The sequence below is a fragment of the Stenella coeruleoalba genome, assembly GCF_951394435.1.
Source record: "Stenella coeruleoalba genome assembly, chromosome: 11".
Taxonomy (NCBI): domain Eukaryota; kingdom Metazoa; phylum Chordata; class Mammalia; order Artiodactyla; family Delphinidae; genus Stenella; species Stenella coeruleoalba.
Genome location: NC_137157.1, coordinates 47414069 through 47486157, shown reverse-complemented (window position 1 = coordinate 47486157; position 72089 = coordinate 47414069). Strand labels below are relative to the sequence as shown.

Here is a 72089-nt window from a genome sequence, read left to right as displayed (position 1 = left end):
AATGAGATACCACCTCATACCCACTAAGATGGCCACTATCAAAAAAAAAAACCCAAAACAAAAAATAAGTGTTGGTGAGGATGTGGAGAAATTGGAATCCTTGTGTACCTTCAGTAGGAATATAAAATGGTGCACCCACCCACTGTGGAAATCAGCATGAAAGTTCCTTAAAAAACTGAAAATAGAACTACCATGTGATCTGGCAACCCCTCTTCTAAGTATATATCCAAAAATATTGAAAGGCAGGATTTTGAGGAAATATTCACACACCCATGTTCACTGCAGCATTATTCACAGTATCCAAGAGTGGAAGCAGCCCAAATGTCCATCAACAGATGAATGAAGTGTGTTTCATTCATACAATGGAATATTATTCAGTCTTAAAAAAAGAAGGAAATCCTGTCACATGCTACAACATGGATGAACCTTAAGAACATTATGCTGCGTTAAATAAGCCAGTCGCGAAAGGACAAATACTGTATTATTCCACTATCATGAAACATCTAGTTTAGTCCCCAGTCAAAATTATGATTCCAAATTTCCTATTAAAATCATGGAAACAAATTTGGTGGCTGCCAGGGGCTTGGGGGAGAGAAAAATGGAGAGTTGTTTTTTGGTGGATATAGAGTTTTACTTTTTCATGAAGAAGTTCTAGAGACTTATTACACAACAATGAATGTTGTGAATACAGTTAACTCTACTGAACTATACACTTAAAAATGGTTAAGAGGTTAGGGGCTTCCCTGGTGGCGCAGTGGTTGAGAGTCCGCCTGCCAGTGCAGGGGACACGGGTTCGTGCCCCGGTCTGGGAATATCCCACAGGAGCAGCTGAGCCCATGAGCCACGGCCACTGAGCCTGCACCTCCGGAGCCTGTGCTCCGCGACGGGAGAGGCCACAAGAGTGAGAGGCCCACCTACCGCAAAAAAAAAAAAGGTTAAGAGGTTAAATTTTATATTATGTATTTTACCACCATTTTTTAAATTGCAAAAAAGTGATAATAAAAGATTTTACCATATAAAAATAAGTGTGAGCTTATACAGATATAAACAAATAAATTGAAGTTATGGGTGAATTGACAAGGAATGGGAAATTTGCACAGTTTCAAATATCTCCACACAAAGTACTTACTAATTATAAAGGGGAAAACATTAATTTTACAGTGGAGGTACCTTGTAGACACAGCTTAATTGAAGTGATCAAAGTGATTATCATCAGTAATGGGACAAATGGAAACCATGTGCTATCTAATAGGATGCATTGAAAAGAACACAGCCTAGTATCTGCAATATTCCTGCCAAAGATACACAATCTGAATCTCGTCATGAGGAAAAATCAGACAAACCGAAATTGAGGGACATTTATACAAAGTAAATTACTATGATTTCAAAATTGTCAGGGTCATAAAAGTCAAGAAAAGAATGTAAGGAACTGTTCTAGCCTAAAAGGACCATAGAGACATGACAAAATCAATGTGTGATGGTAAACTGGATTCTTTTGCCCTAAAACACATTATTGGGATGATTATCAACACTTGAATAGGGTCTGAGTTGGTAGTAAAGTATAAGTGTCAATTCTCTGATTTTGATTGTGGTTATGTAGGAGAATGTCCTTGGTTGTAAGAATACACCTAACATAATGGGTATCAGTTCAGCAATTTATTCTCAAATGATTCAGGGAAAACAGTTCTTTATGATATTATCTCAACTTTCCTATAATCTTATGATTGTTTAAAAATTTTAATGGTTTATTTGAACTTTATCAACTTTTAGGAAAAAACATGTTGCACCTTCTTTATTGTGAGTTTTCTCTCCAAATCTTTGAAAATTTGTTTTAGAGTCCTTAGTATGTTTTTGAACCCGTATTGCAAAGTTTGAACAGCTTTATTATGGACAGATCTTCGAAGTTGGCATGTATGTTTAAAAATACTTCATCTGCCAGATGAACCTGAAAAGAACACAAATAATAGTTGCAAAATGTTGAATCCAAGTCAACACAGCCTGATAGTGAGGAAGTGACATTTTCTCCAATGAATTTAAAGAAACTAGACAGAGCACGTATTGTGTACTTGTTCACGTTTTAAAAGAATGCTTTGTTCACATCTTTCATTACAGCTTTGTTATCATACAGCTGACCAGAAATGTCATTCACAAACCAATTCAAATCATCCAAAACTTGCTTCACTTTCTTGAATAAAGTCATAGCTAGTTTACAGTTGACAAGAAAGTTAAAAATCATTCATAAGGTTTTCTGTAATAACCATATTACACAAAAATCAATAATTGGTCAGGGTTGTCATATCTGAAATAAAATCTCCAATAATGGACTATTACTTGCTGTTTGATTTATTTACCAGCTAATTTTATACATATTTTCCCATTTTAAAACTAACTTTTTTTTTTTTGCGTTACGCGGGCCTCTCACTGTTGTGGCCTCTCCCGTTGTGAAGCACAGGCTCTGGACGCGCAGGCTCAGCGGCCAATTAATTTTTAATAAAGTGTTTTGGATAAATGTTAAATGAGCTTTTCTCATTTTAGTATTTTCCCAAATGCTCATGGATTAAAAGCAGCAATTATTTTGATGATTCCTATGAAATATTTGTTATTTAAGAATGACACTGTTCATTCTGACCTCTGAAAAGAAATTCTCTCTTTTGCTTTAAAATTTTAAGATCCACAACTATTAGCACTTCAGAATAACACTTAACGTTCTTTCTTGTCTGCGTTTAAGACTTTGGTCTAGTGCATTTTTATTTGATTTATGTGAAAGAAGAAGAAAACATAAGACATGAAAACAAATGTAATGTGGTATCCTGTGTTGGGCCGTGGCACAGAAAAAGGACATTAGTGGAAAAACTAGAGGGATCTAAATAAAGCCTAGAATTTAGTTAATAGTAATTTACTAATGTCAGCATCTTAACGTAACTCTAGTTCATTTGTCAAATCTAAGAAATTAACATTGGGGAAACTCAGTGATGGAATTATCTGTATGACTTTTGCAACTTTTCTGTAAATATAAAAAATGTTTTAAAGGCACAAAGGCAACGTAGTGGAGAAAGGATAGCCTTTTAACAAGTGGTACTGGGACAAGTAGACATCCATATGCAAAAAAATGAACTTGAATCCATACCTCACATTACATATGGGAAATAACTCAAGGTGGATTGTAGACCTAAATGAAAAACCTATAGAACTTCTAGAAGAAAAATAAGAGAAAATCTTGTGACCTGTATGTTAGGCAAAGATTTCTTAGATACAACACCAAAAGCACAATCAAGAAAAGAACAAATAAATAAATTGAACTTCAACATAATTTATAAAACTTGTGCTTTTAAAAAGACACTGCTAAGATAATGAAAAGACTGGGAGAAAATCTTTGTAAAGCACATATTTGATGAAGGAACAAGAGGAATCTTTTGGAGGTGAAGAATATGATCATTCTCTTGACTGTGGTGATGGCCTCACGGGGACATGCATATATAAAAACTTATCAAATTGTATACTTTTAAAATGTGCAGTTTATTTTATGTTACTTATACCTCAGTAAAGTTGGTTTTTTTCTTAAAGAAAAGGAACCAAGGAGAAATTCAGATAAAAACTAATAGAATATGAAACAAAAATTATTTTTTAAATGAGCATATAAACGAATAAAAATTACCCTGACATTGAGTAGCAAATTTTTTTTTTTTTTGCGGTGCGCGGGCCTCTCACTGTTGTGGCCTCTCCCGTTGCGGAGCACAGGCTCCGGACATGCAGGCTCAGCGGCCATGGCTCACGGGCCCAGCCGCTCCGCGGCATGTGGGATCTTCCCAGACTGGGGCACGAACCCTTGTCCCCTGCATCGGCAGGCGGACTCTCAACCACTGCGCCACCGGGGAAGCCCCTGAGTAGCAAATTTTAACATATTTTCAGATCATCCAAAAGCAGTAATTCATAAGGGAAAATTTTAATAAAAGTAGTAGACTTATGGACTGTCTGATAATACAATTAAAGAAGAGGAGTGAATTATAAGAACACAATAGGAACTTCTAAAATTTCTTGCTGATTTGACACAAAATAGTGACATCTACAAAGATAACACAAAATTCATGTCACTATGACAAGGATATTGGTGAAAAACTGGTTATTGAGTATTTAAAATTAGTCATTGCACAAGAAAAGTTTGAAATGCCCTGAAATCTGACAGCTCATTTATGGAAAAAAAACTGCATAGCAGTTGTGTCAAATTTGATCACCACCCTAAACATTTACTTGAAAATATCTTTACTTTGTGATGCTGGAACTTTTTAAAATATAATAGCAAAAAATAAATTTTGATCAGCCACTCTAGAACAAAGACTGAATTCTCTTTCCACTTCCCATAGGATATATTACATAATCGCGTCATATAAAAAGGTAGTCACCTAATATACACTATGAAATTCTAAGGAAGGAAGTATTATGAAAATTTTCATAATACTAAAATTTTCATAATAAAGTGAAATGCATCAATCATGTTTGCATAAGCCTTAAGGATTTTGAGTGGCTTTCTCTCCCACTTTAATTGTGAAATACTTCACTAGTACAACATTTTTCATTGCCTCATTTATTATACAACTGTTCCTTTTAATGAGGATGCAGTATTTACCAGAAGCTGAAACAACCACCCTTATCCCCCTTTTATATAGTGAAAATAACCACTTGGTCGTATGATTCCTTCCTTCGAGGGCCAGTCAGTTAGGATAGGTCAGGTTATGCCACAGTAACAACAACAACAAAAAAATCCTGAAATCTCAGTGGCTTAAAAACAGATTTTTTTCCTTATTCATATTACATGTCCATGCTGGATCACTCATTCTCATTCAGGAACTCAAGTTGAATGAACACTCCATCTTTATCATCTACAAAAATTTACAATGGCGGCAAGTCAAAGGGAGTGTGGTGGTGTCTCACACTGGCAATTAAATGTCACTCTCATGTTTCATTAAAGTAAGTTACATGGTATATTAGTTTCCTGTTGCTGCTGTAACAAGTTACCACAAATTTACTCACCCCGGCCTAGAACAACACACTTCTATTATCTCCAGTTCTAGAGGTCAGAAGTCCAAGATGGGTCTCACTTAGCTAAAATCAAGGTGTCAATAGGGCTGCATCTCTTCTGGAAGTTCCAGGGGAGAGTTTGCTTTTGGTTTGTTGTTGTTGTTGTTTTTCCTTTTCCAGCTTCCACAGGCTCCACCTTATTCCTTGGCTCATGGTCCCTTTTTATCTTCAAAGGCAGTAATGGCCAGTTGAGTCTTTCTGACGTTGCATCACTCTGACACTGACTCTTTTGCCTCCCTCTTCCATATTTAAGGACCCTTTAGGCCCATCCAGATCATCCACAATAATCTCCTTATTTTAAGATCACCTTATTAGCAACTTTAATTCCCTGTGCAACCTTAATTCTCCCTTACCATGTATCATAACATATTTACATGTTCTGGGAATTAAGACATGGGACATCTTTGGGGACCCATCATTCTGCCTACCTATGTCTAAATTCAAGGTCCATCCCTCCACCTTCTTATTGCAATGCCAGATGTGTTGGCATAGTGGATAATAAGATAATATTTCTGGAAGTCATTTCTACACTAGGTCAACTAGCAGTAATTTTGCTGTATGTGAAAGTGACTGCCATCCACATAACCCAAACTAACAGTGTCTCTTTAGTCTACTTTTCCTTAACCATTTCCCCAAAATGTTTACAGCCAGATTCTGTCTTTTCGCTTCCCCACACATCACACAAAAGGAGAAGTAAAGGAGGGGAATTTGGAGTGGAAAGAAACAGCAAGGTCAGCTGTTGAAGTTAACACATCTCAATTTTGGAATTTTTAAAAACACATATGACCACGTAAATATGTTAATAGGGCCCCTCTTGGGGCCTTATGAAGAGCCCATGCAAGTGGGGGCCCCAAAACTTAAGCTTCATTAGCTTCATGGTAAATCTGCCTAATAATATAGCACAAGGTATAAATTTAAAAAGTACAAAAAGATAATGTAAGGTGAAGTTTCCTCCAAACATGTCCTTCAGCCACCAGTTATCTTCCTTGGAGACAATAAATATATTCTGTCTCCTATGTCCTGCCTGAAATATTATGCATAGATAAGCATTTTGTGCTGAAATATTTGGTAACCTCCCTCCCTCTTTTCTGACACAGTTAGCCTGTTATATACAATGTTCTGTACCCTGCTTTTTCTCTTAGACACCTTTATTGAGATATAGTTCACATACCATACAATTCACCCATTTAAAGTGTACAATTCAATGGTTTTTAATATATTCACAGAAATGTATATCATCACCAACGTTGATTTCAGAACATTTTCATCACCTCAAAAAGAAACCAGGTACCCTTGAGCTATCACCCACCTGACCCTTAACCCCAGCATAAGGCAACCAGTAATCTACCTTCTGTCTCTATTTTCCTGGTCTGGGCATTTTATATGAATGGAATCACATAATATTTGGTCCTTTGTGACTGGCTTCTTTCACTTAGCATAATTTTTCAAAGTTTGTCCTGTATCAGTACTTGTACTAATCAGCACATGTATCAGAATTTAGTAATTTGTGTCTTCTCTCTCTTATTTGGTTAGCCTAGTAGAGGTTTATCAATTTAATCATTTTTTCAAAGAACTAGATTTTGGCTTTGTTGATTTTCTCTATTTTCCTGTTTTCAATTTCATTGATTTCTGCTCTAAGTTGTATTATTTTCCTCTGCTTTAGGCTTGAATTGCTCTTCTTTTTCTAGTTTCCTAAGGTAGAAGCTTAGGGTTTTTTATATTACATCTTCTTCTCTACCAATATATGTATTTAATGCTATAAATTCCTCTGTAAGCACTGTTTTCACTGCATCCCATACACTTTGATAAGCTCTATTTTTATTTTCATTTAGTTTAAACAATTTTTTCATTTCTCTTGAGACTTCTTCTTTGACCCAAGTATTATTTAGAAGTGTGATGCTTCAACTTCATTTTTGAAAGATATTTTTCTGTGTATAGAATACTAGGTTGACAGTTTTTGCTTTTCAGTACTTTAAAGATGTTACTCCAATGACTTCATTGTATTATTTCTGACAAGAATTCTGATGTCACCCTTTGTTTCTCCATATGTAACAAGTCTTTGTTCTTTGACTCCTTAAAAAAAAAAATAACAGCTCTATTGAGATAAAATTATTTTCATCACCCATTAATAGTCACTTCTCATTTCTTCCCAATGCTCCTAGCACTAGGCAGTCACTAATCTGCTTTCTGTCTCTATAGGATTGCCTGTCTGGACAACTCTGTACAACATACAAATAGAAGTATATAATGTGTGGTCTTCTATGAGTGTCATTTTTCACTTAGCATAATGTTATCAAAATTCATCACGTTGTAGCATATATCAGTACTTCATTTCTTTTTATGGCCAAATAATGTTCCATTATATGCATTCTGTTAAATATATGTACCGCATTTTGTTTATCAGTTGATAGGCATTTGAGTTGTTTCCATTTTTTGGCTGTTATGAATAATGCTGCTATGAACATTTGTTTACAAGTTTTACATGAACGTGTGTTTTCATTTCTTTTGAAATGAAACCTAGAAGTTGAATTTCTGGGTCATAAGGTAACTCTGTGTTTAACCTTTTAAGAAACTGCTAGACTATTTTCCAAAATGATTGCCCCATTTTACATTCCTGCCAGGAGTGTATGAGGGTTCCAGTTTCTTCACATCCTAACCAATGCTGGTTATTATCTGTCTTTTTGAATCTAGCCCTCCTAACCAGTACCACACTGTCTTGGTTACCATTGTTTTGTAGTAAGTTCTGAAATTGGGGAGAGTGAGTCCTCCTACTTTGTTCTTTTTCAAGATTGTTTTGTCTATTCTGGGTTCCTTGAATTCCATACGAATTTTAGAATCAGCTTGTCAGTTTCTACAAAGAAGTTACTGGAACTCTGATAGGTAGATCAGTTTGGAGATTTTTTTTGGGGGGGGGAGGAATGTACCACTGTTTTGTTTTTTTGTTTTTTTTAACATCTTTGTTGGAGTATAATTGCTTTACAATGGTGTGTTAGTTTCTGCTTTATAACAAAGTGAATCAGCTATACATATACATATATCTCCATATCTCCTCCCTCTTGCGTCTCCCTCCCACCCTCCCTATCCCACCCCTCTAGGTGGTCACAAAGCACCTAGCTGATCTCCCTGTGCTATGCAGCTGCTTCCCACCAGCTATCTATTTCACATCTGGTAGTATATATAAGTCCATGCCGCTCTCTCACTTCGTCCCAGTTTACCCTTCCCCTGCCCTGTGTCCCTAAGTCCATTCTCTACGTCTGTGTTTTTATTCCTGTCCTGCCCCTAGGCTCTTCAGAACCTTTTTTTTATTTTTAGGTTCCATATATATGTGTTAGCATACAGTATTTGTTTTTCTCTTTCTGACTTACTTCACTCTGTATGACAGACTCTAGGTCCATCCGCCTCACTACAGACCACTCAATTTCATCTCTTTTTGTGGCTGAGTAATATCCCATTGTATATATGTGCCACATCTTTATACATTCATCTGTCGATGGACACTTAGGTTGCTTCCATGTCCTGACTACTGTACAGTTTGGAGAATATTGCTGTCCTAACAATGGTAAGTCTTCTGGTCCACGAAAGTGTGGTGTTTTACCAGTTATTTAGATCTTCTTTAACTTCTTTCAACAATGGTTTGTTTTCAGTGTATACGTTTTGCACTTTTATTTTTTGCTGAAGTTATTCCTAAGTATCTTATTCTTTTTTATGCTTTTGTAAAAGGAATTCTTACCTCAATTTCATCTTTGGATTGTTCATTGAAAGTGTATAGAAATGAAGTTGATTTTGTATATTGATCTTGTATCCTGCAACCTTGTTGAACTTGTTTATTAGTTCTAATGGGTTTTTTTAATAAAATGGATTCCTTAGGATATTCTATTGGGTTGGCCAAAAAGTTTGTTCGGGTTTTTCAGTAAGCTATAATAGAAAAACCCGAACAAACTTTTTGGCCAACCCAATATATACAAGATCATGTCATCTGTGAATAGAGGTAGTTTTACTTCTTCCTTTCTAATCTGGATGCCTTTTATTTCTTTCTCATAAGTAATTGGCCTGGGCCTTCAGTATAGGGTTGAATAGAAGTGGTGAGAGTGATCTTTTTTGTTTTGTTCCTGATCTTAGGGGGAAAGTATCCAGTCTTTCATCATTAAGTATAATGTTATCTGTGGGGTTTTTTTTTTTTTTTTTTTTTTGCAGTACGTGGGCCTCTCACTGCTGTGGCGTCTCCCGTTGCGGAGCACAGGCTCCAAACGCGCAGGCTCAGCGGCTATGGCTCAGGGGCCCAGCCGTTCCGCGGCATGTGGGATCCTCCCGGACCGGGGCACAAACCCGTGTCCCCTGCATCGGCAGGCGGACTCTCAACCACTGCGCCACCAGAGAAGCCCTGTGGGTTTTTTATAGATGTCCTTTATCAGATTGAATATGTTCCCTTCTATTCCTAGTTTGTTGAGTAGTTTCATCATGAAAGAGTGTGGGATTTTTTCAATGCTTTTTTTCTGTGTATTGAGATGATCATGTGATTTTTGTTTTTTTTCCTGTTGATGTGATGTGTTACACTGATTTTCAGATGTTAAACCAGCTAGTATTCCTGGGATAAAATCCATTAGGTCATGGTGTATAATTCCTTTTATGTGTTGCTGCATTCAGTTTGCTAGTACTTTGTCGAGGATTTTTATATCCATATTCATAAGAAGTATTGGTCTGTAGTTTTCTGTTCTTGTGATGTCTTTCTCTAGTTTTGGTATCAGGGTAATATTTGCCTCATAAAATGGGTCAGGTACTGTTTCTTCATCTTCTATTTTTTGGTAGAGTTTGTGAAGAATTGGTATTGATTCTCTTATCCATTCACATTTAACGTTATTATTGATATTGTTGGATTTACATCTGCCATTTTACTTTTTGTTTTTTATATCTCATGTCTTTTTTGTCCCACTATTTATCCTTTACTGCATTTTTTTTTTCCTTTTTTTCCCTTGGTCTCTTTATTAGGATCTATTTTGATTTGTAGGCAGGGGAATTCACTTTCTTTTTAAAAACAATTATATATTGTATATAATTTTGCAACATCTATGTTCTTTTTACAGTCATAAAACAAAATAAAAATAAAATAAATAAAACAAAAATAAAAACAGGGCTTCCCTGGTGGTGCAGTGGTTGAGAGTCCGCCTGCCGATGTAGGGGACACAGGTTCGTGCCCCGGTCCGGGAAGATCCCACATGCCGTGGATTGGTTGGGCCCGTGAGCCATGGCCGCTGAGCCTGCGCATCCGGAGCCTGTGCTCTGCAACGGGAGAGGCCACAACAGTGAGAGGTCCACGTACCGGTAAAAAAATAATAATAATAAAAACAATGTTGAGGTTCAAGCAACCTGCAACAGATACAGGAAGAAATTTAAAGATAAAGGGTACACTTTCACGCCCGGCTTATTTTCTCTTCCTAAAATGACAGAATGTCCAGATCATTTATGGACACCCAGCAGTTACACATTTCTCACTGGCCTCTTTTGTCCATACCAGCTTCTAAGTGTCAAAATAATTCTGTTGAAAGGTTTTCAATAAAAGGTAAGAGAAGAAAGTAGGGCTTCCCTGGTGGCGCAGTGGTTGAGAGTCTGCCTGCCGATGCAGGGACACGGGTTCGTGCCCCGGTCCGGAAAGATCCCACATGCCGCGGAGCGGCTAGGCCGGTGAGCCATGGCCGCTGAGCCTGCGCGTCCGGAGCCTGTGCTCCGCAACGGGAGAGGCTACAACAGTGAGAGGCCCCCGTACCGCCAAAAAAAAAAAAAAAAGTAAGTTTTAGATTCAGTAAAGTTGAACAAATATGAAAGTCTTTTCGGTATATCTCACAAAATTATTTATCATAAATTATATTTTTCAAATGTTCATAGAAGTTTTAAAAAATTCTTTATTTTGAAATAATTATAAATTCATAGAAGTTTGCAAAGAAATGTACAGAAGAATCCTGTGCACTCTCCCTCCAGCCTCCTCCAGTGTTAACATTTTGCACAACTATAGAACAGCATCCAAGTCAGAAAACTGACATTGATACAATCTTGAGAGCTTATTTAAATTTCACCAGTTATACATGTATGTGTTTGTGAGTATGTTATATGTGGCCTTATGCTGTTTTATCACATGTAGAGCCTTAGATAATTATTGCCACAATCAAGATATTCAACTGTACTCATTACCACAAGACTCCTTTCTTTCACTACTTTATAGCCATACCCATCTCCTTCCTCCCATCCCTAACCCATGGTAACTGCTATTCTCTTCTCCATCTCTTTTATTGTTATTTCATGAATGTTAAATAAGTGGAATCTTCCAGTATGTATCCTTTCAACATTGGCTTTTTTCATTTAGTATAATTTCCTTGAGGTTCCTCCAAGATGTTGTGTGTATCAATAGTTTGTTCCTTTTTTTTTTTTTTATCACTGAGTAGTATTCCATGGTGTGGACACAACAGCTTGTTCACCCATTCACCCATTCAAGGGAATTTGGATAGTTTACAGTTTTTGACTATTAAGAATAAAGTTGCTTTGAACATTCATATTCAAGTTCTTATATGGAAAGAAGACATTTCTCTGGAATACATACCCAAGAGTGGGTTGCTGGTTTGTATAATAAGTCCATTTTTAATTTTGACAGGGATTGCCAAGCTATTTTCTAGAGGGGCTGTAATATTTTACATTGCCACGAGCAGTGTATGAGTGATCCAGTTTCTCTGCATCCTTGCCAGCTTTTGGTGCTCTTGCTATTTTTAATTTTTTCATTCTCATGTGTATAATGATATCTTATTGTAGTTTTAATTTGCATTTCTCTAATGGATAATAGTGTTAAAAATATTTTCATTTGTTTACTTGCCACCTGTGTATCCTTTTTGGAGAAATGTCTGTGAATGTCTTTTCTGTGTCAATGCCCAGTTTTCTAATTAGATTATTATTTTTTTAATGTTGAAATTTGAAGGTCCTTTATGTATTCTAGATAAAGGGGTTTTGTCTGATAAGTGATTTGCAAGGTTTTCCCTGATCTCTAATTTGTCTTTTCAGCCTTTGAATAGGGTCTTTTGCAGAGCAAAAGTTTATTTTGATGAGGTCCAATTTATCTATTTTTCCTCTTATGAATTATGCTTTTGGTGTCAAGTCTAAGAATTCTTTACCTTGTTCTAGGTCTCAAGATTTTCTCCTATGTTCTTTTGTGTAAGTTTTATAATTTTACATTTAAGTTCAAAATTTGTTTTGAGCATAATTTTGCATAAAGTGTGAGGTTTAGGTCAAGGTTCTTTTTTTTCTTTTTGCCAATGGATATTCAATTATTCCAGCACCATTTATTGAAAAGACTATCCCTCCTCCATTAAGTTGCTTTTGCTCTTTTGTCAAAAATTAACTGGGCATATTTGTATAAGTCTATTTCTGGGCTTTCTATTCTGTTCCATTGACCTATGTGTCTATCTTTCCTTCCACATCATACTTTCTTGATTACTATGATCAGTTTTTAATAGCTGTCTTTCCAGGTGGTATCTTTTTATTGTTTATTTTTCCTCAGAAATTTCTAAAATTAACTAACAAATAGATGCCATGAAGGTAATATATTTTCTCTGTTTTCTCTCATTCTTATTCTTATTCAACTATGCTCTTATATTGTATCAGCTATGATGAAATCTCATTTTATTCTTATCTCTCTGGATTTGTGGTTTATTCAGACAGTCAGAAGAGTATTATATGTAAATGCTATGGCATGTGTTGTATTAAAATAATAAATTGTTTTTATTGCTTAGAGAGAAAGAACTGAGAGGGGAAGAAGAGGAGCTGTCATTTCTTGACTGTCTAAAATTTGCCATAACCTTCATGGTATGATTTCAACTAAGCTACAGAGTAAACATTAGTACTCTCATTTTATAGAGGAAGAAATTGAGCTTCATAGAGTATGAATAATGAGTATGAGCATATACTTCATAGAGTATGACTTCATGAGGATGATCCTGGTTAGGATCATAGAGATGAGTGCAGCTTTTTAATCTTTTTTTTTTTTTTTTTTGAAGAGAGAGCAGTTCCTTGGGCAAATATGTATGAGGCACCTGAAGCCAAGTTTATATCACTTACAGGAAATGTAGATTCTGTTGGTGCTAATTCAGCCATGGATAACCTCTTCATGGTAGGATGGTTGGAAAGAAAGGGTATTTATCTAGTACCTGAGTTGCATAATTCTATATCCTGCAAGGTGCCCTGCCTTAGTGTCCTACTTCACCATTCAGAGGTGTTTTCCCAATTAAGATCCCACTTGGCCACATTAACAGAAAAGTGTGTTCTATCTTCTTTAAACACCTCTTCCTCTGAAGTTCAAAGAATACAAGGATACTTACTCAGTCCAGAGTATCTATCCTATTTACTCTCACTTCATCCTGAAACTGGACAGCCCAGACAACTCAAGAAAATGACCTGTTCATCATAGCTGTTACTACTATTGCTAAGCCTCAGTCCTTCTCAGGGAGAGGCCAATATACTGTACCTTTCACCAGCCTGGAGACAGTTGTTGCTGAAGCATGTGGGAAGCCCTGTCAGGGAGAATAGATTTTATTCTCTGTTGCAGGATGCTGACTGCTTGGTGACCCATTATTGATCTCTCATTGGGTTTTATACTGGGACTCCCTCTCTTCCAGCCCCAGAATATGGATGTCGGTCTTCCAATGAAGAAAGCTCCTTCCAAAGTACTCTTATTCCCTAGTCTTGCCCACCCCTGACCTCCAGCAGTCCAGAAGGTCTTCCTCTTAGTGGAGCTCCCAGCCTTATCCAGGCAGGCTGCATTAGAATGTGGCTATGATAGAGAGAAGGCAAGGCCTGGATCACCCAGAAAGAAAAAACAACTGAATCATCTTTCAGAAGCTGCTGAGGTGAGAATGGGGTTGACAAAGACAAGAGGGACTACGAAAGAAACACTCATAAAGCCTGTATTAATATGCCAAAAATAATATGTATTATTCTGTTTTATCATATTAATCATGTTTTTATTCTTTGTATTTTATGACAGTTAGCATCTTGGGGACCTTGTTGGCTGGGGAGAGACTGCCCCTCCCAGGACTAGCTAATTCCTAGAGATAGTAAATAATTTGCGTGAACATACCTTTCATATGCAAACCGACCAGTTGAGAGCCCATACTTCTGACTACCTCTTTTATCTAACTCTCACACATTGAGCCAATATTTCTCCTGCCCTAAATCACCCCAGGTCCAGGGACCAAACAACTAGAGACCACTCCTATAGCCCAGAGCCCACTGAAATTATTCAAACTAACATAGGCAAAACATTTTCAGACATAAATCATACCAGTGTTTTCTTAGGTCAGTCTCCCAAGGCAATAGAAATAAAAGCAAAAATAAACAAATGGGGCCTAATCAAACTTACAAGCTTTAGCACAGCAAAGGAAACCATAAACAAAACGAAATGACAACCTACGGACTGGGAGAAAATATTTGCAAATGATGGAACCAACAAGGGCTTAATTTCCAAAATATACAAACAGCTTAGTTACAATTCAGTAACAAAAAAAACAAACAACCCAGTCGAAAAATGGACAGAAGACCTAAACAGACATTTCTCCAAAGAAGACATACAGATGGCCGATGGGCACATGAAAAAGTGCTCATCACCACTAACTATTAGAGAAATGCAAGTCAGAACTACAGCGAAATACCACCTCACACCAGTCAGAATGGCCATCATTAAAAATTCTACAAATAATAAATGCTGGAGAGGGCGTGGAGAAAAGGGAACCGTCCTGCACTCTTGGTGGGAATGTAAATTGGTGCAGCCACTATGGAAAACAGGTTGGAGGTTCCTCAAAAAACTAAAAATAGAGTTGCCATATGATCCAGCAATCCCACTCCTGGGGATATACCAAGACAGAATTCAAAAAGATACATGCACCCCTATGTAAATAGCAGCACTATTTAAAATAGCCAAGACATGGAAAGAACCTAAATGTCCATTGACAGATGAATGGATAAAGAACATGTGATAAATATATATCACACACACACACACAATGGAATATTAGCCATTAAAAAGAATGAAATAATGCCATTTGCAGCAACATGGATGGACCTAGAGATTATCATACTAAACCAAGTAAGTCAGAGAAACACAAATATATGATTCACTTATATGTGGAATCTAAAAAATGATACAAATGAACTTATCTAGGAAACAGAAACGGACTCACAGACACAGGAAACAAACTTATGGTTACCAAAGGGAAAAGGTGGGGGGGGAGGAATATATTAGGAGGTTGGGATTAACATGTACACACTACTATATATAAAACAGATAATCAACAAGGATCTACTATATAGCACAGGAAACTCAATATTCTGTAATAAACTAAATGGGAAAAAAATAGATATATGTATAACTGAATCAATTTGCTGTTCACCTGAAACTAACACATTATAAATCAACCATACTCCAATATAAAATTTAAAATAATAAAATTTTTTTAAAAAAGAAGGAAAAACAGCAGCAACAACAACAGCAACGAATAAATGGACACCTGAATTCCATGATTTAAAGAGAAGAGAAATTGGTAAGGAGAAACAAAGATGAGTGGAACATAATTTCAAGAAATGAGGCAATGGAAACTTCATTCACCAAGAATTTCTTTTTTTTTTGGCTGCACCATGCATCTTGCAGGATCGTAGTTCCCCGACCAGGGATCAAACCTGGCCCCCCGGCAGTGGAAGTGCAGAGTCCTAACCACTGGTCCGCCAGAGAATTCCCCCACCAAGAATTTCTAATCATAAAAAGATACTCTTGCTGTATCTCAGGAATTCTTAATTGCTGACTTCCCCCCTCCCTATATTTATTTCTAGATATATAATGGAATTCTTTTTAAAAATTGGAACTCCTACTTATTGTTGTAAATGCTAAAGTCACACTATGATATGAATGCTTCACTTTTCTAAGTTAAGAATTTACAGCTCCAGGGCTTCCCTGGTGGCGCAGTGGTTAAGAATCTTCCTGCCAGTGCAGGGCACATGGGTTCGAGCCCTGGTCCAGGAAGATCCCACTTGCCGTGGAGGAACTAAGCCCGTGTGCCACAGCTACAGAAGCCTGCACGCCACAACTACTGAAGCCCGCTCGTCTCGAGTCCGTGCTCCACAATGAAGAGTAGCCCCCTTTCGCCACCACTAGAGAAAGCCCACACGCAGCAATGAAGACCCAACGCAGCCAAAAATAAAATAAATAAATTTATTTAAAAAAAAAAATTACAGCTCCAGCCCAGACCCTTTTTTCTAAAGCTGAAAGATCACAGGACCCAGCTGCCTACCAGACACATCGACTTGGGATTTCAAACACAACATATTAAAAATTGGACTTATCTCCTATCCACCCTATCCTCCTCTAAGTTTATTCACTGTCCTGTATTCCCCATAATTGGCCTGCCAGAAACCAAAAAATCCAGGTAGCTTTCCCCCTCTACCTTGCATCTCCCCATCCAAGCAATCCAAAACTTCCCCTGGTTCTGATCCTTTGAATATCTGTCTTATCTGTCTGCTGTTCTCTGTACCTCCTGACTGCTTCTATCTTGGTCTTTCATTATTTCTCTTGTAGATTGTAACAGCAATTTCTCAAAGAATTATTTGCAGTCCACGTTCCTCCTAAGAGACCATGAATTGAAAAAAAAAAATTAAAACTTTTTCCCCCATTTTTATGGGCTAATGATGCATAACTCCATATATTTTCATTTGTATATACAACAAAGGATTAATTGTGAATAACCACCTACCTGAGTTACTAAGGATTACTGAAATTTTGTATTAATAAGCTAAAATTAGCACACGAATAGGATTTACCGATTAAACTATACCCTATAAAGAAGTCTGGCAGAATGCAATGTTATTGTACATCAATAGTTGGAATTACCCTAATTTTCAGAAAGGATGCCTCATCATTGTCATGGTTTTCAGTTCCTGCTTTTTAACTATAATTTCCCATAAATGTAGATTTATATCATAGTGCTTTAGGTTTATAGCTACCCTTAAAGACATATATTCATTTTGATTCAAATATTAATCATTCACAACCCTAATGATAAAGTAGATGTATATATAATCCCATCAAACTTTGGTTTAAAAAAAATGATACTTCATCCTAAAGACTCAGTACTTGTTTCTCAGGAAAGTGGCAACAGTAGGGTAAAGGATCTTATGGGATCATTTCTTTCCCCTGCAAAGTAGACCACAGTCAAAAGAGTTTGAAGATCATGGTCTTTATTACTATCTTGGCTTTTAACTCCTGCCTTCCTCCTCCAAACACACACACATTATCACTTTAGTCTGTACTACCAAGAAGGGATCTCTTTTGCACACAAAGTATAATTATTTTGGACTTCCCTGGTCCAGTGGTTAAGACTCCATGTTCCCAATGCAGGAGGCATGGGTTTGAATCCTGGTCAGGGAACTAAGATCCCACATGCCACATGGCACTGCCAAAACAAACAAGCAAGCAAATAAAAAAACAAAATATAATTGTTTCATATCTCTTGCTCAGAATATTTCAGTTTCAACATTACCTTCAGCAATGATTATTAACACATTTAGGTGTTTTTTCCCTTTAAGAATAGGTAAATAATAATTAAAGCTTTTGACATTCTTCTGAGAAAAACGTACATATACACATACACACAATAAAATCTTATACAACTTCAGAGGTTTTGCAACACCCCTGAAGCCCAACCACAGATCTAGGAATTCCTCACCCAGCCTATACAATTTACAAATTGAATCTCCTTTGAATAGCATAAAAGGTCTTTTGCTTACCTAGCCAAACTCTTTACTTCCACTCCCCACTTCAAAAGGAATTTCCAGAACATACTATGTTCTCTCTTATACCTTTTTTTAAAATAATCTTTTAACTTTAGAATAGTTTGAGATTTACATAAAAATTGCTAAGATAGTACATATAGTTTCTGTATTGCCCAAACCCAATTTCCCCTATTTTTAACATCTTACCTCAGCGTAGTACATTTGTTACAATTAATGAACCAATATCTAAAAGTTATTAGTAAATAAAGTTCATACTTTATTTCAGATTTCCTTAGTTTTTACCAAATGTCCTTTTTCTGTTCTAGGATCCTATCTAGAGTACCACATTACATTTAGTTGCTAGGTCCTTTTGGCTCCTTTTAGCTCTAATAATTTCTCAGACTTTGCTTGTTTTTGATGACCTTGACAGTTTTGAGGGGCACTGATGGGGTATTTTGTAGAATGACGCTTAACTGGGATTTGTCTGATGTTTTTCTCATGACTAGGCAAGGATTATGTGTTTTGGGGAGGGAGACCACAGATACCAGTTTCATCACATGGTATCTAGGATACATACTATCAACATAACTTATTACTGTTGATATTAACCTTGATCCACTGGCTGAAGTAGCATTTGTCAGGTTTCTCTGCAGTAAAATTACTCTTTTTGCTCCTTTCCATGCTATATTCTTGGGAAGAAAGTCACTATGCACAGCCCACACTTAAGGAGTGGTTAGTTACACTCCACTTTCTTGAGGGCAGAGTATCTACATAAAGTTTTTGGAATACTTTGGCATGGGAGATTTGTCTATTCTCCCTTTCCTTTGTTTTTTTCTTTTTTTTCCTCTCCATACACCAGTCTGTAATTTTTGATTAGAATTAACTATCAAAGACACTGTACCTTTGAAGTCTTTGAGCATAACAGTGTTTAACAGTGGCTTTATTAGGTGAATGCTTGAAAGTATTCAACATGAAATTCAATTTACTTCACATGTTTGCAAACACATTATTAGCAATTCTTAAATATTTCAAATCAACTAATTTGAAGTGCAGAAGGCTTGTTCTCAAATAACTCTTCTGAGGTGACACAAAGACTGAAAGAAGCCTATGACTTGAGTCCAGGTCTCTAATCAACAATCACTATATCATCACTGGTGAACTCATATGAGGGAACTTCAAGGTTGAGAGGTGCAGACCCCTTCCTGATCCTGCCAGATGCATCATAGTGTGACCCACGGCAAGGGCAATAATAACCACCAAAATCTCCTGCATTTGCAATGGGTACACAACCAAGATGAGTGCAAACACCTATCAAGACAAACCATTCAGGTTTCTTTACTCGTTCTAAATCATGCTGTGAGTCCCTCAACTGAAGTCCTTCAACTGCAGCTTTCTGGTCAGTTTCCTTCTTGGTTCTGTGGCGCACAAACAGGGGTTGGCCTCTCCATTTGAAAGCCATGTTCTTGCCCTCTGGAATATCGGGTAACTTGATTCCGGTTTTGGACATGGCCAACACATCAGCAGAAGCACTCATGCTGGAAACGAACTGAGAAACGACATTCTTGGCAGCATACGCGACACCCACGGTAGTTGTTGCAGTTACCAAATAGGAGAAACCTTTTGTAGCCTCACTGCTCTCTTTTGAAGACTTTGTACTATCTAACACTTGAGCACGACGATAGTCAGAGAAGTCAGGCACTTTGACGTTCGTATGGGAATAACGAACAGAAGCAGGGACATTGAGGCCCACGGAGGCGACAAAAAGCTGGCCTGCGTGGCCTGACCACTCGGCGACTCCCAGCACAGGAAGGACTGCTTCACGTCCAGCACTGGCGACTCCGAGGTGGCGGGCACCGTGGCCTGCACTAGTGGCCGACAGGACAGGCGCAAAAGGGCCCTGAGCGGGTGGCGACCAACAACATGGTGACAGCAGCTCCCTCCCTTTCCTTTGTTTTTAAAATTGTTTTACCTCCATCTGAAATGATGAAATAACAAAACACTCCCAGAATTTCCATGGCTAAACACACGATTTACTTCTTATTCATGCCACAATCATCTATCATAGTTCAGCAAGTGGTTCTGTTCCACACAGTCACTCAGGCACCTGGGCTGACAGAGGTTTTACCAACAGGTAGCTAAACCTTCTGGCACATACAACTTCACCAGGTGCCAAGGCAGATAGAAAAGTACTGGAGTGTTTTGCACTAGCACTTAAATGTTACAGTTTAGAAGTGACTCATTATTTCTACCCATAGCTCATTGGCCAGAATTAGTTACATAGCTCTTCCTAAATTCAAGGGAGTAGGGGAGTATAATCCTCCCCTCTGCCTGGAAGGAAGAGAACCAGACATGGGAAGTTCCTATCACAAGTCTCCTACCCCAAATTGCCCACCAAACAAAATCCTATTCTCCCTCCAACTCTCATCCAGCTGAAATGCTGTGAAGCCTTCACTGTCTCTTCCCCACTGACTTCAGGTCCCCTCTGTGCTCCATCAGCCCTCTGTGCAGACCAACAATAAAGCAACTATATATTGGATTGTAATTGTTGGTTTGCATGTCCTGTAGAGGAAAACAGTCATGCTTTTTCACCTTGGTATCCTCAGCATTAACATGGTGCCTCTAACATAGAAAGTATTCAATCAATCAACTTTTATTATTTATTGAATTAGTTAATAGACAAATTCCTAAACTTACAACCAAATGTACACAGAACCTTCTTCCATAATACAATTATTCATGTATAATTTCTTGACAATTGAAGTAGAAATTTTTTTCCCTTACTATAGTGAAGCGTTGAATAATACCTTCAAAAATTTTTACATATATTGGCATGAGGAATCCTGTGTCTCAAACATATTGTCTTATTTCTAATTTATTCCAGAGGCCTGAGTTAACTCTTTATAAAAAAATGATTCTTTCTTTAAAATTCTAGGTTACCTTTTTGTAATTGTTTTCTCATGTTGGAGAAGCACATCCTTATGTAGTTTGTAGTTGTTTTTTATTTGTAAGTTTGTATTATTTCCTTGCATCATTTGTAATGTCAAAACACTGTGGGGTTTTTTTTGTTTTTTTGTGGTTTTTTTTTTTTTTAAACACTGTTTTAACACAGGTAGTCAAGAGAGAAGAATAACACCTTAATTGAAGGTGGAATGCATTTTTTATACAGGGAATTTACCAGTTTTGTTGAATGTCTACACATGAGTGTGCTTCTTTCTGAGATGGCAGAGGAGAAATCTTAAAGGAGCATAAGTCCTCAAAGAGCTCATCATGATGAATATGAGGACAATATGACAGCAAACCACAGAATAGACAATAAAGCCATAGATTACATGTGATTGACATATGTGTGTTATAAACTCTGAGTCCTCTGAGTTCAGGGTTGGCATGCTCTGGATGCAAAGTAGGTTGGAGGGGAGAAAAACTGGACATAAGGGGACTACTTAGAAAGCCATGTCAGTAGTCCTGTCACAAAATTCAGATCTAAACTAGATTTCACATACCAGAGTACATTGAGCATATTTGACTTGCAGTGAATTGAATTTCTTACATGAGGAAGATATTTTAAGTGTAGTTTTTCTGTATTTAGGTTTATTTTATTCCCATTATTTTTCACAAAAATTAGTAGTCATGTGTGTATGTATATCTATAAACTTTTCCATTTTAGAAGATAGTATTCTTATGAGGAAACTGAAAATTATCTTAAGTTCCTAGATGTTAAAACATCCATTCATTTTTTTTTTAGCAGGTTAGAGTTTACCATTCTATATTTGTATAGTATTTCTAATTTACTAAGTTACTCTTTAATTGAAAATCATTATGAATCGGCAGTCAAAGAAACTATTTTCCAAAATAAATGTGTAAGGCACTGATAACTAGCCCTCATCATCTTTGGGTCAGGTCATTGTGAGACCTGTGTGTAAATGGTGCTATGTTTGTGAGTTCAGTTCCTTTCTGACTGAGTTGGAAATAGACCACTCCTATGCCAGCAAACCAGCCACTTCACAGAGGTATGATATTGACCTGAGAGATGGGGGATTGAGATGGGGGATTGGGGTGAGAAAATGTGTGGCTGCATCTTAAACAACTTAGAGTGATGTCAAAGGAAGAACAGCACCATCTTCAATTAAATGTGTACATATAAATTGTTGTTAATAAGAAGTTAAGCATATTATCTTATTTACTTGCTAAGGGTAGCAATAAAATGTTTGTTTGTCGAGAGGGGGGAAAATACAACCCAAATACATGACCTTATTCCCCTATTTACAACAATTTCTTCTCTCCTCCCCCAACATTTTGTGATGTTACCAGAGCTAATGTACGGATTGAAATCATTGTTTTCTAGTTCAATGAAAGAAGTTTAATGATTATGCAGTTGCACTGGCACAAATAAAAAGATCAAACAAACCTGAAACCCAAAAGTCATACTTAATAGAGAAATGAAATCAGAATACTCTTCTGGAAAGAGGAAACTAAAGTGGGAGCATTTTCATCTCTTTGTAAACAAGACTGTTTTAACACATGTTTGAAAAGTCAGTTACCTATTTCATTATAATTTCTCAATGATGAATGCCCAATTGTTGTGTAAACTGAGAAAGGATTTTGTAACCTGACCGATTGTGGGAAGGGAAATATTTGTTCATAATGTGAAAAGGGGCAGGGAAAAAAAAAAGGAGGAAGTGAAGTGAGATCCAGCCTAAATTCTGATTGCATAATGATAACAGAAGTAATAGTACAAAGGAAGTATTCACAAAGAAATCAAAAGCTTGCCACAATTATCAGTTGTTCACATATCAAGAATATTGATTTTTAAATAGTCTCTTAACTGTTCCATGTCATTGCCTGGTGTTAGATCAACCTCTTAGAGAAAAATCACACTTTTAAAATAAATACATAAAATGGGTTTGCACAACTATATCGGGAGCTGAAATCAGACAAGAAGTAGACAAAGGAGTTATAGTGTGTCAAAGGGTGAGAATTGGGTCGCGGTAGAATTTCTTCCCATTCACTTCAACTTTTACAAGGTAATGTGGTAAACTGAAAAGGTCATGGAACTGACCTGAATCCAAATCCCAGCTCTTCCACTCACTAGCTATATGTCTTCGGGCAAGAGACTTTTCTTCTCTGGGACATATATTTTTTCATCTGTAAAATAGATATAATACCTATCTTTAAGACCCCTGTAAGAATTATAAGTAATGTTTATTAAGTGGTTAACACTTCATAAGCATTTGATAAACAAAAGCTAGTATTATTTACCTTTCCTTTTCCCCTGTATCTCGAACTCGTCTGGATAATCTCTAATCCTGATTATTCAAACCTCCTAAATATCTCTGAAACACTCCCAGTTCTCTGTTACCCACCCCCACCTTTGTCTGCCATCTGGACTCCTTGCCAGTTTTCTAGCAGCAATCCCTGAATCCAATCTAGAGTGTTTTGTTTCATTAAGATTTTGATCCAGTTACTCTCCAGTTTAATACTCATGAATAGTTTCCCATTGTCTTTGGGATTAAGCGCTAAATCTCACAGTTTTGGGGATTAAGCTTCCAGGTCTGGTCCTGCTCACCCCTCCAACTTTCTCTTTGCCACCAGATATCCTAACATTTCTTTCGTTGTCTACATAGTACACTGAGGAAACAGCAGGAATGAAGACAGAGAAGAGAGTGAGTACGTGGCAAGTATCAGGAATGGTAAAATCTCCTCTATGACTAGCAGTAAAGTACATGGCAGATTACTAGGCTAGTAGTATTTTTTAGGCTTAATGATCAATTGATGGGTCAGTAACTTGTGGCTCTGTGCTAGAGCACAGTAACTAGAGACTCTTACAGCACAGTATTGCTACCATAGTAGAAATAATTTCTCTTGTGTATGTTAAATAGTATTATTTTTTCTTGGTATGAACCAATTACCTGACTCAAAACACAAAAACAGCAAGACCATAGAGAAAAGTAAGTACAAAAGTTAGATGATTTCTGGAGTTTGGATGGTGTCAGGGAACACAGGAAATTATCTTGTTTGATCTATTTTGCAAAGAGTGGGAACTTAAATTACAGGGATATCGAGAGCTAAAAGAAGAGAAAATGGTCACTGATCCTTGAGGAAAAAAATACAGTGGTCTGGATTAGGCAAACCCAAACCATTTACCATTTTTCAATGACCCATATACCTGAGGGGCCAACAAAATGCCACCTTTGGATTGGGGTCAAGCACTGCTCCTAAGTCAGGGAGTGTCCCCACAGGGAGCCACTCTGACCTGTGGCCAGGCTGCTGGACTTGCTGGGAGCAGCTGTGTGCTGGTCCTGTTTCACAAGGCTGTTACATGCCACATTAGTTGAAGAAGAATTTACTCCACCTTAACCTTTCAACATGTGGGCTCCCCCAGAGAGCCCTGCGGTGTTCCCCGCCACAGCCCTCCCAACTGCCCCACCCCTCCAAATTCTCCTAGCAGCCATGCTGCCACAACAGAGATGAGACTAGGTCCTCTGCACCCCTGAGCCAAACTACACAAGGACGGCATCAGCTGGAGAATGCAGTGAGTGCAGCTGCCCTGACCGTGGTCTTCCAGGGTCCATAATGGCTTCAAGAAAATGACACTGCTTCACTAACAAGTGATTATTTATACCTTTTGACAAAACTCATGCCAATGCCTCTTTTCATTAATACAGACAATTTTGATTTATCAGTGTCAGTACAAACACTGCACAAACACTCACAGATGAGTATAATTTGATGGTATAATTTGGTTGTATTTCTATTCTTAAGTTTTTTGGTTTCCTTGGAGTTAATAATTGCCTTACTTTTCTGTTTGCTTAGTTTTCCATGTATTTATTCATGTATTAATTCATTACCCAAAGTCTCAGCCAGAGTTGTCAAACTCCCTTCAATAGGTTCAGACATTCCAGGCCATCTCTTCTGGTTTTCCCTAGGGAGTCCACAGGGACACTTCTCCCTTCATCTCTATAATTTCCCTTCTCCTCTTTCCTGTATTAGAACCCTGTTTCCTAGAACCCACATCTTCTATCTTATTTGCTCCTTTTACTTTTTATTTATTTTTTGGCAGCACTGCACAGCTTGTGGGATCTTAGTTCCCCAACCAGGGATTGAACCCGGGCCCCGACAATGAATGCACCAAGTCCTAAGCACTGGATTGCCAGGGAATTCCCAAGAATACATCATTTTGCAATTTCTAGAGACATATGCCTTTTTATAGTACAATTTTTTTAAAGTGGCAAAAAGAACATGTTATTAACAGACCCAAATATCTTTAGTTTCTCTGTAATAAGAAGTCAAAAGCAGATAACCTTAACCTATGTTTGGCAATTAATGTTTCAGTATTTTCTCTTATTTGGAAATTATCTAGATATTCAATGAATATCCATCATATACAGTTAGGGTTACGAATAGATTTTGGAAACTATTTTTAAGCAGACATATTTTATAGAACATAATGATTGTTGCAAAATTCATTTACAAACTTTTCTCCCACTTACATCCATTTAATTCATGTGTTCTTAACAATTATTCTTGAGTTGCCGTGAAAATTTCATGAGATATGAAAAGTTAACCATCATTTTAAGTTATTTTTGTTGTTGACAAACTAGGCAAGTAGCAAAAATCACAGAAGCAAAGACCCCAAACATTTAAACATGGCTTTTTTTCCCCTACCACGTTGACATACATGAAGAAAATCGTTTTTGTTGTAACTTTATTTCCTTAGGCTAAATTTATGATTTTATAATCTCAGGCATCTAGTAGAGATAACATAAACTTATTTGACTAGTCTTAATTTATATAAGTGCCTGTATTTTCTTTAAGCCAATTAAATAGAGCTCTTTCACAAGTTTTTAGGAATACTATCCAGAGGGAAAAAAATCTCACATATACATAACATACATATATAGATATACATAGACACATAGACAGATGCAAACAGAGATCTTATAGATTTCATTTAAAAATTTTAGCCACATATCAGGTACAGTAGTACAAAACTCACTAGCTTATAAAAGAATAGTTGGGGGCTTCCCTGGTGGCACAGTGGTTGAGAGTCCGCCTGCCGATGCAGGGGACACGGGCTCGTGCCCCGGTCCGGGAAGATCCCACATGCCACGGAGCAGCTGGGCCCATGAGCCACGGCCGCTGAGCCCGCGCGTCCGGAGCCTGTGCTCCGCAACAGTGAGAGGCCCGCATACCGCAAAAGAAAAGAATAGTTGGATCTAAATGGTGTTTCTGGCAGATTGAACAAGTTAAGTTTACCTGCTCAGATGGCTGAAGCTTTTACCAATATTTGTGGAAAAGACTTTTAAGAATTTTACTTTTCTTTAATACATGATCTTATGGAGGCTGTGGACAAAATTTGGGGCAAAGGAGCTTATGGAAATATAAAATAGCAGTTTCTTTTTAAAACTCTCTCTCTCTTTTTTTTTCCAGTCCCATGGTTGCTTTAGCCAACAATTATCTTTATTTTTTTATTTTTAATAAATGCATTTATTTATTTATTTTTGGCTGCATTGGGTCTTTGTTGCTGTGCACGGGCTTTCTCTAGTTGCAGCTAGCAGGGGCTACTCTTCGTTGAGGTGTGTGGGCTTCTCATTGTGGTGGCTTCTCTTGTTGCGGAGCATGGCCTCTAGGCTTTTGTAGTTGTGGCACGTGGGCTCAGTAGTTGTGGCTCACGGGCTCTAGACCGCAGGCTCAGTAGTTGTGACGCACAGCCTTAGTTGCTCGTGGCATGTGGGATCTTCCCAGACCAGGGCTCAAACCTTTGTCCCTTGCATTGGCAGGTGGATTCTTAACCATTGTCCCACCAGGGAAGTTCCAACAATTATCTCTTTGGATGCTTACATTTCAAAGATATAGTAAGATCAATATTTCCAACGGACTGAGAAAGGATTGTAGGTTTTATCTAAGAAGGAACTCGGGCATATTTGCCTACTATCAGAAATCTAGGATAATTACTGTAATGTTTCTCTTTTGTTTAACAATAAGATAGGATAGTTCAGTGATTTTTTTTTTTTTTTTTTTTTGTAGTGCCGGCCCAAGATACGGGGAAGGTCTGGACCTGGTGGGGTCTGCTTACAGAGTAAGGGACAATAAATCAACTCTTCCTGTGTATTTTCTGAACCTTCAAAGCTATTTCCTGGCTATCAATATTTACGTAAGTTGTACACCTGCTTGAGTGCCACCTGCACTTCTTGACATTTGTTCTCTGATCTTCCCCTCCTAATCTTGTTAAGGAAGTGTTTTGTTTTTTCTCACACTAGCCAACGTATTCCTCTGTATCTCTCTTCTTCCTTCCTTCCTTCCTTCCTTTCTTTCTTTCTTTCTTCCTTCCTTCCTTCCTTCCTTCCTTCCCTCCTTCCTTCCTTTCTTCAATCTGATATTCCCATAGGTACCAGTAGGACATCTGTTTAAGATGAGGGCTCTCTTAAAAATCCTTTCAGATGTAAAAGTCCAAATCTTTAATATACCTATTTCAACTGTGACTCCAAACTGGTAAATCTTTTTTTTTTTTTTTTTTTTTTTTTTGCGGTACGCGGGCCTCTCACTGTTGTGGCCTCTCCCGTTGTGGAGCACAGGCTCCGGACGTGTAGGCTCAGCGGCCATGGCTCACGGGCCCAGCCGCTCCGTGGCATGTGGGATCCTCCCGGACCAGGGCACGAACCCGTGTCCCCTGCATCGGCAGGAGGACTCTCAACCACTGCGCCACCAGGGAAGCCCTCTTTTATGTCTTAAAACCAATTTCAAGGCTTAACCATGGACACAAAATGTGTCCCCTAAGAAATGTAACCCTCTCAAGATGCAGAGCCACTCCAGAGGTAGCCTAAGAAAGCAAAGACCTTCATTGTCACAGGTGTCAGAGAAACATCTATCTCCCACAAAGTGAGACACCTGAAATCACTGACCTACTTATCTGTGTTACCAGAAAGGGGATACTGGGATGAGAATTTTTCCCTCACAAACAAGGCAATGAAGGTAGAGGCGATAAAGGCCCCTTATGGACTGAGACCCTTTATTAAGACAAACTCCCCTGAGAGCCAGCATGGTTCGACAAAGAGAATGTTGCCTGTCACTTCATTTCTTAGGCTCTTAGCTGGCTGACTAGCTGCTGATGCAAGCCTGACAGACAGTCTGCACCCCCAAAGTGGCAGAAACCAGAGGGAATATTCTCACCGGTTACAAAGCCAAGTTCTCAGTACATAAAATGAGACAAAAGGAGATTCTCATCTTACGGTTTTTCATCCTTATGACAAATGACACAAAAGACAGAGACACAGGAAAACATGACTCTTTCTGGGGGGCTAAGAATCAATACCCATATGTGTTGATTACCAACAACAAAATCACAAAAGTCACGGTTCAAGATCTATCTTCACAAATGTTTTTCTCATGCCACTGTGCATTTGGAAAGGAAGGGACAAGGAGAAATGTTTATCCTCCTCTCTTGACTGTCCACTACAGACAGAGATCTGGGAGACTGACATGGTAAGAATTCTTACCTTCTGCTGGTCTGTTGTCAGTTATCCCATATCTAAACTACAGTCTCTAGGGAGAGTAGAGTGTTCCAACCTTTTACTGTCCCATCACCAGAAACTGTACAGGAGGAAAAATTTGTTTCCTTTTACCCTTTTAGGTTTTTGGCTGGGGCTGTGGAACAAAAGACAGATTAACAAGAGAACAAGTTTATTAATATATATATCTCATATATACTTATAAGAAATGCAAGGATGAGTAACTCAAAGAGGTGGCTAGAACTTGGACTTACATATCCTCTTAACCAAAGAACAATATATTTTTAGAGGAGCAACAAGCACTAGGCTTCCAAGGGTGGCAAATTGTGGGACGATCAATATATAAGAAACCAATGGAAGATAATAGCTAGTCAGTAAATGTTGTTTTGTAGAGTCCTCTGGTGCTGTCTTGGGGCTAAGTGTCTAGGGTTGTAGGTGATTAATTTCTGCACAAATTTATGTTCTGCTTTCAAGAAAATAGGGGGAGGACAGAGAACTTTTCTTGGATCTGCTTCTTTTCAATTGCCTTCAGCTCAAAATCATTCTCATGCCAAAGGGCAAGATTTTTTGGTGATATATTCTGGTATTCTTCTGTAGGTTTTGCTATAAAGTTCCCTTGCTTTGTAATGACCCTTTATGTTCTAACATGGAAATGTGAAGTAAGGCATTGTCAGAAAGGAGTTAGGAATGTTGTTGACATGAGACTTATTTATAATAGTAAACATTGGTTTATAAATTAAGAGTTTACAATAGTAACCAAAGAAGTTAGTATAGGAATCTGGCTGAGCAGCATGGTGTTGTGCTATGTAACTATCAAAACAACAGTGTCGTGTTCTTTTGTGGAAATTATATAAAGTAATTTTAAGTGAAAAAGATGAAGACAACATAGTGAAGGCACATAAAACAATTTAATGAAAATGAATATTAATCAAAGATTGGAGCTCATTTGCAGTTACGTAAAATGTTCAGTTTTTTTCCTTTATAGTTGCTGAAATTCATGATAAAATAGGAGGAAGTTCCTCTTTTGGCAATAGTGCTAATCCCAATTCTTCTTGAGCAATGTCATTTCATTATTTTCTTGCAGGTCATCCTTAGGACCTCAGAATATCCCTCTTCAAAAATAAGGAAGAAAACTTTTAAAGACAGTGGACCAATAAACGGTTCCTGTTTTCCACCTGTCTCAAAGGGTGGAGCTGCCAGACCACTCGGAGAAGAAGGAAGTGAAAAGACGCTAAATACCAGGGCCAGCTCACCCTGGCCAGCCTGGAGGTCTGGCTTCTCAGTCAGCATGAAGGCTGTCCTTATTCTGGGGCTTCTCCTCCTTTCTGTCGCTGTCCAGGGCAAGACCTTTGAGAGGTGTGAGCTTGCCAGAACTCTGAAAAGACTTGGATTGGATGGCTATAGGGGAGTCAGCCTGGCAAACTGTAAGTTAACTCTTCTTCATCCGTCCAAATAGTTAGCCAGGTGTGGAACAGATACTCATAGAGGATGAAGAATAAGAAAGGGACTTTGAGTGAATGGACTTTTTTATTCCTTTGATGGTTTGTACACTTAAAATGGTTAAGAACATCAACTTGTTCCTTTAGAATCAGATGTACCAGGTGAAGGATTGAGGCATGGGAGGACCAAATTCTGTACCATTTTAAGCATGCCAGGACCCGTTGTACGCTTCTAGTGCCACTAAATTTGCCCGCTGGCACATGTAACCTGACTCAAAGATTCATTTGTGCACTGAGGATATGTCTATCAAGCCCTTGGTGTTGGACTCCAGCCATTTCCAATTTGGAACTTGGGTTCTGCAAGCCTGAGTAATGTAGTATTTTTTTCATTTTTAATCCCCCTACCATGATGTTGGGTTTTTAACAGCAAAGTTTTTAAAAAATTACATTGAATTCTTAAAACAGGGACAGTAGGAACCTATTTCCCCTCAGTCAATATCTATATAAGGATTCCTGAAATGCAGCATGAAATGACATTTTATTCTTACTCTAGTTGATTATTTTTCATTTTCTTCCACAGAATTCAAGATGTGCCCTAAGTAAAAGTTACTTTATATTTTAGTCCATATCTGCCAATGTAATCACTGAATTTTTCAGATTGAATTCAGACATTTCCCCTCCATAACTATTTTTGAATGAATGAGCAAATGGCTAGATGGGTGGATGGATGACACAGTCTTTCCTATTCTATGACTCCTGTTGTCTGGATTCTAATTTGATATCCAAATTCATCTTTAGGTATCATAAGAAATTTTCTTTCTCCCAGAAAATCCTTATTTTTCCTAATAAAAAGCATTAGCATATGCATCTGCTGCTAATTACCAAACCCACTCAACATCTCTGTTGATTTTCCTATTCTAGGCTGAATCTTACCTGAGGGATGGGAGCAGGGGAAGGGTAATAGCAATGGAAGAAACAGCTATTTTAATATTTTAAAAAATATGTTACCTTGTTTCATTAGTATTACCAAATGATTTGCTAACAAAAGAATTCTAAGGGCCCTTTAACACCAAAGTGTTAAAATATTTTACAAGTAAACTACATCTTTATAAAGTCGTTAGTAAAATAGAATTAGTTAAATAGAACTATATAATTATGCTATGAACTATAAATCATATGGTGTTGCTGTTTATTACTTAAAATACGTTTTTTTCAGGGATGTGTTTGGCCAAATGGGAAAGCAATTATAACACACAAGCTACAAACTACAATCCTGGAAGCCGAAGCACTGACTATGGGATATTTCAAATCAATAGCCGCTACTGGTGTAATGATGGCAAAACCCCAAGAGCACATAACGCCTGTGGCATACCCTGCAGTGGTAAGACAAGATAATGTTGAGTGATGGCACAGGATCCATCTGGTTATACTTACAAGAATAGAGATTCAATACAAATGAAAAGGTCTTGAAGGGTTCATCAGGGACCTAGAAAAACTCCACCTTAACTTCTAGAAACTCTTTATTATTCTCATAATTCCTTAAGGAAGAAATTAAAGAGCTGGTATCATAAAAGTTTGCTGTTTTCTAATATACAAAAGCTTCTGGAATGACATCACTTTATTATAACTGGACTTGTTGATGCTTTGTAAAGAACAATGCCAATTGGACATATGTACACTACCAAATGTAAAATAGATAGCTAGTGGGAAGCAGCCACATAGTACAGGGAGATCAACTTAGTGCTTTGTGACCACCTAGAGGGGTGGGATAGGGAGGGTGGCAGGGAGACGCAAGAGGGAGGGGATATGGGGATATATGTATACGTATAGCTGATTCACTTTGTTATACAGCAGAAACTAACACACCATTGTAAAGCAATTATACTCCAGTAAAGATGTTAAAAAAATAAATAAATAAAATAAAATTTTAAAAAAAGGAAAAAAAAAGAACAATGCCACTTACCTTGTTTGGGGAGGTTTAGGGATAATTTGGTGTGTGGTCATTTTTTTTTTTAATCTACTCTCCTTTATTGGAAAATGAAAGGATTAGTAGTTAACCAAAGAGGAGGAATATGTGTGGTCCTTTTTAAAAAATTGTTTTTACTTTTTATTTATTATGAAATGTTTTAAATATATGGAAAATTAGAAACATTAGTATATTAGTATAATAAACATCAATATGCTCATCATGTACTTTAACAGTAAAACAGTTTGTCATATTCTTTTATGTATATATTTTATATATATATATTTTTTTTTTTTTGCTGAGTGATTTTAAAGTGAATTAGAAACATTATGACATTTCATTTCTAAATTCTTTAGTTGGCATCTCCAAAAAATATAGTTCCTATATAAACATTGTTATTCTAACAAGTTAATTTATGGACTTGTTTAATTGGGGTGAAACAAATATTCTATTCAGTTCCTTTTTTTTTTTTAATTTTATTTATTTATTTATTATTTTTGGCTGTGTTGGGTCTTCGTGTCTGTGCGTGGGCTTTCTCTAGTTGCGGGGAGCGGGGGCCACTCTTCATCGCGGTACGCGGGCCTCTCACTGTCGCAGCCTCTCTTGTTGTGGAGCACAAGCTCCAGACGCGCAGGCTCAGTAGCTGTGGCTCACGGGCCCAGTTGCTCCGCGGCATGCGGGATCTTCCCAGACCAGGGCTCGAACCCGGGTTCCCTGCATGGGCAGGCAGATTCTCAACCACTGCACCACCAGGGAAGCCCTATTCAGTTCCTTTTAAAAGAGAGAGAACATGTGGAATCTTTAGTACATAAAATACTGGAGAAGTATCACAAAATTGATATTGTTAATTTTTAAATATTAAAAGAGAACATTCGTCTTAGAATATTCTTTTGTATCCAGTTAATTTATTTAAAAAAATATTCTGTATTATATAATAATCTGTGGTCATTGAAAAAACATTCTTACTACCCAGAGATGTATGACCACTGGAAACTTTTGGTATACATATATTCTTTGAGGATATGTATCACTTACATATATGAATGTAAAGCTATGTTATACACATATGTACACACATACAAACATGTAAGCAATGTGTGTTTCAACAAAAATGAAATTGTACTATATTTACTGCTTTACAATTTGCTCTTTATTACACAAAATTATTTTTGTCAACAAATACCAATCTTTATTATTTTTTAAAGATGAATAGAATTCCACTTTATAAATATTCTGTAATTTATCAATCCAACTCTTAGTGTTAAGCACTTAGGCTGTTTCCATTTTCCCCTATTATTAATTGCTATGAAACACCTTGTACATACATCTTTGGGTACATCTCGTATTATTTCTTTAGGGTGAATTTCCAATAGTAGAATTGCTGAGCAAAAAAGTGCTAGACCGGTTTCTACTTGTTGGTTTGTTTCTGTTTTGTTTTGTTTTTTACAGTGCCTAGTAAAAAGAGAACCTTCTATCACATTAGTGAATAATTCCAGAGCTTCCAATGACTTTGGTAAATGAGAAACAGAATGGTTTATTTCATGCCAAATGGGATGGAATGAAGAAAGAGTTTTCCCCCCACATTCACAGATACATGGACTCTTAAAAAATAATTTTAGTTGTTCTTTTCTCAGCCTAAGAGAATGAAGCTGGCTGAACCTAAACTTAAAATGAAATTTCTATGAGCATTGTTTCCATTTCTCACCACTTCTTTTTCAGCGTTGCTGAAAGATGACATCACTGATGCTGTAAGATGTGCAAAGAGGGTTGTCCGTGATCCACAAGGCATTAGAGCATGGTATGCTTTTTTTGTCCCTTCCAGTTTTATTGAGATGTAATTGACATACAGCACTGTATAAGTTTAAGGTGTACAGCATAATGATTTGACTTACATACATCATGAAATGATTATCATAATAAGTTTAGTGAACATCCATTATCTCATATGGATACAAAATTAAAGAAATAGAAGAAAAAATTTGTGTGTGTGATGCAAAGTCTCAGGATTTATTCTCTCAACAACTTTCGTATATAACATACAGCAGTGTTAATTATATATATCATGTTGTACATTATATCTTTAGTACTTATCACTGGAAGTTTGTAGTACCTTTGACTGCCTTCATCCAATCCCCTCCCCTCACACCACCCACAACCTCCACCTCTGGTAACCACAAATCCAACCTCTTTTTCTATGAGTTTGTTTGTATGTTCGTTTCTCTGTGTTTGCAGTATAATGGACCTACAACACTATGTTAGTTCCTGTTACAGAGCATGCTATGTGTTAATCATTAAAGGGGAGAGCTGTTTTACCCTACTGTTATGAGAGAAGTGAGGGAATATTTCCAAAGACCAACGTATGCTACTGAGAACTGAAAATTGCAGCTTTAGGTATATATGCTAAACAACGTATCACATAGAAACCATCTACGTTAACTGATTCAGAATCTTATACTTTTACTCCTCAAATTTTTTTTAGGGGATTTCTAGAGTTTTTTTCTTTTTTAAAAATATTTATTTATTTATTATTTTTGGCTGCATCGGGTCCTCGTGGCAGCTCACGGGCTCTTCGTTGCCGTGCGCGGACTTCTCTCTAGTTTTGGCGCACGGGCTTCAGAGCACATGGGCTCTCTAGCTGTGGTGCTCGGGCTCAGTAGTTGTGCCATGCGGGCTTAGTTGCCCCGCGGCATGCGGGATCTTACTTCCCTGACCAGAGTTCGAACCCGCATCTCTGGCATTAGAAGGCGGATTCTCAACCACTGTACCACCAGGGAAGTCCCAATTTCTAGAGTTTTTAAGATTTTCCCCACTCTTTGAACTCCTTGTCATATCTTGAAATTATTTTTGTAATTAAGTAAATGTGGAATGTACTTTGCAGTTGTGGACTACACGGGACTCAACATTCTTCTTCAGCATTCTGTGCTCTAGTGAAGGCTTGGGGAGAGACAGGAAGTACTTGGTATACATATCTCCATTTAATACTTGGATTGATCTGTAGCCTGTATTTCAGTATTGATAAACTATTTTGTTCTCCCAAAGGATTTGAAGTATGTGTATTACAATGAAGGTATGTTTTAACCTTATTACCATGTGTTTCATCTTTCTCTGCAGGGTGGCATGGAGAAGTCACTGTCAAAACCAAGATCTCAGGACATATGTTCAGGGTTGCGGAGTGTAACTGTGGAGTTTTCTTTCTTCAGCTCATTGTCTCTTTTTCACATTAAGGAAGTAATAGTTGAGCGAAAGGTCATACTACCATTCTTTCAAACAAATAATGTTTTTACAGAAGCAGGAGCATATGGTCTTTCTTCTAAGAGGCTTAATGTTTACCTCATGTGTTTATTGTTTTATATTAGGCCTACAATATTTTTTGGTTTGCTAATAGAACTAATGCTGGTGAATATTTGTCTAAAATCTTAATTATCAAATATATGTCCAGTACATTCAGTTCTTAATCAAAGAAATAACCCAGACTTAATTTTGAATGATATAAGTACTCCCCAATATGCAATAAAAATATAACCAAAGAATATGTTTAAACAAATTGATCTTAGGCAAAATCCCACTTGTGTAGGCATGTGACACCTTCATCTGTTCTGTCATCTCCCAAAACAGTAAAAGATAACCACTCTTTGTTGGGCAATATAAAATTTTAAAAAGAGCAGAGTGCCAAGTGGCTAAAAATAAAAACAGCCTGAATTAAGAATTTTGTTTCCATAAAGTGTGACCTTTGATTTGAATGTTTTCTTAGAAATGTTGCATTTACACAGCTTTAAATATAAACTCACAATTTATATATCAATCTATCTTATCCCTTTTAAAGAACTCATTTATGCGTCTTGCTGGTCATGAAGGAATATAAAGAGGGATTAGATGACCTGTTGCTTTTCCTTAATTTTATTAAGTTAGATTCATGCATTATGACAAATTCAGAGGCAGGTGAGTTTTCAAGTATTGAAATAATTGCTAATTAACCACAGGTGTGAAATTCTGCATGCTGTAAAAAATACAAACATTTTCATTAAAAGATTTGCAATTCATACCTTGTCTCTTTGTTTAGAGCCCTTTAGTATCTCTGAAGAAATACATATGTATATATTTGGAAAAAAATGATCTGACACTTAGTGTTTCCTACATCCTCACCTGTACCGAAACAGCTGGATATTGCTGGAAAAATCCAAAAACATGCTGACAGATGTCACTTTTTTTTTTTTTTTTTTTGGCCGTGCTGCGCGGCTTGTGGGATCTTAGTTCCCTGACCAGGGATTGAACCCGCACGCTCAGCAGTGAAAGTGTGGAGTCTTAACCACTGGACTGTCAGGGAATTCCCCTCACTTTTTCACTGTTGTGGCCTCTCCCGTTGCGGAGCACAGGCTCCGGACGCGCAGGCTCAGCGGCCATGGCTCACGGGCCCAGCCGCTCCGCGGCATGTGGGATCTTCCCAGACTGGGGCACGAACCCGTGTCCCCTGCCTCGGCAGGCAGACCCTCAACCACTGCGCCACTAGGGAAGCCCTCCCCTCGCTTTAAATTCATAACCACAAATCTCAAATGGGCCTTCAAGTCTGCCTGGTCATCTTAGTCACTTCTCTGCAATCCTTCTGTGTTGGTGTCCCCACTCTCCAAAATGACTATCACTATTTACTTCTCTCATTTCAAAGTCCCAGCACACACGCGCAGCCACTGGCCTTCCACACTCTCTGCTGTCAGTAGAGGACCTGGCCTCATATTACACTGAGAGAATAGACACAACCTTAGACAAAATTCTCCCCCTCCTCACCACCATTAACAGAGGTCACATCTTTCCCTGGCCCCATCGTCTCTTCCAACCCCTTTATTACTAGGATGAAGGGCCTCTGTTCCTGCCAATGGCAGTGTCTCCACATGCAATCATCATCGAAGCCCTCTCACTGCTCCAATTTAGGCGGTTTCCTGCATCCTGAGTTTCTCCCTCTTTGCTGGATCACCCCCGTCACTGTACAAACTGCCCTGGTAACCTTCCATCTTACAAAGAACTCTCTGTATTCTCTACATGACCCTCCAACTACAGCATCATTCTCTGCTTCCTTTTACAGCAGCACTTGTGGGATGAGATATATCTATATTTACCAGCTCCACGTCCTCACCTCCCTTTCTCTTTTCAACTCGTCTTCATCTGACTGCTATCCTCACTCAGCTGAAAACTGCTCCAACATGACTCCTTTTATGATGCCTTGGGGCCAGTTCTAGTGATCACTTGTTTTCTGTTCATCTTACTTGATCTCTCAGCAGCATTTGTCATACTTCTAGTTTCTTCCTCAGCTTCTTCTCATTTACATCCTGCCTCATTGATGGCTCCTTCTCAGTCCTTCTTGGCTGGCTGTTTCTCTGCTGTTTGATTTTTAACTGTGGGAGTGCCCCGGGCTCAAGCCTATAACCATTTGATAGACATGTTTTACTTCCTCATTTATTTGTCTCTTCTTGCTGAATTATAACTTTCAAAAGAATAAGAGTTTTTCCCACTTTTTAAAGACATTGACATCATCTCAATCTTTCCCAAAATTTGCAAGTACAGCCTTTTATGTTTTCTGACAGTTTGAGAATACACTGTCAACATGGTGCCCAGTGGCTCTGAATCCTTCTGTGTGTAATTCCTACATAACCTCAAAACATCAACCAAATCAGGAGGTTAACACTGACAAATTAGGACCACCTAATCATCAGATCCTATTCAATTTCATCAACTGTCCCCATAGGTCCTTCTTAATTAAAAGGTATAATTCAGAATCATGTGTTATGTTTGGTTGTTATGTTTTTCAGTTTCCTTCAATCTAGATCACTTCTTCACTTTTTTTCTTGACTTTGCTGACTTTAACCCTTTTGAAGACCACAAACCAGCTATGTTGTAAAATGACCTAAGATTTTTCTGATATTCTCTTGATTAGATTAGGTTATGCATCTTTGGCAGGGATAACACAGAAGTGATTGTGCTTTTCTCGTTGGATCCTTTCAGGTGACATGCAGTTTTTAAATATTCTGTTACTGATGGTGTTCACATTCATCATTTGAATAAGGTGATGTCTGCAAGTCACCTCCACTGTGAAGTATTTGGGAGAGGGTAAGGTACTTTGAGAAATTTTGTTCCTCATCAAAATGTCAATGTACGCATTTACTTATTATATCAGTATGGACCCCTGGCTTCCTACTTTATTCAAATTATAATGAGTCATAATCCATTACTATCATTTATTTTGATGTTCACATTGTCCCTGATTTGGCCACTAGAGCCTCTGCAAGCTAGTTTCTGTGTCATTTTGACATGTCCCCATCATTCTTTGTGCACTTTTTTGTTTTCTGGCATAAGATATTCTAAGGCTCACCTTGTTCTTTTCCTGCTTCAGCCTGGAATCAGCCATTTCTCCAAAGAGCCCTTCTTCCTCATAGTGGATAACGGTATTTAAAAAATAAGCTCTGGGCACTAGAGTGTCATTGTTCCCAGGCCCCATCAATGGCCAGGGCTAGAGGATATGTGTATTGACATAATATTTATCTAGTTAAATTGAATTTGTCTAATACCTCCAATTCCAATCCCACACCACAAGGTTAATTCTAGTTTTTTCCTTTTTCATGTTGGTAACTCCCCTCTATGACAGTGAGAAACCTGGCACCCATTGTCCTTCATATCCTGAAAACGTATCCTTAGCACATGCATATATTTGATCAATTTGCCTGTATGTAACCAATCTCCCAACACTGCCACCCCATGGAATACATGCTCTCCACTCAGGCTTTGATACCCCTCATTGGGCCACCCCTACTTCCACATCTGGACACCTTCTTTACTGTGTTACATGTGTTACTCTGACACACCATGCTGGGCCACTGTCCTTACAGGAAGAAGAGCAGAAATGTTTTACTCTTGTTTACACCCATATTCCAAACACCTAGAACAGTGCCTATAACATGATACGTGCTCAATAAATATCCACTGATTGAATCTCTCCGATTATTTAGTATATTCCCCCATGCTGGGCATTCTGAGATTTTTCTTTTCTTTTTTTAAAAATTAATTTATTTTATTTTATTTATTTTTGGCTATGTTGGGTCTTCGTTGCTGCGTGCGGGCTTTCTCTAGTTGTGGCGAGCGGGGGCTACTCTTCATTGAGGAGCACGGGCTTCTCATTGCAGTGGCTTCTCTTGTTGCGGAGCACAGGCTCTAGGCGTGCGGGCTTCAGTAGTTGTGGTGCATGGGCTCAGTAGTTGTGGCTCGTGGGCTCTAGAGTGCAGGCTCAGTAGTTGTGGCACACGGGCTTGGTTGCTTCGTGGCCTGTGGGATCTTCCCAGACCAGGGCTCGAACCCGTGTCCCCTGCATTGGCAGGCGGATGCTTAACCACTGCGCCACCAGGGAAGTCCCTCTGAGATTTTTCTTACTCTCTGATCCCACATGATTCCAGTACAGCAGCTTCTGGGGTTCCAAGGGTCAGGTCTCAAATCTATGTGACCAGCCATGAGAGGACAGCAGAGGGCCCCAATACAGGTGCAGCCTCAGGCTTCAAGATTCTGGGGCCATTTTGATATGAATAAACAAAAAAGAATATGGGTTTATTCATATCAGGATTTCCAGAGGTGTATGAAGAATGAATCAAGGTAGGGGAGAGAGGCTTGAAGAGTGACAGCTCAGATGCAGAGATAGGATATATCCAAGAAGCACCAGGACAGACCCATAACAATGGCTGACTGAAGAAATAATCAGAGATTAGCAAAAGTTGGCTTAAGAGGGAAAGCAATAGTTTTTGGCGATTCTGCTTATTGATAAATCTGTCTTACTTATACCTGTTATATTAATACAATCAAGTTCCCAAACCAAATTTCAACCCTTATTCTGAGAATGAAGTAAAAAATCAATATCAAAGTTTGACCATTTTTAAAAGAAATTCAATTCCTATGTTGCTTAGTTTCATCTCAGGATATTATTTGAAATGCAGAGTGATACTCCAGATGATAACGGGGCTCTTCATGTAGCACTAATTGTAACTAAGCCCTGAGCACATTTCTTGCACTTGTATATAGCGGACTTATTTAAAAAATATTTTCTTAGAAGTTGCTAAAGGGAATTACTAAAAGTTACAATCATGAGTGACTAATGTCATAGACATAGTGTTTTTCAATTAAATGCACGTCTTTTATGCAAATTATATTTTGAATCATTTTAAATTTTAACAAGGTTATAAATTCTCAATGTTTAGAGTCAGATAGTTCTACAAGGTTTGTTTTGAAAGATGTAACTCCCCCTTCACATGCACAATTTTCTACTCTTTTAGCTTAATGTTAAGAATTTTAGGGAGTTCCAAATGGTTAGGATTTGGCACTTTCACTGCTGTGGCCCGGGTTCAATCCCTGATTGGGGAACTGAGATCCCACAAGCTGTGTGGCATGACCAAAAAAAAAAAGAATTTTATATTTACTCCCATGCTTTTAAGTATTAGGCTTGTATTGCTCCTTCTGGATTTTTCCATTTTAAGATATTGATTCCCACTATGCAAGTTAAGGATTAAGTTCTATTTTCTCCTCCATCTCTATCATACATGGCACCTTTCCCTAAAACCCATCCTTCCAGTGTAATTACATATATATTTTTAGATCAATACTCAGTATTTACATAGCCATAAATACAATTACTTTCTTCTCTTATGCAAGAGTTTATTTTCCCTAGAGCTAATACCTGCATGATTTTTAAATTGGCTTAGCTTCCTTTGTTTCTATCATTAGTTCAATTCCCAAACTCTAGGTCTTTTTTTTCTTTATTGAGGTATAGTTGATGTACAATATTATATGTTTCAGGTGTACACCATAGTGATTCACAATTTTTAAAGGTTATATTTTATTTATAGTTATTATAAAATATTAACTATGTTCCCTGTATTGTACAATATATCCTTGTAGCTTATTTATTTAGGCCACACTGCACGGCTTGCAGGACCTTAGTTCCCCTGCCAGGGATGGAACCTGTGCCCCCTGCAGTGGAAACACAGAGTCGGAACCACTGGACTGCCAGGGAATTCCCAGCTTATTTATTTTATACATAGTAGTTTGTACCTCTAAATCCCCACTGCTATCTAGGTCTTCTATTTAAATCTCCTCTCAGGTCTTCAGACACAGCTAGAATTTCATCAGTCTCATCTTTCTCCAAGTTTTTTCATTTCTGCTATCACAGTTTTAATTTCCAACAGCTGTTTTTCGTTCTCTGAATATATATTCTTTTGTTTCCTTGTTTTGTGTCACGTTTGCTATTTCTTATTTTATCTGGATATAGTAATAATAATACTTTGGGTTTGTTTTGGTTTTAGTTGACTTCTCCATGTTTCCTCTAATCTGCCATTTTGCTTGTTTACTTTGGATTATATCTTTCATACTAGAGGCATTTCTCTGTTATTTGGTAATTCTTGGTTATCTACTTATATTTAGGATTGGGGAACTAAAAAAGTAATTTGAAGTTCCAAGGGCCTATGTGGATTTGACCATGTGTACTTCACTGAAGGATGACCAAGTTGGTTGAATCAGTTTCATTGGGGCTCCTTAGATCTCTCCTCTTAGACTGGTCACATTCCTCAGAGAAGCCTATCCCTATTCTCTACTAGGAAAAAAAAAAAAGTCTGGCTGCCAGTATTTTAAGAGTTAAGTGCGATGAAGGTCTTAGTACCCGGCATGTGTTTGGCTAATCTACCTATTTTCTGTAGGGTATTCCTCCCTCAATTCTGTCTGGTGATCCTCAATGCAGAGACCCTGCTTTACCATTGTTCTATCCCTTGGGGATAAGTAAGGGGTAATTGCTGGGCTGTAAGGACCTGAATATTTCTTAAACAGAATCTCAACCAGTCTTTTTTTGCTAGCTCTTCTCCTCCTCCTCCCTTCCCTTATTTCCAGAGATCCCTACAACCACAAATTCTTGAGATTCGGGGGGTTTCTGCAGTGTGAACTGAATAGCTTATTGTCTCTGACTACTCAGCTCTTAGGACTGCTGTATACCACTTGCCTTTTGTATTCCAAGTTTCAAGATTTTGTTTCTGCCTTCTCTCCCATTCTCCCCACCCTTTCTAAAAGGTTTATGCCTTTTTGAAAATCTCTTTACGTATTTCAAAGGAGTTTTGAAAGGAAGCAAAAGATGTGTGTTCAATCTGCTATCTTTCCCTCAAAGTTCCCAATGTGTTTTAACGTATTAATTTCATTTTATTAAATGTTAAAATGTTATTTTGCTTTAAAAATACTTAGGGTTAGGTTTCCCTGGTGGTGCAGTGGTTTAGAATCCGCCTGCCCATCCGCCACGGGTTCGAGCCCTGGTCCAGGAAGATCCCACATGCTGTGGAGCAACTAAGCCCGTGTGCCACAACTAGTGAAACTGCGTGCCACAACTACTGAAGCCTTTACGCCTAGAGCCTATGTTCCGCAACAAGAGAAGCCACGGCAATGAGAAGCCCACGTAAGGGAGACTAGCCCCCGCTTGCCACAGCTAGAGAAAGCCTGTGCACAGCAACAAAGACCCAACACAGCTAAAAATAAACAAATAAAATGAATAAATTCATTAAAAAAAAAACTTAGGGTAACACTTTGGGCAAAGAATTAAAAAATTCGTTGAGAAACGGGGGAAAGCAGACATACGAAAGCTGGAGAAATAATTACAAAGGGCAAATTTGTGCTCCAGAGATCATGTTCTGAAAGCGGAAATGGAGGAGAGGGTACAGGTGAAACTGCACCTCACATTGGGACTTGAACCCAGCCTAAACCCAGATTAGGACTTGAACCCACGCGACTGGGACTCAAACCCGGCCAAAACCCACGGTCTTCCAACTGAGATCACACACCTGGTTCTTGAGGTCTCATGGCAGAAAGAATTTAGTGAAAGACAAAGCGATAGGTAAATAGGGGATTTATTTAGAGAGAAACACACTCCACAGACAGAGTGTGGGCCATCTCAGAAGGCAAGAGCAGCACCAGGGTTTGGGCTTGTCAGTTTTTATAGGGGTGGGTAATTTCATAGGCTAATAAGTGGCAGGAGTATTCCAGCTATTTCAGGAAGGGGCGGGGATTTCCAGAATTGGGCCACTGCCCACTTTTTGATCCTTATGGTTGGCCTTGGAACAGTCATGGTGCCTGTGGGTGTGTCATTTAGCTTGCTGATGAGTTACAGTGAGTGTATACTGAGGCTCAAGGTCTAGTGGAAGTTGACTTGTCTGCCATCTTGGATCCATTTGGTTCTAATCAGTTTATGTCATGTCATTCTTTCAAAGGTTGTGCCCTGCCCCCTGCACTCCTGTTTCACAGGGGACAAACAATCCTATACTGTGGTATGAAGGATGTTGTATGACAGCGGACTTTAACAGATCTCACTGATTTCAACCACCTTTGGAAAAAGAGCCTCAAGTCTTCTTAACTTCTCCATTTTTCATTTATTTACTAGTCAACAAACATTGATGACTAGAAATGTTTACTAGGGCCTAAGAACATTAAGGGGTATAAGATACGATTACTACCCTTGTGGAGTTCACAAATAACTCATATATAAACTTGTTAAGTGTTTCAATCCCTTAGGCACCATGGAAACAGAAAGGACAGTGTGACTATAAACCACCCGGAAATCAGCTGCCAGAGAGATAGGAGAAAAACCAAGAGAATGTATTTTATAAAAGGAGGCAGTAGATAGCAGAGTCAAATCCTGCCAAGAAGCTAAGGGCGTTAAAAGTGGATGTTGGATTTACTGATAAAGTCAGTAACTGGTCAGAGAGGTTTCTGTGAAGGTGAATGAAATTCAGGTTCAAATTTGACTTTGAAAGATAAAACAGAGTGTTTTGCAGGATTACATATGTGTTTGGTTGGTTTTTAACAGGAAAGATTAAAGTTTGTTTAACTCTTCTTAAAGGAAAAAGCCTAAGAAGAAAAGTTGGAGGTACAGGGCAGAATGGAGACGGTTGATGGGGCAAAATCCTCAATAAAGTGAAAATGAATGAGATCAAGAACACTGACTGAAGGACTGATTTTAAACTGGAAGACAGACACAGTTTTGAGGGCACGAGCCCGCTGTGTCCCTTTGCCTAGCAAAGCAATAAAGCTATTCTTTCCTACTTCACCCAAATAAATGAATAAATAAACTGGGAGCCGATTCTCTCTTGAACAGAAGAGAAGAAAGGAAGGGAGGGTGGATATTGGGCAAACCAAAGCTTGTGTTCAGGTCTGGTGGCATGGAGGTCCGTTTTCTCTGTTGAAATAAGATGCAAAGTCACCTGATCAGAATGAGAGGGTTGGTGTCAAGAGATTAGGGAAATAGAATAGCTTCCAGTTTAAAACAGAAGAAAAGGGAGAGCGAACCTCTGACTAGCACCTCATATTTCAATTAAATTGGAGGTCATTCATTTAGCACTGCACTAACCTGCAAAGTAGTTAGTACCACAGAAGGGCAAGGGAGGGGAGGTTTGCGTCACGTTATGGACCTGAGAATCCAAAATGAGTAGAAAGGAAGGAAGGAGAGGAAGAAGGGAGTAAATAAAAAAAGAAATTAGCGGTTCAAGCCTGAAAGTCTGAGGACGTCTGGATGAACACAACGAAAAGCTGTCGGTGGGCGAGATTTCATGAACTTAATTTCAGAACTGTCATGCTTTGGCGATGGCAAGGTATTACCTCCAAAAGACAGTTTCTCGGTCATTACGAAGCCAGGCGGTCTGGCTTGTCGACAGGCACTGGCAACCAAGACCGGTCTTCATTCGCCTAAAGGCAGCGGCTCGGCGCGTGCGCAGTGTGCGCGAGCTCGTCGCGCCTGCGCACAAAACGTCGCCGTTGCCACCTTTCCTGGCCCGCTCTCCAACCGCGCGGGGGTGAGTGGGCTTCCGCGACGCCCTCCCCTGTGAGGCGTTGGCGATCCCTCAGCACCCCGAGCTCAGCTGACTCGTCCTCCTTCGGCCGGAAACCCTCCTCCTGGGCCCGCGCGGGAGGAGCGGGGCCTCTGAGCGGAGCGGCGAGTCCGCCGGCCCCGGTCTCTTTCCCTGGCGGCGGCGGCTTCTTCCGTAGGACAATATGTTCAAGAGAATGGCCGAATTTGGGCCTGACTCCGGCGGGAGAGTGAAGGTCAGTGCCCGCCCCGCGCCTCCCCTCCGGGAGTGGCTCTCTCGCCCCGGCCCCTCGTGGCGCGGCCTGGGGAGGGCCTGCCTGTTTCTTCTCGCGCCTTTTCTCCTCGGGCGGGAGCCGCGGTTTCCAGGCGGACGGCGAGTCAAAGCCCCAGAGGGAAAATCATGATTTCATTTGGCCCCAACTTCATGTGTCACCGCCTCCCTTCCATCCCAGACAAAAAACAAACATAATCGGTGGTGCCTGGGGGAGAGCCGGACATTGTTGCTGAGGAAAAAGCCACTTGCGGGGCTGGGAGATCCTGGCTTGCTGCTCATCCTCTGCCAACCCAGGTCACCTGTAAAAAGGCGGTGGGGAGGGCAGTACCCACCTATTGTGAGGATAATAACAGTAGCAGATACCGTGCGAAGTAAGCACAGTGGGTGGACGCTTTACCCGATTCTCTGGTTCAGTCCCTACAAAGGCAGTATCACTCCCAGTATTTACAACTAGAAAAGTTCAGAAGACTTCCCCAAGTTCATGGTGTTCCTAAAGTCCCAAGGCTACAGCCAAGATACTAATCAAGGCATGCAAAGAACATAACACTGCCTGGCACATAGGGAACATTCAGTACACGGTAGCTTCTTAGTTTTTAATTAAAGTGATCATAGAGCCTAACGTAATGTATGACACTGTGACACATTTCCCACTCACTTTACTACATCCCCTGGCACATTAATTTTTTTATGAGACGACCAACTGGTTCCTGATATAACACCTAGTTTTACCCCTTCGGATTTTTATTTACCGCAGAAAGGAAAATTTTTTATAAAAGAAATCACCCACTTTTGCACCAATCTAGTTTATCTAGGTTTTTTTTTTTTGAGTCCTTCTGTATGTCGTATTGTTTTCACATAATTTTATACTGAATATACAATTGTCATACACAGTGCTTTGAAAGTTTCAAAAGCTACTGAAATTTAATGGAAGGGGGAAACAGATGCCAGGTAAAATTCATAGTACCATAAGGTTCATAAACATACATTTTCCCTCACTTTTGGGCGAAGTTTTGGAATAATAAGAAAGTACTACTGAACAAAGGTTTAGAACACTAGCTTTTGGAGAAGAACTTACAGAACTCTCTCTACTTGTAATCATGTTAGGTTCTAAAAGTCTTTTAAGTCCAGAATCACTTGAGATTAGGCCTGTAGTCCTCAAATGCTTTTCCACCGAAAATGGGTCCGAGTTAGTCATGTAAAACTTTAAAATTAGGGACTTATTTCTTCTCCATGCTGATTGTTATGTGGTCTTGTAAGCATCTCTTCCCAATTTAGATAAATTTGATCCAGGTAGAAAGTCTTTTGGCAGATGAACCCGCTTTTCATCATTGAGGAACTCCCCAAGTTCCTAGCAACATTGTAGCAGTTCAGGATCTATTATCCCTCACCATGTCAACGCTCCTTGTACTTATTCATTCGGGCCTTGAATGTGAGGCCCCATCTTTGGGTACCACAAAAGGACACTTGCTGTGATTTTTTTTTTTTTAAGTTTGTGTACAAACCACTTGCCTTCTCCTGAACTAACCTTAGGCTAATAGGTATTGGTTTTATTTGTGAATTATCTAGTCACAATGAAAAGTTTTTCCATTTGTTCACTGCTTTTCCTCATTTCTTATTAATTGTTGATTACATTGGCACAGCACTTTTCACATGTGATATATCTTGCTCTTTGACCTTCAGATACAGTCTTACTATTGAACAATTGGTCTCAAATTCATGTGCAACATTCAGTAATTTTCTTCACTTGGAATTTTTCTATCTCCTTTTCATCGTAATCTGCCTTTACACTTAACCGGATGTGATGAGAAACATGTATGTACATCTCAGAACTGAACACAAATATAGCACACATGCCATCAGTCCAGGGATTACCGAGCTTGAGTCGTCCAAGTGCCTCTTTGCCATTATCTGAATCGAAATGTAGTGTTTAACATTTTTGTTTAAATCAATTTTTTAAAGTCCCTTCCTAAGCATTACTATTTTTGAAATTGTGGGTTTGAATTGCTAGTTATAGTTATGGTTTTTCTAATACAGATTAAACACAAGTAATGAAATGAAAATGTTTGCCCTTATTCTACCTAAAATCCCCTTCCAAACTGTCTTTAATTTTTGTACTGTGCTTTGGAGAACCCTGGTGTAAGCTGATAAGGACGTTACCATCAGGTGATGGTAAAGTTGGTGAGCGTTATTCCAGACTGCTCTTTAAAGTTTGTAAATAGAGCTTTTTCTGTTTCTTTTTAAAAAAAAGAGAGAGAGAAAGAAAAAAGGAACTCTCAAAGTACTCCACATGATTTAAATACACGTTTTCAAAGTGAGAACATTGTAATTAATGTGGTGTTTAGTTACTTGTGGTATTATGAAATGAGGCTAATTGTCTGGAAATTATTTGTTGAGGGAAATCCATGTTATAAGCAAACTCTAGGTTGTTAGACTGCCTGCCATTTCTTAAAACAAGCTTTCAGAGTTCTAATTCTGTTTATTTGGGTAATAATACAATGTGGTGTTTTTTTTTAATAAATTTATTTATTTATTTTCGGCTGCGTTGGGTCTTCGTTGCTGCACACGGGCTTTCTCTAGTTGCGGCGAGCGGGGGCTACTCTTCGTCGTGGTGCGCAGGCTTCTCATTGCGGTGGCTTCTCTTGTTGAAGAGCACGGGCTCTAGGTGCATGGACTTCAGTAGTTGTGGCTCGCGGGCTCTAGAGCGCAGGCTCAGTAGTTGTGGCGCACGGGCTTAGTTGCTCCACGGCCCGTGGGATCTTCCCGGACTAGGGCTCGAACCCGTGTCCCCTGTATTGGCAGGCGGATTCTTAACCACTGAGCCACCAGGGAAGCCTAATACAGTGTTAACTGGTGTTGAAATTGTTTTCTTGTAGGGGGTTACAATCGTTAAACCAATAGTTTATGGTAATGTTGCTCGATATTTTGGAAAGAAAAGAGAAGAGGATGGGCACACCCATCAGTGGACAGTCTATGTAAAACCATATAGAAATGAGGTAGGTAATTGTTTTTCCTAAAACTTTTTTGAAGCTATAGTTTTTTTTGCTCAGAGTTAAATTGTAATATTGTATAGTAACTGATAATAAAATTGGCCCACTGTAGAAATGTTACCAAAAAAGTTGAAAGAATAAAGTAAGAGCTGTCATCTTTCTATAATTGTTAGTAGAATCAACTTTCCAAAAATGTTTTCTAATTAAAATTAAGTTACGGTAAAAAGAACTATGCTATATGCACAGTACGTCTTCCAATCACCACACCTTAAGGTAGCCTAGTATATAATCGGGTATTTCAGGAATAGTAAATTTAAGTGATAATTTGGTAATCAGACCATCAGAAAAGATGAAAGACAAACTGCTACATAATCTAGCTGCTGGTAATTTGGTTTTGCTACTGAATCTCTAATGCCTGGAATGCAGTAAGTACATAGTGGGTATTCAACAGATACTTACTGAATGAATAAACTATTCCTCTATTTAAAACCCTTCATTCTGTATTTCAAATATCATTGTTCCAATATAGTGGAAGCAAGAAGGCAGGTGAGAATTTATGTTATCATTGTAATCATTCGTCACCTTTCAGAAACATCTGAAAAAGCAGTTAGAGATGTCACCAAGAGTTGTTACTTCTGAAAAGATGAAAATGGTGCCAAATAGCCCAAGGGTAGATTCACAGCTTGATGATGATAAAGGTAGTCTGCTTCAAACACTTTGAATTATATTTTACCACCTGTAAGAGACTAGAATTTTGGACATACTTTTACTTTATCAAGGGTCACATTTTTAAAATAAATTGAATAATTATTCAAAATAACTTTATAGTGTCAATTTTAAGGGTAGAAATGCTGACTTATCATTCAAAATTACTTCCAATGCTGAATACTCTTTTCTTCCCATGTACCCCACAGTATGTTCAGTCACATTTAATAAATTAAGAGATGATAAATTTAGAGGTAAATCGAAAGAAGGGGAATATGCCACACATTAAACTGCCATGTAGGACAGTTTACAGTAACTGAACTCAGTGCAGCTGTAGCCACAATTTAAAGGTGACCACTTGAATGTAGAGGTCTTGAGCTGAAATCAAACATCTACAGGACATCAAGTAGTGATGCAACCCAAAGTTATCTTAATTTCAAGGACAAAGAATAAGGCAGTTGACTTTTGAGTTCTTTTTTTCTTCATATATTCCACCAAAAGGCTGAGTTAATACATGTTGAAACCAATTAAGCTTGATAATGTTTTTTCTTCAGCATTTATACTATTCTCTATTAAATAAAATTAAAAGACGAAGAAAAAAAACCTTCAAAGTCCACACAAAAACTTGTATATGAATGTTTGTGGTGACATTATTCATAATAGTCCAAATGTCTCTAAACTGATGAATGGATAAATAAAATGTAGTGTATCCATATAGTGGAATATTATTAAGGAATAAAATAAAGTATTGATACATGCTACTAACACATGGAATAAATTAGAAAACATGGCAAGTGAAAGAAGCCAGACACAAAAGCCACATACTGTATAATTCCATTTTTATAAAATGTCCATAATAGGCAAATCCATAGACATAGAACCTAGATTAGTGGTTGACAGCGGGTGGGAGGAAGAATGGGTATGAGGTTTCCTTTTGTGTGATAGAATGTTCTCAAATTGATTGTGGTGATAGTTGTACAACTCTGAATATATTAAAAACCATTGAATGGTGAACTTTAAATGGGTGATTTGTGTAGTATGTTAATATCTCAATAGAGCTGTTAAAAACAAAAAAACAAAACCACCTTCAGTGACTACCTATTGCCCTCATCATAAAGCTATCATGTTTAGAAGGCCTGCCATGACCTTTCCCTATCCTATCTCTGCAGCCTTGTCCCTTGTCTGTGTTTGCCTCATTTCTTTATATCCTACATTTTACCAATACTAAATTACTCTCAGTTTCCCAAAGGAACACTCTTAAACCTCTTCCTTTCTTCCCACCCACTCCATTCTTATTGTTCCCTTAGGTCTTAGTTCAAGTGTATTTTCTTTAGATCTACTTTCTTGATCTCCAAAGACTAAAATAGCTGCCTTTCCTATGGATTTGTACCTAATGTCCTCATAACACATGACCTAATATGCACACAACAGATTACAGATTACAGCATTGAAATGCTGATTTTCTTGTCTGCCCCCCACTTTACAGTGAGACCCTGAGGACAAGATTCTGTTATTTATCATTATAGCATCTAACAGTATTGGTAGTCACTCCTATTTGTAGAAAAAATGAATGAAAGTATTCCCAAAATAGTCTTCAAAGAGGCTTATGAAAATCTGCCTCAGAAAAAATGTTCACAAAATAATGTTAAGTGATGAAGGCAGATAGTAATATATTATTACAGTAGGATCCCAGTTAAAAAAATATGTAGATAATAAGCACATAAAAATTCCTGAAAGCAAATAAAAAGATTAATGAACATTACTGTTGAATGCAACTTACTCTGTTTTGCATTTTCCTGTTTTTCTATAATGAATTATTTTTGAAAAGGCCTCCTTCGCTAGCAGGATCCCTTTTGTGTGCCGGAACTAATGAATATGCTTTTGTGCTTCAAAATATAATTAAGGAAAGGAAGAGTTTTATATCCAACAGTTTTAGGTTGCTTAGCTTAGTTGACCTTTGTATAATATAATTTTGTTTTTTGAAGTTGCTTAGTTCTTAGATTTGCTTTGGTGTATATGTTTATTTCTGTAGAAAATATTGGAAATGTACTGTTGTTTTATGGAAAAATCAAAATTGATTTTGAGTATTGTCTACAGAGATATATAAAAATAGGAATGCAAAACAATGAATTAGGGACATATATATTTCTATATATTATGAATTTTGAAAGAATTCTGCACAGCCTTCCTTTGTTTAAAAACAAACCTCCAGGGTATAATTCATGTTTCTTAGAAAATTCGTTTCCATAAAATTTAAGGGGAAGTGTATTTTATAAAATTGGCACAGGTGCTCTGTGTATTTCCTTCCTAATTGTTATGTGTAGATGGCAGAACTAATTAATGCCTCTGTATTTTAGGATATGTCAGCATATGTGAAGAAAATCCAATTTAAATTACATGAAAGCTATGGCAATCCTTTAAGAGGTACAATAGTTTTTTAAAATTCATAATGTTATAAATTTTAAAAGAGCTAGGAAACTGTATCAGTAATTTACAATTTATAATTGTTTTATTTTTTTCTTTCTTTTAGTTGTTACTAAGCCTCCATATGAAATTACTGAAACAGGTTGGGGTGAATTCGAAATAATCATCAAAATATTTTTCATTGATCCTAATGAAAGACCTGTGAGTAATGTTAATCTCTGCAAATATAAAATGGATTTTTTAGTAATTGTGAAAATTTTACAATATTCAATAGCTTGTTATATGTTGACATTTTCATTCAGGTATACTTTATGTAAGCTTATGGCTTGGTGTATCTCGCTATGAGTTAAGGTTTTTCATTTTTAAGTGAAGTGCCTTTCAAAACTCTTTTGTTTTTCTAGTATAAAAAGAAGGGATAGAATGTGAACAGTTATTTGAAAGGAATCATGGAAATTACATGATTACTACAGCAAAAAAATTTAAAATTCATTAGTATCGTTTGGTTATTAGTAACAAACAAGTGGAGTCCATATGCTCTCTGAAATGGGAGTGTCCGGTTTTTTATAGTTAAAAGCCCTAGAAAGTCTTTGTACATTTTCAAACTGTCATCAGTACTAGCAGCTTTATCTTATACCTGGATCCTTATTTATAACCACTGACTTTTTCATTATTTGATCTCTTCAGATTGTTGCTTGATAATGTAAAAAGTCTCTCAAAGCTTTCACTTAGACCCCTCAGCAACTTTGTGAGCTTGGTGAGATCCTCATTTTAGAGATGAGCATATTAAGGCTCAGAGATGAAGTCATGTGCTCAAAAACACAGTTAATTGTGGTGGAGTTAGTTTTTGAATCCAGGTATTTGCATTCAGACCTCACACTCCTTCCTTTACTCTTGCTTTTGACTAAAACCACTAAGCCTGTTTTATTTTTAAACCTAAAGGGTCACAACTCAGGCTCTCTCATTGCACATTTGTGTGGCTGGTGTTTAACTCCAGTTTCAGGGCTTTAGTGGTCATCACCATTAATTTTCATCTTGATAGATTCAGCTCGCTCCTTTAGCACCAAACATTGACACTTTAATTATCAGATTACATTTGTAAAACGATGTGCTTTTAAAGGATTTGGATGTCACCTGGGCCAGTGATACAGAGAATTAGTTCCTAACTAGTTGCATTAGAAATGCCTGAGATGTTTTTTTATAAGTTCAGACTTCTAGGCCCCATTCCACAGAGCGTGATTCACAGGTTTGGAGAGGGGCCAGCACCCCAGGTAATTCTGATGTGCAATAATATTTAGGACCCATTGAGGTAGACCATACTTTTCCTCATAGAAGTTCCTTTAGGCAGTCCAGTATAGCAAGAAGAGAATATTGACTTCTGTTATTAAGTGAAACATCCTATTCAGGTTTGGGGTAGTTCTAGTTTTAAGAAAGCTCTACTTTATGTTAAGCTTCCTTGAACTTTTTACTGATAACTATTCATACTTTAGTTTTCTTTTCTCCTGAAGAACCATCTATAGCTCATTTAAATATCTTCCATGTGATAAGGTTTCCAGGTCTCCTACCATTCTTGTCCTTCTGGGATACTCTCACAGACATTATATTCTGTTTGACAAGAAATTATTAAATATCCATATTTGCAAGATATTGCCCAAGGGGTGGGATACAAAGATGAGACACTACACCTATCCTTAACCAAAGTAGTCTATTAGGGAGAATAGAGCACAGAATAGGCAGATGTTGAGAGAGAGGAAGAAGAAGTTGGTCATGTTACTAGAGCAGAGGTTCTTGTTAACTTTGTATGATTGCTTTGAATTCATTTTATTTTGAGAATGTGCTGCCTTACCTGTCTGCCTCCTCATCTGTCTCCCCCTTCTCTCCTCCCTACCCTGCCCTCAATTGGAAAATACATCTCTGAAAGAAATCATTATATAATGTAACGTCATTATGAGACAGCTCTCAAAGTCAACTCTTGGCAAAGTAGGGTAATATGATCTTTTGCCTTTCTGGAGTGATTCCTTTATTGAATAGGTTTCCATATAGATCTACATAGGCCTGAGTTTTATCCCCTCCAAATTACTGTAGTGTTCTTTTAGTATAATGAACCCATTATAGTTTTTGAATAGTTGGCTCTTACAGAAAATAAGTCATATGAGGTTTATTTAAAATATAAAAGAAAGATATGGGTAACTTGTGATTTACTTCTGTTATCCAGTAACCTATTACTCATCAAACCACTGTAAAAGGAATGGTTGTTTCTAAAAGCAAAATGCTAATATTGGGTTTTTATTCCTAGAAATATCTCTGGCAAGTATAGGCATTTTCATTGCTCTAAGAATCTTCAAACACCACTGAAAATTAGAGACATCTGTCCTGAAATTATTCATTGCCTATATTTGCATGAATGCCTCTCCAGGTCTGAATAATAAATTTGGGAATGGAAGGCTTTATGATGTAGTTTTTAATACTTCTTAAATTATAAAAGACACGCATATAGTTTTTTTAAAAGATTTAAAAACTAGAAAGTACAAGTCTCCTGTATTAGTTTCCTAGGGCTGCCATAAGAAGGTACCTCAAACTGAGTGGCTAAAAACCACAGAAATTTATCCTCCCGGTTCTGGAGACTAGAAGTCCCAAATCAAGGTGTTGGCCATGCTCTCTCCATAGCCTCTAGGCGAGAATCTTTTCATGCCTCCTCTAGTTCCTGGTGGCCCCAGGCGTTCCTTGGCTTGTGGCAGCGTAACTCCAGTCTCTCCCTCCATTTTCACATGGCCTTCTCTCTCTCCCTGTTTCTGTGTCACTTCTCTTTTTATGAGGACACCAGTCATATTGGATTAGGGTCCCCCCCCAATGACTTCATCTTAACTTGATTACATCTGCAAAAGGCTCTTATTTCCAAATAACGTTACATTTACATGTTCTGAGATTTAGTACTTCAACATATCTTTTGGGGAATACAGTTCAACCCGTAACATCTTCTTTCCCCCATCTCTGACCCCTTCCTCAGGAAAACCACAGTTACTGTTTTCAGTTCCTCTAGAAATTATTCCCATTCATCTCGTGTATTTAAATCCCTAAGGTTGGATTTTTCAATTTTAGATAGTGCCTGTCAGCTCCTAGTGATGACGGCTGATCCTTTTTCTTTGTCTTTCTTGGTTTCTTTTTTCATTTTGCTGCAGGACTTTATTCAGAAAGGATGCGAGAGAAGTAAAATTTCAGAGCCAATGCTCTCTGAAAATAGCTTTGTTTTTGTTTACCTCTCACTTGATTGGGTGAAGAATTCCAGGTCCCACAGGAGGTGCACTCTCTCGTCTGTGAGTGGGGGGAGAGGAGGGAAGGTTGGCCAGCCTAGCCGCCCCACAGCCTTCTTGATTTCTGTACCTGCCAGCTTTGTGCTCGCAGTCTCTCCCCAGAGCTCCACTGGGGGCAGCAGCTCCCACCTCTGATGCAGTTTTCTTCTTTAAGATTTTAGGTTATGGATTTCCCTGTTATGGTTTATCCATCTGTGTAGTCTCATCTGCTTTCTGTCTGTTCCAGAAATTTGTCAAATTATCTGCTTTAAATATGGCATATGATCTATACTCCTTATGATGATTTTAGCTAACTTTTTGGAAAATTCTTTGAGGCCTCTGAATTGGTTTCTATACCTTCAACATGAACTCTGATGTTTTACCAGCTAGGTTTTGTTTTGCTCAAATAATCACTCATTGCGCTGCAAAGCTTTTCCTTTGATGTCTTGCTGTATCTGTTTTTAAATATTTTGAAGACATATTGCTCTTGCCGAAGTGAATTTTCACTGACTAACTTTGTGTTTGTTTATTATGCTATTTATGTATTAATCTTATTATTACACTAAAGAAATTAACTTGTCCTCACTGAGCATTTTAGTATTGACCATTCCTTTTGAAAGTATCAAATCTTTTTTCGCCATAGTAAGTTTGTAAACTTTAACTGTCACAGTTAATCAAATGTCGCCTGTGTAAGTAAAAGAATTCATCTTAGTGACTTACCAGTTTAATTTCCATAGCTGTATCTTGTGTTATTTTTATATATAGTCACTCTCTAGAGATGCTTTGTAACTAATGTTTGCTTACCCTCTTCAAAACATACCTATTGAATAGATGTATATAAATGGTAATACCTAATAGGAAAATAAAAGTACACACAGAATTTGGGTGACCTGCCACAGTAAGTTGTAGTTGAAACAAGATCCTGAATTTGATGTGTTTACTAACTCAGTCTCTAAATCAGTTACAGAAATGATGATGTCTCATAATGATGATAAAAACCATTGCACAGATGTCATGTCTGTTTTTGTTTCACAGGTAACCCTGTATCACTTATTAAAGCTATTTCAATCAGACACCAATGCAATGCTGGGAAAAAAGACAGTGGTTTCAGAGTTCTATGATGAAATGGTAAGAAGATTTTATAATGAGAGTTTTTTAAACATTTTAAATTGTAGATTTTGCAATTATTGGGCTTTTTTTCATTCTCTTCCATTAGATATTTCAAGACCCAACAGCAATGATGCAACAATTATTAACAACATCTCGTCAGCTTACCTTAGGAGCCTATAAGCATGAAACAGAATGTAAGTGCCATGAGTTCATAATTAATCCTGAGAAATAATGTATTCTGTAATGGTGAAAGGATTGTATGATTAGCAACTATTAAATTTTTTTCCTTAGTAGATACAGGTAAAATTTTTAGGAGTTATACAATATATGTATTACTAAAGAACAGGTAAGAAGGATGTTTTAAATAGTTCTCAAAGTAGGCCTACTTTCAAAAAGGTAAAAGACAGCCTCTGACACACTCTGAAATACTGTTTGTCTTTATTCACTAATTACATTTAAGCATAGCTTTTCATTAATCTTGCTTAACCTGTCACTCAATCATTTTCTGTTTACTAGTCTTTGCTAACAAAATCGGTGTGAAGAACCTTGCAGAACATAATTATACTTAAGTGTACGGTGAACTAGTTTCTCCCTCTCTCTCTTTTTAACTTGTCACCTGACATAGTTTTATATTAATGCTGGGGTGGTGAAGACCAGAATGTCTTATTGATAGTCAGTCATGCTGTCTTTTCCCTTTAGCTTACGAGGCCTCAGAATCCCCTACACATTGTTTCATGCAGCTATTGCCAACCATTTGCAGTTGTCATTCAAGATGAAATCTACTTACCAACCCTGTGTTGACATTTATGTCACCATTTATTCGGTTTTTCCTTTGATTTTTCATTTATTTGCTTACAGTATATATTGAGCAACAGTAAGATGCCAGGCATTGTTCAGAGGATAGAGCAGACAAAAGCCCTGCCCTCATGGAGCTTACATACTAGTGGAAAGAAGACAAATATTAAATAAACAGAACAATGAAATGTGAAGTAGTGATTGGATGGCATGAAGAAAACTAAAGTAGGGGAGGGAGCGCTTTTGGTGGGAGGAGATGGTTAAGAGTTTTAAATATCAGGTCAGAGAATGCTTCCTGAAATGGTGGCATTGGAGCAAATACCAAAAGGAGTGGGGAGATGAGCCATGCAGCTACATCAGAGACGAATGTTACGTGTAGAGTGGCAGCAAGGGCAGGAACCCTGAGGTAAGAGCATGCCTGGCATATCCGAGGAACAGCAAGAAGGCCAGTGTACCTGGAGTAGAGTGAACAAGGGGACAAGGAGTGGGACATGAGGCCAAAGAAGTTATTATGGGACCAGCTCATATAGGGAGTTTAAGTTATTAAACTGAAGGAGATGGGAAGTCTTTTGTGGGTTTTGAGCAGGAAGAGTGACAGTATAAGACTAATATTTTAAAAAGATCAATCACCCTGGTTGCTGTGTTGAGAGTAGACTGTAAAGCAGAAAGGGTAGAAGCAGAATAGTTAGGAGGCTATTCCAGTAATCCAGATATAGAATTGTGGGTAGTACCAAAATGATAGCAATGGAGGTGGTGAGAAGGGGTCAGGTTCTAGTTTGAAGATAGGTACAGTAGGATTTGCTGATGGTTTGATAACAATATATGAAAGAAGGAGATGAACAAAGAATGACTGTTAAGGTTTGGGGCCAGAGGAAACAAACAAACAAAAATTGTTATTACTTTTCATAGAGATGGGAAGTCTGGGAGGGGCAGCTTTGAGGAGAAAGATTAGGAGTACAGTTTTGGACATGATGGCTGTGGGATGCCTGTAAGACATCTAAGTGGAGATGTTGAGAAGGGAATTGTGCTCAAAGTCTGGTATTCAAGGAGAGGTCTAGGCTGAAGATATAAATGTGGAAGTTAATATACACATGAATTTATAAATTGTGAGACCAAATGGTATCATCACAAGAGTAAGTGAAGATAGAAAAGAGGTTCAAAGGTTGAGCCCTGGGCACTCCAACATTTAGAGACTAAGGAGATGACCAGCAAAGGAATTAGGAAAGAACAGTGAGTGTGGAGGGAGAAAAACTAGGTGCACATAATATCCTAGAGCCAGGTGAAGAAAGTGTATCAGGAAACAGTCATTAGCTGTGTTCAGTACCTCTGATAGGTCAAGTAAGATCAGAGCCAAGAAATAGGCTATAGCAAGGTGGAGGTCCTTGGTGACCTTAACAGGAGCAGTTGAAGGAGAATAGTAAGGACAGAAGATCAGTTGAAGTGGATCAAGAGAGAATGAGATGAGGGAGTTCCCTGGCGGTCCAGTGGTTAGGACTTGGCACTTTCACTGCCGTGGTCTGGGTTCAAATCCCTGGTCAGGGAACTAAGATCCTGCAAGCCGTGCAGTGCTGGCAAAAAAAGAGAGAGAGAGAGTGAGATGAGAAATTGGAGACAGGTGCTATGGACAACTTTGTCTTGGAGCTTGACTATAAAGGGAAAGTAGCCCTTGAAGCAGTAGCAGAGCAGGATTTGGAGTCAAGAGAGCAGAGTTTTCAGGGGAAACAGACCAGTATCGTTATAGGCTGGAAGAAGCGATCCAATAAAAGAAGGGGGGTGGGGGATGAGAAAGCAGGAGAGAAAGAGGTTGCTGTTTAACCATTGTTGGTTATAGTAGTGTTTTGTTTGTATTTTCATGAAACCCTGACCAAGAGTTAAAAGATCTGAATACTGATTATAATTGCTACTTGGTAGTCATTTAAAATTGAAAATCACACTCATTAAAAAATTTTATGTTTCACTTTCTACATCTGAAAAAATACTTGGGCTACTTTGTTATGAACATAAAACAGATACGTATATGATCACTTTTGAAAAGGTTAAAAAACACTAGTCACATGCTATTTTAATTTGTTACTGGTCATATTCTCTCCATTATAGATCTCCTTTCTCTCATACTATGAAATGTGCCCAATTCATAGAGGAAACTTCTCTTTTTAAATTCAAGTACCCATATTTCTGTGTTTTCAACAAAAATAATATCATTAATTCATATATGTATAATAGTAGAGACAAACGTTTCATAAAAAGACTTTTCTACAAATTAATTTTTGACGTGTTAAAGTTTATGTGTGGAGATTTATAACCTTCGGAAGTTTTTATCAGTAAATTGCATGTTTTATATTATCTTCAGGTTATTTTCTCAACAGTGTCAAATCCATAAGGAAGAAAAAGATAATTCTGTAAATGGTATTGACACAATTGATAACTTTTGAGAAGAAAACTTAATTTAGATCATTGCTTTATAGCACTTATCGAAACAAATTCCAGTTTAATTAATGATAGTTAACTTTTTTTTTAATTAATTAATTTATTTATTTTTGCTGTGTTGGGTCTTCATTTCTGTGCGAGGGCTTTCTCTAGTTGCAGCGAGCGGGGGCCACTCTTCATCGTGGTGCGCGGGCCTCTCTCGTTGCCAAGCACAGGCTCCAGACGCACAGGCTCAGTAGCTGTGGCTCACGGGCCTAGTTGCTCTGCGGCATGTGGGATCTTCGCAGACCAGGGCTCGAACCCGTGTCCCCTGCATCGGCAGGCAGATTCTCAACCACTGCGCCACCAGAGAAGCCCAGTTAACTGTTTTTTTAAAGTCAGTTAAGCTGTTTAAAAAAATTAGAGAAATGACTGTCCTGGCTAGTGAAGACTTTCTAAATTTGAAGTGTTAGAATAAATCACATTGAAAGAAAGGCAAACTTGATTCTGCAAAAAAATATTTAACTTATTCATTTCAAAAGGGCAAAAAAGAAAGATAAATTTGTAGAAAATATGACAAAGGATTAATATCTTTAAAACCCTAAAATAAATAAAATAGAATAAAATTTTAAACTTCAGTTGACAAATGGACAAAAGACGTGGACAGATGAAAGAGGAGATGACTAGTAAATAAAAAGGGAAAATATTTGACCCTGCTAGTAATTTTTAAAATGCAAACCAAATAATAATGGGTGGTTATATTTGTATCAAATAAGCAAAAGGAATTTTTAATAGTTGTACCTATTAAGAATGTGGTGAACCCTGTGTTCTATGAATTGTTTGTGTGAGTAGGCCTTTTAGGAAAGCAACTTGGGAATATTAATCAAAGGTCTTAAAAAGGTAGGTATACTTTTACCAGTTTGAGAGCATTATACTCAATATTTGGTAATATCAGTTAGCTTTATTGAGTGCTTACTGTTTGTACTCTTGTAAATCTGTACATGTATAAACTCATTTACATCTACAATAACTTTATTAGGTAATCCATTTAGAAAAGGAAACTGAGGCACAGGGAGAGTAAGAAACTTGCCCAAGTTAACATGAGTTAGTGGTAGAGCCAGGACTTTATCCTAAGCAGTCCTCAGAACTTAGGCTCTAAAAACATAGTAATATTTTTAGATAGAGTAATGGCCGGGATAGAGGTTGCTCATTATAAAACTTAAAACACATTAAAAGTTTATAAAGATGTTTATACTGGTAAACCCATGGAAATTTACTTAAGTACTAGGGATCTAGCTTTTAATAGAAATTGCTTCTACAAGGAATAATTAAAATGATAGTGAATGGGCTTCCCTGATGGCGCAGTGGTTGAGAGTCCGCCTGCCGATGCAGGGGACACGGGTTTGTGCCACGGTCTGGGAAGATCCCACATGCCGCGGAGTGGCTGGGCCCTTGAGCCATGGCTGCTGAGCCTGCGCGTCCAGAGCCTGTGCTCCGCAACGGGAGAGGCCACAACAGTGAGAGGCCCGCGTACCGCAAAAAAAAAAAATGTTTAAAAATGATAGTGAATGCTTGAAAAGAGTTTACATGTACTAGATAAGTGCTTTGCATTTCTTAATTTATTGAATACCCTTAACAACCCTAGGAGGAAGGTACTACTGTTAGCCCCATTTTCTAGGTAAGACCCTAGAGCATAGAGAGATTTGATATCTTGCCCCAAATCACTCAGCAAAGCAGGATTTAAACCGAGACAGAGTGTGTGCTCTTAACTGATGAACTGTTCTATCTCTTTGTAAAAAAGCCTTACAGGGACTTCCTTGGTGGTACAGTGGTTAGGACTCTGCACTCCCAATGCAGGGGGCCCAGGTTCGATCCCTGGTCAGGGAACTGGATCCCACATGCATGTCTCAACTAAGAGTTCGCATGCCACAGCAGAGGAGCCAGCCTGCCACAACTAAGACCCAGCACAACCAAATAAATAAATAAATAAATATTAAAAAAAAAAAAACCCTTACAGTCTATTTTTCTAACCAGTAAGTTACATTGGCTTTGCAAAAATATTAACTCTTCTTTGGATTGACTTACTCTAAATTGAAGCTTTATTTGGAAATTTAAAACAGAAATTTTATCTATATCTATATCTATCTATCTATCTGTGTATGTGTATATATATATATATATATATATATATATATATATATATATATATACACACACTCACAGGCACACACACATACATATATATATATCTTAAATGTATGTATAAGCATTTAATATATTGGAAGCAGAAAACCAGAACAGGCTAAAAGAAGTTTTTAAATGTTTTCCCCTATCATCTCATTGGTAATTAACCCAGTTCTTTCAATATATGGTACCCTTTGCAGTCTCATGATTTGTCAAAAATAAAGTATAGTGACTAAATCAGACCACAAAAATCTGTATCTACAGTACATGCTGTCCTCTGACAAATGAGTTAATCAGGTCTTCCTAACTAGATTTAAAACTACCTGTTACAGTCATATAGGACTCCTTGTTGTTTCCCAAATCTTTCTGTACGCTTTCCAAGGCCCACTATGTCCACTTCATCTACCTAATTCCTTTCTCATTCTTCAAAACTCAATTCAGATTTTACTACTGCCAAGAAGCCTTCTTTGATATACACACACACCCTTTCCCCTTGGTATGTCATAGCACCCTATGATTATCTCATGACACTGTAATGCATTTTTCTTTCTTGTCTGTCTCCTACTTCTGTATCCCACCATCTCACAATGTGCCTTTCACTCCATATATGTTTTATAATTAATATGGAGAGAGAGGGGGAGAGCAAGGGGATAAAAATTTCTGCATAGTAAAAAAGCATTGTCAACAAAGTCTAAAGACAGACAAGCCATTAAAAAATATTGTACTCAAATCACAAATGACTAGTTTCTTTAATGTATAAAGAGCTCCTGCACATCATTTAAAAAGGCTGATAACCAGTAACTAAACAGCTTCTGCAGAGCAAAGGAAACCATCAACAAAATGAAAAGGCAACCTACTGAATGGGAGAAAATATTTGCAAATCATGTATCTGATAAGGGGTTAATATCCAAAATATATAAAGAACTCATACAACTCAATGGCCAAAAAACGCATACAATTTAATTAAAATTGGGCAGAAGAACTGAGTAGATGTTTTTCCAAAGAAGACATGCAGATGGCCAACAGGTATACGAAAAGATGTTCAACATCACTAATCATCAGGGAAATGCAAATCAAAACCACAATGAGATATCACTTCATGTCTGTTAGAATGGCTACTATCAAAAAGACAAGAAATAACAACTGTTAGCAAGGATGTGGAGAAAAGGAAGCCCTTGTGCAATGTTGATTGGTGCAGCCACTATGGAAAACAGTATGTAGGGTCCTCAGAAAAATAAAAGTAGAGCTGCAATATGATCCAGCAATTCCACTTGGATACGTATCTGAACAAGACAAAAACACTAACTTGAAAAGATATATGCAACTCCATGTTCATTACACCATTATTTACAATAGCCAAGACAGGTAAACAACATAAGTGTCCATCAACAGGTGACTGGATAAAGAAGAGGTGTTTTATATATATATGTGCGTGTGTGTGTGTGTGTGTGTGTATATATATATATATATATATATATATATACACACACACACACACACACACACACGCATATATACATAATGGAATATTAGCCATAAAAAAGAAGAAATCTTGGGCTTCCCTCGTGGCACAGTGGTTGAGAGTCCGCCTGCCGATGCAGGTGACGTGGGTTCGTGCCCCGGTCCGGGAAGATCCCACATGCCGTGGAGCGGCTGGGCCCGTGAGCCATGGCCGCTGAGCCTGCGCGTCCGGAGCCTGTGCTCCGCAACGGGAGAGGCCACAACAGTGAGAGGCCCGCGTACCGCAAAAAAAAAAAAAAAAAAAAAAAGGAAGAAATCTTGCTGTTTGTGAGAACATGGATGGACCTTGAGGGCATTATGCTAAGTGAAATAAATCAGAGAAAGACAAATACAGTATGGTCTCACTTATATGTAGAATCTTTAAAAAAAAAAAAAAAAAGCTCACATACAGAGAATAGATTGGTGGTTGCCAGAGGTGGGAGGTGAGGGGTGGGCAAAAAGGTACAAACTTCTACTTACAAAGTAAGTCCTGGGGATGTAATTTATAGCATGGTGACTGTAGTTAATAATACTGTCTTGCATATTTGAAAGTTACTAAGAGAGTAGATCTTAAAATTTATCATCACAAGAAAAATATCTGTAACTATATGTGGTGACAGATGTTAACTTCAGACTTACTGTGATGATCATTTTGCAATATATACAAGTATTGAATCATTATGTTGTACACCTGAAACTAGTATATGTCAGTTATACCTCAATTTTTTAAAAGGGTGGTGGGGAGAGCCGATAACCTAAAAGAAAAATGAGCAAAGGAAAAGCAGACAATCCATAAAAAGAAAGCGAGGAATGTCCGCTAAACATATTAAAAGATTGTCTGCCTCAGAAGTAATAGAAATGTAAAGTAAAACTATTCTGAAATACCATTTTTAATCTTTCAGAGTAACTAAGACCAAAAAGTTGATGCAGTAGGGAAATAGACGTACAATGCTAGTGAGATTATAAATTAAGAGGACTTCTAAGAGTCACTTGTCATTCTTCCAGATTTACAAGATCAAATGTCCTTCAATTACTGTTTACTGGAATTTAGCCCACAAGTATACTGGAATGATTATGCGCAGCATACACGTTATAGCATTGTTTGTAATAGAGGAAACTGGAAATACTCCAAATGTACATCAGAGGGGACAGATGAATGAATTATGTATGTCCATTCAATGAGGTCCTCTGCAGCCTTTGAAAGAATGAGACAGCCCTGTGATATGGAGTGAGCTTTCAGATGTAGTAATGTTAAGTGAAAGAGCAGGGTGCTGAGCAGTGTGGATAGTGTGACATCACTTGTGTTGGGGGTGAGGAGAAATCACACTTAGGTGTATGCTCGTCTCTGAACCAATTATTTCTGGAAAGATACCAAGGAAACCTAACTGATTATCTCTGGGAAGAGTGCTGGTTGGTGGGGGGCAGGGGTAAAAGGAGGCTTTTTTTGTTTTTGTTTTTATTGGAGTATAGTTGACTTACAATGTTGTGTTAGTTTCAGGTGTACAGCAAAGTAAATCAGTCATACACATATAAAAAGGAGACATTTTTTCCATAGTCTACACTTTTCATCCTTTTAATTTTGTATCATGTGTATGTACTGTCTTCAAAAATAATTTAAAAAATAAAAGCAATGAAAAATTACAAAGAAAAATATGGATTGTTTTGGCAATATAAAAGTTTACCTGTGTTACAAAATATATCACAAAAAGAAAGCACCAGCAGTGAGGAAAATAAGGACATATTGCGTGTTTTGTTTTTGTTTTTTTTATAAATTTATTTATTTTATTTATTTATCTTTGGCTGCACTGAGTCTTCGTTGCTAGGCGCGGGCTTTCTCTAATTGTGGTGAGCGGGGGCTACTCTTCGTTGCGGTGCTCGGGCTTCTCATTGCGGTGGCTTCTCTTGTTGCGGAGCACGGGCTCTAGGTGCGTGGACTTCAGTAGTTGTGGCGCACGGGCTTAGTTGCTCCGCAGCATGTGGGATCTTCCTGGACCAGGGCTCAAACCCATGTTCCCTGCCTTGGCAGGAGGATTCTTAACCACTGCGCCACCAGGGAAGTCCCACATTGTGTGTTTTTAATGCGCTAGATGCTTTAGGTATATTACTTAATCCTCATAAATCCTCCGAGAAATACGAAGTTTTAACTGTATTATATAGAAAGACGAGATGAAGGGAGACTTAGAGATATCAGCATTCAGCTATTAAGGGGCCAAGGGTGTATTTGAACTCAAGTCTTTCTGATTTCAATGGTTTTGGTTTTTTTCCTTCACCAAACCACACTGCTTCCAATTAGTGATCCTTTTAGGTTAACAAACAACTGTGCCTCAACATTCGTCAGCAGCAATTACCTGAAATGTCCACAAGGTGGAAATGTTGGATGATAGTAGTCATTTTTCTCTGTAAAACTTGATGCTACACTATCCAAGTGGAATAGTTAAATCGATATAATCTATTTTGCAGTAATGATATTTTTATTTTGTAATTTGTTATGTAGCCAGCTAGAATGTTTTAAATATTCAGTAATAATAGTAGTTAATATGGCTTTTTATGTGCCAGACAGTATTCTTTTTAAATCTTTTAAAGAAATAATATTATGAGGTGTTTGCTATTATAATCTTCATTTTAGCAATGAGGAATAGAGCATAGAGATAATAAATAGCTTATTCAGAGTGGCACATCTAGTAAATGATAGAGCTGGAATTCAAACCTAGACACTTATTGATATCTTTTTGAAAAAAGATAGAGGTTTGTTTTACCAGTGTGATTATGTAAATTTTACCTGTACATAAATTTAAGAGTACTGTTTTTAGTAAACTCTTATTAACTGGATGTTTCTTGGACTGTATACTCCCTCATTTCCAAATCAAATTAGAAAATTAGAGATAATTTTAAGACATAATTTAAGATATTATGTCTTAAAATGTTAACTGTGAATTAAAATACTAGTGGTCAAAAAAATTTTTTTTAATAAAATTTAAAAAATTAGTGGTCAGAATTTCATTCTTAGTGGTAGAAAACATATTAGATCCTCTCTGGAGAGTTCAGACTTTCTTACCTACCCCCCTCTGTCTAAAGTTACATATCTTAAGTTGTCCGCATTTCATCATGAAAACATTGGCCTAAGGAAATGCCACATTTATTGCTCTATGAAATATCTTGTACATGTGAGAAAAATGAAATAAATCAGTAAAAGTGTATGTTTTCTTTAGTTGCAGAACTTGAAGTGAAAACCAGAGAAAAATTAGAAGCTGCAAAAAAAAAAACAAGCTTTGAAATTGCAGAGCTTAAAGAGAGATTAAAAGCAAGTCGTGAAACTATAAATTGTTTAAAAAATGAAATCAGGAAACTCGAAGAAGATGATCAGACAAAAGAAATATAAACAGTTCTGAAGAGAACTCGATAGTAAGTGAAACTAAAAATAAGGTGGAGTTTAAAGGAGAGATGTACTACAAATGCTGCAATGTTTCTTAGAGGAACTGCACATATAGTTGTCAGCCATAGATTTCTCAGCAATGGGGTCAAAGTATTTGTACTTTACAAGCAATCTTTAATATAAAATATATGTGTATAATGCTGTATAGGCATTTTATCAACCCATTTCGGGGTAGTTCTGTGATACTAAGCACAATTTTAAAACATTTTTATTGCATTGTATGTATAGCTTATCCTTTTGACAGACATCAAAATTTCATTATAAAGTATAACTTGTACGAATTTTGTACTTCCCTAGTAGTTAGAATTCGTGGTAAAATTAATGTGTGTATTTAATTTCTTAAGTTCTTACCTGCCCCCATCCCAACTCTTTTGTATCTGATGTACCCAGTGCCCAATAAGCACTCAATAAATGCAGTTTACAGTTGCTGTTTCTGCCTCTTGATGTATTTCTTTGCCTTGAAGCAATTCACACTCTCTCGTTACAGTTAATGTATCTCCATAGTATTGTGACCATGCATCTCTTATTTGCAGTCACTGTAGCATACAGAAGCTCTCTGACAGCCAAGATCATATCTTAAGTATTGTTCTGCCTAACTCCCACAGTGTCATTAGTTTTACATAGAACAATATTCAGTCCTTCATGCCTGTTCCAAAGATATATAGTAGGGGACCCCAACTGGGGCCACAGACCGGTATCGGTTTGTGGCTATTAAGAACAGGGCCACACAGCAGGAGGTGAGTGGCAGGCTGGTGAGTGAGCAAAGCTTCATCTGTGTTTACAGCCGCTCCCCATCACTCACATTACCACCTGAGCTCCACCTCCTGTAGATCAGAGGTGGCATTAGATTCTCATAGGAGTGGGGACCCTACTGTGAACTGGGCACGCGAGGGATCTAGGTTGTGCGCTCCTTATGAGAATCTAATGCCTGATGATCTGAGGTGGAGCTGAGGCAGCCCCATCACCCCCAGATGGGACCATCTAGTTGCAGGAAAACAAGCTCAGGGCTCCCACTGATTCTGCATAATGGTGAGTTGTATAATTATTTCATTATATGTTACAATGTAATAATAATAGAAATAAAGTGCACAATAAATGTAATGCGCTTGAATCATCCCAAAACCATCCCCACCCCATCCCCAGTCCGTGGAAAAACTGTCTTCCGTGAAACCGGTCCCTGGTGCCAAAAATGTTGGGGACTGCTGACATATAGGATGCAGCTGTGCATCAATTTTACATACTTCCCCTAATTTCTCTACCTTATCCTCAGGCTGTCCTGTTCAGATCCACATGGTGAGTCCTCTATTTTTGACTCATCTAATTTGAACATTAGTGGTACTTAATTTTTAAGGCCATGTTGGCTGACCCATCTTGGCAACCTAGGAGCAACAATAAGTAGGAAAGTATTTTGGAAAACATATAATATTAACATGTTACAAAGCTGCTAAAAATGGAAACCACACATGTGCCTAATGCAGATTCTATACCTTCTACAGAGTGATAACTAGCCACTCTAGTACTTTAAGATACTTTTAATCTACCTGCCCTGGTGGATTGGTTAATTTTTACTTTGTTGCTTTATTTTCTAGGTTGTGACATTTATAAGCATTATGGAGGTTGGACAAAGCTGTGGTCTGAGATTTCTGCCAGGGATTCTCTGGGGGGTTGGAGATGGCACTTCTAATTGTGCTAGGCATCATTCAGCTCTCCCCTACCTTTTACCCCAATGCCCACAGTATAGGGTAGGGCTTGGGGATAAATCAAAAAAGAATGGGGAGAAGTCCCATTCTACTGGGTTTGCCAAAAGGTTAATTTGGTTTTTTCCATAAGATGGCTCTAGTAGCACTTACTTGTCTTTAACTTCATTTGAAACAATTTTGTTAGATTGTATGTGACAGCTGTCATATCAGCATGCATTTAAAAGACATCAAAATTGGTGAAGTTTTGTGTAGCCATTTTAATGTTGAAGATGGAAGAAAAAGCAGCATTTTCAGCATATTATGCTCTATTATTTCAAGAAAGGTGGAAATGCGGGGACTTCCCTGGCGGTGCAGTGGTTAAGAATCCGCCTGATAATGCAGGAGACATGGGTTCGAGCCCTGGTCCAGGAAGATCCTACATGCTGCGGAGCAACTAAGCCTGTGCGCCACAACTACTGAGCCTGCGCTCCAGAGTCCACGAGCCACAACTACTGAGCCCGCGTGCCACAACTACTGAAGCCTGCGTACCTAGAGCCCGTGCTCCACAACAAGAGAAGCCACCACAATGAGAAGCCCGCGCACCGCAACGAAGAGTAGCCCCCGCTTGCTGCAACTAGAGAAAGCCTGCGTACAGCAACTAAGACCCAATGCAGCCATAAATAAATAAATTTATTTTTAAAAACCCAAATATGCAAGATATATACAAGGATGTTCACTGCACTATTGTTTACATAACAAAAAATTGGAAACAAGGTAAATGCCCATCAATAGGAGCTGCATAAATTATGCTATGATATAGTGATAATGATGGACTCCTCTGTAGTTGTCAAAGTGGATAAAGCACATCTGTATGCTCTGACATGAAAAAATACCTGGATTATACTGGTTGGTGAGCAAGAAAAAGGCACTTTGCAAAATAGTGTTCATGATTCCGTTTTTTGTAAATAATATTACATTAGCGTATAGAGAGAAAGCATGACTTGGAGGAATTTTCACCCATCTTAACAATAGGAAAAGGAATTATAGGGACTGTCAGTATCTACATAATGTGTGTGAATGTTAGACTTTTTTACAGTAATAGTGCATTTCATTTGCATTAAAGAGAATTTTAAAATAGTTTAAAACTTAAAAGGAAAAACTGATGTCTTTTGATTATCAGAACATTGCCTCCGATGAACCAGATCAATATGAAGTGTCATGTGACAGTTCAGAGAAATGAAATGTGACCTGTGAATGACGTGAGAAGCTGATGGGCCAGGACTTCTTCTGGAATTTTATTGGAGGGACTTATGGGTAAGATCCTTGCTCTTCAATGCATCATCCAGTGAACTGGGATCATAATCGTGATGTAAAAATAGGTGGTGAAAGGTGTGGGGTATATCTGACTTCTGTCCCAGTCTGGACTCTCTGATCTGGATTCTTAATTACTTTTAGTTATTTTTAATTAAAACAATGTGTAATTAATTAACCAACTAGATTGCAGTAGCCTGTGTAATATGCCCCATGACATCCCCAACTCTGGGTAGCCGCCCCCACTCCAATCTGCTTACTTTCTCACTTTCACTGGCTACCCACCCTAGCTTACCTGCTCTCTGTCTGCTACCAGACTTCATTGCTCTTCAGTAATTCCTTATCTACCCTCAGTGAATTCCTCAGCAATGCTGTTTGAAAATTCCCAGTCCACTGAATCACCCCTCCCCTTATTCATTAAATTAATAGAGTCGTAAAACTAAAAGGCAGCTTAGAGAATATCTAATTCAATTCCCTCATTTGATGAGGGAGTAAAGTCTTGCAGATATTAAATGACTTGCAAAGTCACACAGTCCTTTGGAGCCAGAGGTAGAATTTGAACTCAGCTTTCTCTGACTGAGCAGTCATGGTATATCATTGTACGGCTCCACCAAGGCTTAGAGAAGAGCGTGTGAATTGGCAGGTTACTTGGAAAAGCTTTCCAAGGAAAAAGGAATCTGTAAATTGCAGTGTGCTGTTATTGATACAGTCAAATCTCTATCATCAAAATTTTGGTTTATTCTCCTTCCAGTTTATCTGGTCAAATCATGATCTCAAAATTAATGAGAATTGTCACCCCTACTTGGTTTCATTACATGCATGAACTGAAACCACAAGTCTATTTACTCTTATTATGCACATCAGCAGATGACCTCAGTTCTCATGTCATTGAAATCACAGATGCCATTCAAATTGACCCCGTAAACTTCTAGCTGTACAAAGTTTCTCTTTGTTCTCACCAAATCCTGCTTTCTTTCATCTCCCTAATGTTCTTCTCATCTGTGGTTTTGGTTTCAATTTATATGATGTATTACTGCAAATTTATAATTAGGGTAAAATCACATTACTTTCCTGAGCCTCAGTTTGCTTCAGTGAATATGAGTATACTACCCACCTCATGCAATTCTGTTTAAGGTAAGTGAAATAGTACATGTAAAAGCACTTGGAATGGTGGGAATAAAGAAGATAATAATGCTAGTAGCTGCTCATAAAAATCCTCAACAAAATACTAACAAACTGAATCCAGCCACATATAGAAAGGATTAAGTCATCTCATCACCAAATGGGATTTATTCCATAAATACAAGGTAAGCTCAACATATAAAAATCTGTGTAATACAGTTATGGGCTGAATGGTGTTCACTCAAAGTTCGTATGTTGAAGTCCTAACTAACCCCCAATACTTCAGAATGTGACTGTATTTGGAGATAAGGCCTTTGAAGGGGGTAATTAAATTAAAATGAGGGCATTAGGATGGGTCCTAATCCAATATGACTGGGTTCTTATAAAAGAGATTAGGAAGACCATGTGAAGGCACAGGGAGAAGATGGCCATCTGCAAACCAAAGAGAGAGGCCTCAGAAGAAACCAATCCTGCCAACACCTTGATCTCAGACTTCTAGCCTCCAGAATTATGAGAAAAATTTCTGTTGTTTAAGCCACCCAGTCCATGGTACTTTGTTACGGTAGCCCTAGCAGACTAATATGTATACCATATTAATAGAATAAAAGACAAAAGCCACATGTGATCATCTCAATAGATGCAGAAAAAGCATTTGACAAAATACAATACCTTCTTAGGATAAAAACTTTCAACAAACTGGGGATATAAGGAAACTTCCTCAACCTGATAAAGGGCATTTATGAAAAACCCACAGTTAACATTATACATGATTGTGAAAGACTGGATGCTTTACCCCTAAGATCAGAAATAAAACAAGGATGTTTGCTTTCACCACATCTGTTCATTGAGTTACTAGAGATTCTAGCCAAGGCAATTAGGCAAGAAGAAGAAAAGCATCCAGATCAGAAAGGAAGAGGTAAAAGTACCTTTATTTGCAGTTGACATGATCTTGTACCTAGAAATACACACACACACACACACACACACACACACACAAACAGAGCTAATAAATGGGTTTAGCAAGGTTGCAGGATACAAGATCAATATACAAAAATCAGTTATATTTCTTTTTTTTGAATTTTATTTTATTTTATACAGCAGATTCTTATTAGTTATCTATTTTATACATATTAGTGTATATATGTCAAACCCAGTCTCCCAGTTCATCCCAGCAGACCCCTGCTTTCCCCCCAAAAATCAGTTATATATATATATTTTTTAATTAATTAATTAATTTTTGGCTGTGTTGGGTCTTTGTTGCTGTGCGCGGGCTTTCTCTAGTTGCAGCGAGCAAGGGCTACTCTTTGTCGCAGTGCACGGGCTTCTCATTGCAGTGGCTTCTCTTGTTGTGGAGCACAAGCTCAAGGCACACAGGATTTAGTAGTTTCAGCACGCGGGCTCAGTAGTTGTGGCTCGTGGGCTGTAGAGCGCAGGCTCAGTAGTTGTGGTGTATGGGCTTAGTTGCTCTGTGGCATGTGAGATCTTCCCGGACCAGGGCTCCAACCTGTGTCCCCTGCATTGGCAGGTGGATTCTTAATCACTGCACCACCAGGGAAGCCCTATATTTCTATATACTAGCAATGAACTGGAAGTAAAATTAAGAAAACAATTCCATTTATAATAGCATCAAAAAGGATAAAATACTTAGGAATATGACACCTAAAGCTCAAGTAACTAAAGAAAAATATAGATAAATTGGACTGTATCATTAAAAACTTTTATATTTCAAAGGACACTATCAAGATTGTAAAAAGACAACCCACAGAATGGGAGAAAAATACTTGCAAACTATATATCTTACAAAAGCAACCAATTAAAAATTGGGCAAAATATTTGAATAGACATTTCTCCAAAGAAGAAATATAAATGGCCAATAAGCACATGAAAAGGTGCTCAAAATCATTTGTCACTACGGAAATCAGAACCCACTAGGATCACTGTAATAAAAGACTCAGACAATAACAAGTGTTTACAAGGATGTGAGGATGTGAGGAAATTGAAACTCTCATATGTTGCTGGTGAGAATGTAAAATGGTACAGCTGCTAAAGAAAACATTTGGGAGTTCCAGAAAAGTTAAACATAGAGTTACTATATGACCTAGCAGTTCTACTCCTAGCTATATACCTAAGAGAATTGTAAACAAAGGTCCACACAAAAACTTGAACCTGAATATTTATAGCAGCATGATTCATAATAACCAAGAGTGGAAACAACACAAATGTTCATCAGCTGATGAA

General features: G+C 37.9%; 2 protein-coding genes and 1 pseudogene across 4 annotated transcripts; 2 read left to right on the top strand and 1 right to left on the bottom strand.

Annotated features, from left to right (window-relative positions):
• Positions 1 to 18545: 18545 nt before the first annotated feature.
• Positions 18546 to 20480, bottom strand: LOC307194384 (cytochrome b-c1 complex subunit Rieske, mitochondrial-like; annotated as a pseudogene). The gene is made up of 2 exons: positions 20458 to 20480; positions 18546 to 19765 (listed from the first exon to the last, which is right to left on the bottom strand). The product of its transcript is annotated as a cytochrome b-c1 complex subunit Rieske, mitochondrial-like (transcript).
• Positions 20481 to 26883: 6403 nt separating this feature from the next.
• Positions 26884 to 35862, top strand: LYZ (lysozyme). Its single transcript, XM_079937010.1, has 5 exons — positions 26884 to 27019; positions 29458 to 29797; positions 31029 to 31193; positions 33498 to 33576; positions 34890 to 35862. The coding sequence occupies exons 2-5, from the start codon at positions 29662 to 29664 to the stop codon at positions 34954 to 34956; spliced, it is 447 nt and encodes a 148-aa protein (XP_079793136.1). The 5' UTR covers positions 26884 to 27019; positions 29458 to 29661; the 3' UTR covers positions 34957 to 35862.
• Positions 35863 to 44583: 8721 nt separating this feature from the next.
• Positions 44584 to 69014, top strand: YEATS4 (YEATS domain containing 4). 2 transcript variants are annotated; one of them, XM_079937900.1, is made up of 8 exons: positions 44584 to 44870; positions 47782 to 47901; positions 50958 to 51024; positions 51131 to 51225; positions 55347 to 55439; positions 55528 to 55615; positions 65516 to 65708; positions 68599 to 69014. In XM_079937900.1, exons 1-7 carry the CDS (start codon positions 44820 to 44822, stop codon positions 65683 to 65685), a joined length of 684 nt encoding a protein of 227 aa, XP_079794026.1. In that variant the 5' UTR covers positions 44584 to 44819; the 3' UTR covers positions 65686 to 65708; positions 68599 to 69014. The 2 variants fall into 2 exon arrangements, with proteins under 2 accessions (XP_079794026.1, XP_079794025.1); XM_079937899.1 differs by lacking the exon at positions 68599 to 69014 and having other exon boundaries at positions 65516 to 66190.
• The last annotated feature ends 3075 nt before the right edge of the window (positions 69015 to 72089 follow it).

Bases quoted from the DNA above. Each gene is read 5' to 3' on its own strand.
- YEATS4 (XM_079937900.1), top strand. From the start codon at position 44,820: ATGTTCAAGAGAATGGCCGAATTTGGGCCTGACTCCGGCGGGAGAGTG. The intron at 55,440-55,527 runs GTAAGAAGATTT...CTCTTCCATTAG, and splicing joins CAGAGTTCTATGATGAAATG to ATATTTCAAGACCCAACAGC. The intron at 55,616-65,515 runs GTAAGTGCCATG...TGTTTTCTTTAG, and splicing joins CTATAAGCATGAAACAGAAT to TTGCAGAACTTGAAGTGAAA.
- LYZ (XM_079937010.1), top strand. From the start codon at position 29,662: ATGAAGGCTGTCCTTATTCTGGGGCTTCTCCTCCTTTCTGTCGCTGTC. The intron at 31,194-33,497 runs GTAAGACAAGAT...CTTCTTTTTCAG, and splicing joins CTGTGGCATACCCTGCAGTG to CGTTGCTGAAAGATGACATC. The intron at 33,577-34,889 runs GTATGCTTTTTT...CTTTCTCTGCAG, and splicing joins CCACAAGGCATTAGAGCATG to GGTGGCATGGAGAAGTCACT.